This window comes from Phyllostomus hastatus, unplaced genomic scaffold (assembly GCF_019186645.2).
Source record: "Phyllostomus hastatus isolate PE091 unplaced genomic scaffold, TTU_PhHast_1.1 phas_contig_2513, whole genome shotgun sequence".
NCBI classification, from domain to species: Eukaryota; Metazoa; Chordata; class Mammalia; order Chiroptera; family Phyllostomidae; genus Phyllostomus; species Phyllostomus hastatus.
In genome coordinates, this window is record NW_025333804.1 from 47080 (window position 1) to 119168 (window position 72089).

At 47.1% G+C, this 72089-nt stretch overlaps 1 protein-coding gene across 1 annotated transcript; it reads right to left on the bottom strand.

The window, feature by feature from the left end:
* Positions 1-4127: 4127 nt before the first annotated feature.
* On the bottom strand, positions 4128-9938 carry LOC123818016 (EZH inhibitory protein). Its single transcript, XM_045837868.1, has 5 exons — positions 9521-9938; positions 8555-9018; positions 8382-8448; positions 7880-8046; positions 4128-4309 (listed from the first exon to the last, which is right to left on the bottom strand). The coding sequence occupies exons 1-5, from the start codon at positions 9700-9702 to the stop codon at positions 4128-4130; spliced, it is 1062 nt and encodes a 353-aa protein (XP_045693824.1). The 5' UTR covers positions 9703-9938.
* Between the last annotated feature and the right edge of the window lie 62151 nt (positions 9939-72089).

Genomic DNA, 72089 nt, shown 5'->3' on the forward strand with positions numbered 1-72089 from the left:
CGGATCAGCATGCTAAGTTGCTAAGAACTCCAAGCCCCGTTATGCCAGGAAAACGGGTCATGCGTAGGGACTCTGCAATGGGACATCCGCCTGCATGGGTGAATGACTTCACCGTCCCTCAGTGGTGAGGAGGAACTGCTCAGTCTCCACTAGCATCCCTAGTCCTGCTGCAGGCCGGCCCTATTAAAAATATGCTAGGCCTGGAATGAAACATGCACAACTGGAGGAGAGGGGAAGGTGGGGTGTGCTCTGGCGTATCCTGCCCCCCAGTCCACCTCCTCACGCCTGGCCATGCTGCCTCCTCCAGCCAACATGTACGGTACGTACGACCAGGTTAAGTTCCTAAAGCAGCCCACCTCCCTCCCTTCGAGGTCTGTTAGGCACATTGTGTTCTCCACCGGTGTGACTTGACCGTCTGGACTGCCTTTGTTCCCTCCATTGTCCCGGAGGACCCTGTAAGCACCCACAGAAGCCCTTACTAAATTCGCTCAGCAAGCCTCACATGACAGGAGCCCACAACTATCAGGAACTGCTGGAGGTGGATTCACAGTTCAAGGGAGACGAACAAGCGGGGACGAAGGAAAGCAGGTCTAAGACTGTGCGGTACACATATGTCCACAGCTCTGGCTATTGATCCCTTGCAGTGTGGCTAGTCAGAATTGAGATCGGCTCTAAGTGTAAGTTGCACGCCAGGTGTTCAAGACCTAGTAGGAAAACATGGAGAATATCTCGTTAAAAATTTTTACAGTGATTACATGGTGACAGAATATTTTGGGTAACATGGAATTAAATAAATTATTAAAGTTAATGCCGTGTGTCTGCATTTTTAAATCTGGCTACTAGAAAATGGTAAATTACATGTGCGGCTAGCATCATGTTTCTACTGGCCAGAGCTCCGTGTTACTGCAGCTCGAGATGCTTTTTAGACAAGTGGAGACGCCAGTGAAGTAGCCGGATGTATACATGACTGGAGTAAAAGGGAACGGGTGGCAGTGGATACACGGTATTTTGACTCATCGGTTTAAAACAATACGGGTTTCCCCGTATGTTGGAATGCAGAGCATTCCTGTGAAACCTTTCATAAGCTGAGATGGCGTAAGTGGAGAAGTAATTGCCATTCATTTCAAAGCAGAAATCCTCTTCAGATGTCTTTCAGTTAGCGAAAAACAGGTACTGATGTAGGTGTTTCGTAAAAGCCAAGTGAAAAAATAAAAAAGCAAAGTGGCAAAACACAAACTTTCGAAAAGCAGGGAATATCTGTATTTTTAAACCGTGAGACGAGATGGGACCTCCTAGGAGATAAAGGTGTGGAAGAAAAGCCAAGCAGCCCTGGCTGGTGTAGCTCAGTGAAGTGAGTACAGGCTGTGAACCAAAGGGGCTCTGGTTCGATTCCCAATCAGGACACATGCCTGGGTTGCTGGCCAAGTCCCCAGTGGGGGGCGTGCAAGAGGCAACCGCACATTGATGTTTCTGTCCCTCTCTTTCTCTTTCCCTTCCCCGCTCTCTAAAAACAAATAAACCAATTAAAAAACACACACACAAAGACATAAAACAAAAAAACCAATTAAAAAACACACACACAAAGACATAAAACAAAAAAACACAACACTTAGAGGTGTGAAAAAATGAGAACGGTCTATGAGAGCATGGGGTGAGCAGAAAGAGAGCAGTCTTTAAACACGTAGGAAGAAGAAGGATCAAGGGAAGAGGAGGGAATGCTGTGTCAAAGGCTGCCAAAAGGTCAGGTAAGATGAAATCTGAGAAGTGTATACTGGATTCCACCGCACGGAGGGCTGTCTTGTGAAGGCATTTGGTAGTTTCCTGAGGAGGGAGTATCGAAAGGAACAAAGGTCAAGAGAAGGAAACAGAGCCTGTAGACTTTAGTTTGGCGGGCTTGCCTTAAGAGGCGTTGGATTAAAGTCCACCCAAACCGATTAAGTACCCAGGAGACAAACAAAAACATTAGCATGCGGTAAGTAGAGTGGGGCATCTCTGATTCAGCCCACTGAGTATTGCTTGGCTCACTGCAGGAAGTAACCCAAGCTAGGACCTAAACCATTGCTCTCCCCAATGCCTGCGATATGACAGGGTTGTGTGGTGTGGTCAGAGCCACCTCCTCCAGGGACATGGTATGGCTTTCTACACACATATCCCTAGGTGTGCCTGACTGTCTGGGGCTGGGCTCTGAGCTAATTTTACAGACAGGCCAGTGGCTCACATTTGCAGTGTGTCTGAGGCAGAGGTATAAACGCAGGCCCTTGGCCCATGTCCTGATCTCCTCCCAGTGCCAGCTACATCCTCCCCCCAAAAGTGCCTCACACGTAACCCTGAGAACACCTCAGCCTACACCTCCGAGCTGTGTCTACCCTTTTGCTTCTACAAACGGTGGCCACTTGGCCACCATTTGGGCCAAAGACTATACATACCGTAGGCCCAGACTACCCTTGTCTAGGAAGGAGAAGAGGGCCTTACAGGACCTGGAGGCAGCCTTGGGGAATGAGGGGAGCAGAAACGTTTTCCACACAAGTTGTAGGGTGTTGAGACCTGGTGGGCCCATCCCATTGTTCCTGTGGATACCTTAGCTCTGTGGCCTGCATACAGCATAACGAGGACCTGAGCGGGAACCCCTAAAATAGGGGGCCCAGGAATAGGGCCCTTCTTGGCCGGGCCAATGCCACTCCTGGCCACAAACCACAAAAACAAAGGGAGGAGAAGTGGAGAAATATGAGAAAGTAGCGAGAGGGAGTCCCTTTTGCTGATGCGGCATTCATATACATTACAGCATTCCTTTCATGCGGTCTCCTACCATGTTTCCACAGCTGAAGTTCATGAAAATTAGGTGAGTTGAGTCTCCTTACACAATTAGCAATGTGGTCATGGTAGAAAACGCTGCCCTGGCTGGTACAGCTCAGTGGATTGAGCATGGGCTGCGAACCAAAGGGTCGCCGGTTCGATTCCCAGTCAGGGCACATGCTTGGGTTGCGGGCCAGGTCCCCAGTAAGGGGCGCAGGAGAGGCAAGCACACGTTGATGTTTCTCTCCCTCTCTTTCTCCCTCCCTTTCCCCTAAAAAGGAAGAATGTGCAAAACATGAAGATAAGACCATATCACTAGTTATTCCAAACACTGCATACATACCTGGCTCATAGCATGCTGTCTGTCCATCCTGTGCTCTCCAAATATGTCTCCACACACATGCACACGCACAGTCTCCCTCGAATACCTGCCCACAGTTCGCCACGTTTATTTTCAAAAATAAGGTTATCCACTAACACATGTTTTCACTAGACATCTGACCATTTCCCCATCAATGATTAACCTTGAATTGCCCTCCCAGGCCTTCCCCTCACCCACACGGAACTCAGGAGCACCTGTTTCTGACACATAAACGTTTTCCTCCAGAAACCGAAAACTTCTCCCTTGGGATCCTGACTCGTGCTGGTCTCCCCTTCCTGATTCCTAGGCTTCCTTCCAGCACCCCCTTACTCCCATCAGGAGGGAAAGCATCCACCCCCCACCCGCAACACACACACAAGGTCATGTCCTGCCTGGGTAGCTCCACCAACCCTGCTTTTCCTCCATCGCTGTGGGTCAAAGCCCACCCACTTTTTTTGGCCCAAGTGGCAAGCCACCTACATTTAGAGGGTATGGAGCACACAAATGGGAATTTTCTGAACAGAACTCCATTTTAGGCAGTGGGAATAAGTAATTGCCAGGAGAGTATTTCCTCTCATGTCCAGAGTCAGCTACCATGCTCACAACTTTCTTTAATCCTGTAAATAAGACGTAGGATCAACAGTTTGGGGACAGTAAAAAGTGCAAGCTACATTTCTAAATGAAATACCCATTTTTCTTTTATTCATTCGAAGATTACGTTTCATAAAGGCAAGTTGGAAAAAGCAAACTCTCAGCTCAGGGGCACAGGCAGACAGACCCTCCTGAGGTTGAAGAGGGCCTGGAATCAAGGGCCAGCTACAGGAGAGTGCTACATAGCGCAGCCATGGAGGGGACAGGCTTCAAAACAGCCTCTCCATACGAGGCTTCAGAACTACTCGTTTTCGTCAATGGTTAGAACACTTGGAAACCTTCTAGGTAACTGCAAGAACAGGCAGCCCACTGAGGTCCCAGCTCAGGGCGTGCAGGGGAGTAAGGGGGTGCTCTCTACTTCAGCCTGCTCTCCTGAAGAGACAGGGCTCAGGTCATCAAACTCCAGCAGCAGGGCTTGTGTAAGGGTAGCAGGGCTAGGAGTGGCCATGGAGGCCGAGCCACGAAAATTAGGGGGCAGAGGAAGAGGACCTGTGAACTGGAAAGCTAAAGGGGGGAGAGGAGGGGCCCTGGCCAGGAAAGCCAAGGGGAGGCAAAGGAGAACCAAGAGCAGGAGGAGGAGAAGGAGGAGGAGGAGGGATTGTCACCAAGCAGCCCAGGGGAAGAATAGAGCCGACCAGGAGGTGAGGGTGAGAAGGCACAAATAAGCAGTGCATACCGAGACTGCTGAAAGGAAGGCTTGGAGCCTCAGGACCAGGAGAGCTTAAGCTTCTCTGGAAGACAAGCCTTCCTAAAGCGAGCCTATTGGAAGGAGGCCTCTGGCCAGCAGGCACGGGGAGAGAGGGGCAGCTGCTGGGAGTAGACCTTCGCCTAGTCAGACTGCTCCAGAGGACAAAGCCTGGAGTCGTGCTGCTGCGAGGGGGGTGCAGGGCTTATGGGGCTGGAGCAGCTGTGCAGCTCAGGGATGGCCGGGATGCGCGGCTTCGGGAGGGCAGGGCCTGGTCCAGATGCGCAGCTCGGGGAAGGAAGTCCTCATGCAGAAGCAGAGCATCTGACCGCTGCCTGGACTGGAAGAGCGGCAGTGGCCGCTGTGGGGGTGGCCCCGGCGGTCAGCAGGGCCTGCCGCCTGTGTGCCTGGGCGGTGGCCAAAGCAGAATATGGCTCAGACGCACTCTGGCTACTGTTGGCTTTTTATATAATAAAATGCAGACTTTTTCAAAAAGCATAGTCATTAAAATGGTAAAAAGTCGTGGGGAAACAGCTAACCAGTGGGGTCGAAATTGTTCAACGATCACTGTGCCTGCTGCAATGTCCACGCCTTCACCTGTTTAAACATGAATCAGTACAAGTCGTGAGATAGATCCCATTCCTATGCCTGAATATCTCTTTGTGTTTGTACATGCATAAGCTCAAATGTCCATAAAATGCGCACTGAACTTTATAAACCGACACATGCAAAGTAAACATCGGATACATTTTTCTCACACACGTGTTCTCATACAAGTGGCATGACCCCTCCCCCTTAAATCCCCCACCCTCTTCCTCCATTTGTCCCTCACCCCCACACCTTACTCCAAGGCCTTATGACCCCTCTTCTCTAGCCATCCATTCGGATGTCACCAGCACTAGTCTGGAACAACTAGTCAGTGCTCGCGAGGCCAGATCTGGGGCGTGTTTCTTGCCAGCCAGTCTCAGCCTATCAGTACCCACTGTCCTGGTCGGACTGGACCTCGGCAAAAACCTTCAGGGAACTGAGATGATCCAGGTTTATGACCTATGAGATGAGGAAATGACAGAGCACAACTGCGGCCACACAGAGATGAGAGACAGGTGGGGAGAGACAGACAGAGACACAGACAGACAGACAGACAGACAGACAGACAGAGAGACAGAGAGCTAGGCATGGCAAACTGTTTCAACAGGGTTGAGGGTGGGGCCGAGGATTTCACTGGCTCACTCTTCACTGGTGAATTTAAGTGTAAGGGCGTGAATTTAAAGAGCGAGAGGAGAGTAAACATTAACTAGCCCAAGGGATCAGTTATTGAAATCAACCACAATCTCTGAAACATAGCAGATTTCAGTGGAGGGCCACGCCTGCCTCCTTACCTAGCCCTGTGGCTGGCCCTGTGTTTACTGGAGACAGCCATGCTGGAAATGGGTGCCTCTCGGACACGGGCAGTGAAAGCTCAAGTCAGGCCCTTGTGTTACAGAGCAGCCAAACAGTGTCCTGGCCTACACTCCCGTCTCCCTGAGGGCTTGAAGGAGCTGATGTGTATTTGACAATTACTCTGCTATTCGAGTTGACATTCTTTTTTCTTTTTTTAAATTTTTAATTGTTGTTCAAATACAGTTTGTCAAGTGTACAAAATGTCAAGTATAAAATGTCAACAAATGAGTAGACATTCTTGATCCTGTCAATGTAATCCTGCATGACATCTGTTCCCTTCACAAGCAGGGGACTTTAGGAACAGAGACAAAGTCCATTTATTTCACCACAGCTGGGAGGATCCGTGGTCAGGGTCAGGAGAGCCTCCTCTCAGAGGAAGTGATCATCGAGTAGACACTATGCTCCCCGTTTTACAGCATAGGAGATTGAGGGTCAGAGAGGTTGTGTAACTTGCTCGAGGTCAGACAGGGAGACAGAGATGGGGCCAGTTTTCAGGCCCAGGTTTGTGTGGCCCCAGTGCACATGCACTGTGCATTACTCACAGCTCACTCTCATGACAGTATCACCTGTTTTTTATTCACGCTTTCTGGGGCACTGCTTCCTGTAATTTTCTCTACAAAATTCTAATACATGAAGTGTTAGGATAAGCTACGTACTTTGTGAGGCCCGGTGGAAAAAAAGAAATGATGAGTGCAACAGCGTTTTCCTCCATTTCCCTTTCAAACAAACATCCAGCTGCTTTACCGGTTACCTTATTTTAATCCCTCAGGTGTAACACAGAACCAACACAGTTCATTTAGCTTAGCACATGCCATCCGCTTTCATCCTTACCATGATCTAGGAAACATACACTCTTATTGCGCCCAATTGACAAATGAGGAAACCCAGGACGCCGGACGCACTAGCCCGTCCCAGGAACATACAGTGAGTCAGTAGGAAAACCAGAATTCTGACTGCAGAGCCAAGCCCTAGAGGCAACAAGATCTCAAGTCACAAAGTCGCTCTGAGCCTCAATTTCCACACCTGTGAACTGGGCATAAATATAGGCTCTCTGAACTGAGGTTGTGAGATCTGCGGCGGTTAGAAAGATCTACTTCTTGTTCTACTATTTGGACGTCTGTGGGATTACTCAAAGATAAGTAAGTACTAAATTTTAAAATCAGTGTCCCGAGAAATATTAACTTGAGTTCCCACATTTTTTAATGAAGTGCCCAATAGGTGTTTGGTCTCTTTCCTGAGTTTCATTTTTTTCCTCCACTTCAGTCTATTGGTGCATTTGGTGAATCCCTTTGTGTTCTTTTGCGAGCTACTGAGGGTTTGACTATAGACACTCTCTATCATCAGACAGTGGGGAAATGCCCAGGTGGGGGTAGCACAATGTCAAGGAGTGCTAGGTGATGGAGATTCTGGGGAGGTGGGGGCAGTGGTGGCCGCACAGTTTTTATATCTGAACAAACACTCACACAGAAAGCAAACCATTAAATAGCAAACAACAAAACTAAGTAAATATAGAGCATTTACAACAAATTGGGATTACAACTCATCCCCCCAAATCCCTAAATTAAGTGGACAGGGACAAACCACAAGCCCTTTTCCCTCATTCAAAAACCATAACACATTAAGAGAATAAAGCCAAGATTTTAATTTTATTCACCAAAGATTCGTTGTATAAGAGGCAACCTGGAAAAAGGGGAATCTCAACTCAGGGGCAAAGCCAGGCCTTTTGGAGGGAGAAGAGGGCCTGGAATCAAGGGCCAACAGCAGGTAAGTGCTAGGTGGTGGAGTTTCAGGCAGGAGGAGGCCTCAAAACTCATAAGCTTGGTCGCTGGCTAACAGAGCTCCACCAAACCTCACAGGTAACCTCAGAGCAGGCAGCCCATTCAGCGCAGTGGGTGGAGGCTGACTCCTCCTGGGTCTTATGAGGCTGCTCACGGAGGGTCACAGCTCACCTGGGGGAGGTGTAGGGGAGTCAGGGATGCTCTGTATTTCAGCCTGCTCTCCTGGAGAGGCAGGGCTCAGAGCATCAAACTCCAGGAGCAAGGCTCTTCTGAGGCTAGCAGGGCTAGGAGCAGAGATGGAGGCCAGGTCATCAAAATTAGGGGAAGAGGAGGAGGAGCTGTGGTCAGAAACATTAGTGGGGGGGAGATGAGGGGGCCCTGGTCAGGAAACCCATTGGTGGAGGGGCAGGGGGGTTGGGGGGGAGGGGCAAGAAGAAGAGGAGGAGGGATTCTCAACAAACCGGCGAGAGAAGGATAGAATCGACCAGGAGGTGAGGGTGAGGAGGCACGCATGCGGACTGCGCGCCAGCGCGGCTGGGAAGGAAGGATTGGGGCCCCGAGAGCAGGAGAGCTTGAGCTGCTCTGAAAGACAAGGCTTCCTGGTGCGAGCCCAGAGGAAGGAGACCTCTGGCCAGCAGGCTCAGGGAGAGAGGGGCGGCTGCCAGGGGTAGACCTTCTCTGGGTGGGGCGGCTCCGGGAGACAAAGCCTGCAGTCGTGCTGCTGCTACGGAGGGCAGGGGCTTATTGGGATTATTGGGCTTATTGGGCTGGAGTGGATGCGGAGGGCAGGGCTTGGCCCGGATGCGGGGCTTCGGAGGGCAGGGCCTGGTCCAGATGCGCGACTACGGGAAGCTGGGCTAGGCGCAGAAGCAGGCCGTCCGAGACCACCGCCAGGCCTGGGAGCGCGGCGGCTGTGGCCAGAGGAACCTGGAGTGGATGCGCAGCGCTGGCGAGCAGGACCCACAGGGATCGCACAGCGGCGGCGAGCAGGGCCCGCAGGGGTCGCACAGCGGCGGCGAGCAGGACCTGGTGCGGATCCAGGGCTGTGAAGAGCGGTACCCAACCTGGAGGTGTGGTTCGGGACAGCACAACGTGGCGGCGCGGATGCATGGCGAGAGCTGGGTGCGGGGCCTCGCGCAGATGCAGCTGTAGATGCAGACGCACTCCGCGGGCGGCATGCAGGGCCTGGCTCAGATGCCCTCCGGTGGACATCAGGGCCTTGCCGGGGGTGCACAGAAGCAGCAGGCAGCAGGGCGGCGCAGGGTGGCGCGGCTTCGCAGGACAGGGCCTGGTGGCGGGGTGGTACGGCTCTGGAGGTCCGGGATGCGCTGGGACGCGGGACTCCCCGGAGAAGCCCTAAGTGCATGGCGGCTGCTGGGCTCTGCCCTTGGAGAGGATGGCGGCAAAGGCACGGAGCTCCTTGGCGCAGGTGCCTCTGGAAACAGACAGCGCCGTGGAAGCTTGTGAGTCTGGGCAGCCTTCTTGCGGCTGCGCCGCTTCTGCCCACGGCCGTTCGCGGGGGCCCGTGATGTGGGTCGGACGCCCGCTGGCCTGGACACCACCCCTCACGGCTTGCCCTGAGGCGGCCGCGCTACCCTCGTGTGCGGTCTGGAGCCCTTGGGCCGTCTCGGGCCCCACACAGCTCAACTCTGTGTGGGAACTCGGATCACCCTGGGAGCTCAGGCCCCCCACTTTCCCACACGCAGCGCATGGAGGGCGGCCCCGGGTCCTCCCCAGTGGTGGAAATGGTGCCGGCGTCCGCCGTGACGCAGGAGGAGGCACCTGCTGCGTCACAGCACAGAGCGCCCCCACCCGATGGAGACCGGACGCTCCAGACCGTGGACGCTCCAGACCGTGGGCACCGAGGGGCCGGCATCGCCGTGGCCGGTCCCGAGGGCGTCGCCAGGGGCAGCGATGACTTCGTTCTTTGGCCCTGTGGGCCCCTCACCCTGCTGTTGCTTCTGCTCCTTCTCCAAGTGAGACTGGGTGGCCATGCCTCCAAGTTCTGCCTCAGAGAGCGGAGGAGCGAGGACGCGGACGCTGCTTGCCCTGGAGTCTGAGGTGGAGGAGTAAGGGGACTGGGCGTGCCCCGTGGAGTCCCCGCCTCGGATTGGTCAGCTGTTGTCACGCGACTCTCAGCTTCTCTGCTCGCGCCGCAGCCCAGCTGTGACCAGCTCGGAACCCAAGGGTGCACTCCACGCCCCCTGGAGTCCGCTCCCGTGTTCTGTGCAGCACATTTCCCATCCTTCCCTGGCCCCCCTAGTGGGTGTGTTTGTAGGGGAGAGGGCAGAGGCTGGGAGGCTATCCATATCAACAATTCGAGTCGCTCCAAATCGGCTTTGCTTGTCAGCACCACGGTTGTGGTGACTCAACCGCAAGCAGCAGCTTGAAAGAAATACCACACCAGATGACAGGAGATACCCCCAAGCCAGGCGTCCCTCCTGGAATCTGGTCAGGACACTGGACGCCTGCGTGGTGACCCAGAGGGGACGTGCCCAGAACTCCTCTGGGCTTCTGAACAACCCAACACGGGGGTCTGTTTGGAGAGCAGCCTAGAAAGGCGAGAAAAAGGGTGGGGCCCACAGCCTTGGCTGCAGAGGTTCAGCACTGCTGCCAGTCACGGGCTTGGGGCGGGGGTGTGGACAGTGGGGTGGTTGAGTTTTACAGTAAGATGCACCCCCTGCCTAATGTCTCCAACTGCCTGGGATTCCGGGTGATGCTGTCCTTAAACATCCATCAGCATTTGCACGGGTTGCGTAGTGATCCGCTGATGAATGTATTGTATTGTACATCCACTTATTTGGCCTACTCCCTTATTTCTGTTAATATAAACATGATGTGATGCACAGGCTTGACCTTCAATATATGGAGACTGATTTTTAATCATTAGTATGAAAGGGCTGCCTGTTCAGTACCCCCAAACAGAACAGCAAATGTAAGAGAGCTGGCACCTAAATTCTCACTCACCCATATAAGCAAGGACTGGGAGCCTTTAGCCTACATGTTGGTAGAAAAACCATTCACACATATCTCATAGTTTATTTTATTTTATGACATGGAATCACTTATCCATAAGTATTGTCTGGTAATCTGCTTTGGGGAGTCCAGAAAACACTCTTCCCATGTCAGTAAATAAATTTCCACAGGGCCATTTTTTAAGTACAAAATACTTCATTTACAGAAGAAGCTTACAATTTCAAACATTCAAATTTTCACTCTCTGTGACACATGAACTGCGAGGCACACCCTTCTCACTAAACATTGTTCATGTCCTCCATCATGTCCTTGTTATGGACAAATTCCCAGGAGAGAAAAATTCTTGACACAGGCCACGCACGCTTGTCACTCTTTGATTAGGACGTTAGCTAGAGGTTCTCCTGAAAGCCACCGTCTGAGCAATTGTGGCTGAATGGAGTGGGATGCTTACTGGACCGGATGAGCATGTGGACATGAAACAGAATGCAAGACAGACTGGAATGGTATTGGGAGTGTTAAATAATAAGGAATAGAAAGCGGACTTGAAATGGAATGCAGAAAGGGATGAAATGGAGACCCTCTGCAGCGGACACTGGAATGAAACAGGAAATGGAATATGGACTTGAACAGGATGTGGAAAGGAAAATTGAGCCGGGTGGAAATTGAATGGAAAAATGGGATGGGAAGGGGCAGTGCAAGTAAGTCTCTAATGGCATGTGGAGTAAAAATATATGTGATGAGGTGTGAGAAAAGGAATGGGATGGAATATGCAGTGAAGTAGAATATTAAAGAAGATAGGAGAAAATCAAAATTAAGTGGGAAGGAATCATAGAAAGGAGCAGAACATGCAATGTCATGAAATCAAAGGACTGTGAAATCTGCACTACAGATAAAAAAGTACTGCAATGGAGTAGAAATGAGTGGAATGAAGTATAGAATACAAGGCTAGGAGGGTGGAGTAGGCAATGAATAAAGGCAAAATGGAACGGAACACGGAAAACAAAGTCCTGATGACGTACCAGATGTACTCGGATGAAGAATGGATGAAGACGAGATAGAATGTGCTCCAGCCATCTGCCACTCGGTAACATAGCGTCACGGAACAATGACCATTTGATCATGCTCAGGCACTCTGTAGAGCTGGAATTCAGACAGGGCAGAGTGGGGATGGCTTGTGTCTGCTCCCCGATGTCCTCTGTCTGAGGCCTCAGCTGGGAACCCTTCATTGGCCGTGAGGTCATGAGTGAAGGAAGGCAATCAGTGATGACTCTTAGACTTTGGCCACAGTATCTGGGTGGACGTTAGTGCCACTTCCTGGAATTGGCAAGACTTGCAGACTGGAGACACACCGGAGATCGGTGATCCTCGTGGGAAACAAAAACTCCGGAGGAGCACGTTTTGTTTGCCTCATCCCTTTCTATTCTGAATGTTTTCAGCGAGCATAGATTACTCTTACATTCAGAAAAATACAGCTATTTACATGTTAGAAAGCAACCAATTTTTAATGTTTACTTATACTTTAAGCTGTTGTAAGAGACGAAACTCTCTCCTATGCTACCAGAAGGGGTTATACACTCACAGCACCTTGCCAGATGGAAACTTGACAAGACACATAAAAGTCATAAACACAAAATCCATTTGATGCTACAATTCCTCTTCTAGGCACTGAATCTCGAGAAAAGATATATACGGACATATCTTCCCACAGTGTTATATGATCAAACGTGATTACTTTAGTGTCACTTATTTTTTAAAACCTGAAACCACCTAAACTTCCAGCAAGACAGTGGATATTCATAAAATACACTTACACAGTTCTTGTAGGATGTTTTCGAATAACTTTACTGCTGTTGGAAAGTGGCTGTTTTATGCAAATGAAAATCACATACTGGTGTGTATTTACCTCTGTCCGTCCATTTTCCTATACACCTAGCATTCTTTGTATATTAAAGTCTCATACACTGTACAGCTATGGTGCTCACCAAGGGACATTCTGTACTCCAAGGGACACTTGGCAATGTTTTAAGACATTTTTGTTTATCACAGCCGGGGGAAGGGGAAGGTGCTGCTGGCATCAGGTGGATCAGAGCTAGGAATGTTGCTTAACCTCCTTGAACGCGCAAGGCAGCCTCTTACAACAGAAGGTTATCTGATCCAATGTGTCAGTACTGTCCAGACTGGCAGACCCTGCAGTAGAGCATTGAAATAATTTGGAAAAATGTAAAACAAAGTTTAAATCACAGGCGATCCTGCTAGTGATCAATAGCTATTGTTAAAAGTTTGGTATGTGTGTGTTTTAAACTCTCTACGATAATGTTGTGTAATCACCAGAAGCCTATGTGTGAGTTTTTCAAATATGGAACTTACTAGTCTTTGCTTAAGAAATGCTATACCTTGAGAATTGTGAATGCAGCTCATTGTGAGGGGAGGGATATTCCACCAGTATCAACCCATCATCGTCTATCTCCTGACTCCCACCTTTCTGACCAAAGGTTTCCTTTCCAAGTAGTCACATAGTTGGTGAAAATAAAGGAAACCTGTGGCCCATGACACGATGGGTCTGATTATACAGGGCAGTGTGGTTGACTTGCCGGATCATAGTGATCTCATTACCCTGCCTGTGACTGGTTTAGGACTGGGCATGCCCCCAGTTGCAGTCGATGACATCTGGATGAGTGTCTGCTTGGAGTCTTCGGGCAGAGTTCTCTTGGCTCCTGAAGAGATGAAAGAGACACAGCAGATTATTTACATTAAAAATCTAAAAACATGTATCTAATCCAATGTTATAATTACTAAAGGAATATAGCATGATTAGTGGATATATGGTCATTATGACAAAATTCAATTGAATTTCTATATACCAGCATTAAAATTATAAAGAGAAAAAACATGTAGACACCGTTTCTTATGGTATCAGAAAACATCAAACACCCAGGAACGAATCTAACAGGACAGAGATCTGACAAAGACCTCTGCACACAGTAACATAACATTGCTGACAGAAACTAAAGAAGACTCACATAAATCAGAGACATAGCATGCTTGTGTAGTAGAAGAAAATGGTACCCAAGTGAATTGAAGAGAGAATTCTTGTGAAAATTTTCTGTGGATCCCATGCAAACCTACTCAAATTCCCAGCAGTTTGTTGTTGTTGTTGTTGTTGTTGTTGTTGTTGACGACACTGGAAACTGGCGAGCTGCTTCTAAATTACATATGGATGGCGAAGATCCAAGAAAAGACAAATCCATGTAAAACAGGACTTTTACAGCCAGCTACCAAGGCTAACTGTGATGCTATAATAATTAAGGTAGTGCACAAGAACAGACAAACAGACCGACAGAGCAAAGAGAAGGGACCAGGAACTGACTCGCATAAGCGCAATCACCTCAATTACAACAATTGTGCCACTGGCACACTCTGGGGAAGGACGGTGTTTGAAATAAGTGGAGCAGGCCCAACTGGATTACCTTCTTAGCTCCTAACTTGTGCTGTACACAAAAAATTAACCCCAGAAGTTAAAGGTTATGGAGAATAACGAACGAGCGTATCTTTATGACCTTGGGGTCAGCAAAGATGTTAGAGACGGGGTACAAAAAGCCCCAGTGATAGATGAAAACATCGGTCCTTTGTTAGGACTTTATCAAAACAAGGACTTCCACTCCCCAAAAGACACATTTGGAGAGTGAGGAGAGAAACCTCAGGATGGGAGAACGATGTCTGCAACGTGTATGTCCCACAAATGTCTCATGTCCAGAATATAATATCTCCTACAATCCAAAAGGAAAACAGTAATGCAGTGAAACATTGGCAAACTATTTGAACAGGACCTTCAACATATAGGGCATCCAACTACCTGACCAACGGACAAGTAAGAAGCTGCTCAACCTCACTCACCAGGGACATGCATGTTAAAATCCCAGTGAGATATCACCAGACATGTACCAGAATAGCCAAGGCAACTAACAAAATCCAGGCTTGGCAAGGATAAGGAAGAACTCTCTAAAGCTTCTGGGAGTGTAAATTGATGGCAGCACCTTGGAAAACCCTTTGGCATTATCTGTTACAGCTGAATATGTGTATTCTCTGTAACCCAGCAATGCCATCTGTATTGCCTGTCCCTGCCTAACAAACTACCATATAACTTTGAGACTTAAGAACTATGTCTACTTATTAGCTCACAGTTCTGTAGGTCAGAAGTCTATGCGTGGCACAGCTTTCTTTGTTGTCTGCTCAGTGTCTCACTGAGTGGTGTTTCTTTGTGGAGGCTCTGAGGCAGATTTCACTTCCAAGATCGTCTGGGTTACTGGACAAATTCAGTTCCACTCTCTGCTCCTAGTTCCTGGCCACAGTTCCTGGCCACACGGACCTGGCCGTACACCCTCTCACGATTGAGTCTCTTGGGGGGCGTGGACCATTTTAGGGTCTCACACGATTAGGCCTGGCCCACCCAAGTTTGAAGGTCCACTGATTTGGGACCGTAATACATCTGCAAAATCTCGTTTCCCATATAACATCATCAGGGACACGATGTTCCATCAGATTCATGGGCTCTTCTCACAGTCCACAGGAGGGGGTTAAACGAGGATGAGGGCCACGAGGAGCACGAGGAGACACCTTAGAATTCTGCCCACCGCAGTCTGCCCTGTGGCTGGCAGTTGATCCAGTCTGTCCCGCAGAGAAAATTCACTCCCCTGGTTCCACCATCTCCAAAATGTCAGGGCATTATGGCATCAGCTCAATTCCAAAAGCTCGTTGAAGGCACTTCAGCTCACAGCCCACGATCTCGTCACCTCAATCATCTAAGCCGGGCATGGGTGAGATTCCCAAGTGTAATCCAGGCAATGCGACTCCCGGCCGACGTTTCCTCTCCATCTGGGGACCGATGACACTAAAGTGACAAGCTCTCCTCTCCCAACACACAATGGTGGGACAGGGAGAGGGTAACGGCTATAAATCCTCTGGTTTAATAGGGGAGGAGTTGGAAGGCAGAAAGGACTTAGGGTCCCAAAGCTGTTTGGGAATCCAGCTGGGGAAACACCAGCCAAAATTCTTTGATAAAATTTCAAAGCCTGGAAAAGTCTTCCCTGGCTCTCTGTTCTGACCTCTAGGCCCTTGCTTCCACCTTCTGAGCCATCCTTCCTTTTTTCATGAAAGGTAGCAGGTGTCTGCTCTTGAGTGGTCTCTGTCATCCAGCTGTCTGCCTGTAGAATAATGGCGGTCCAGCAGCCTCTTTCATTTTGTACCTGCTCTTTCCCTTTTAGTCCAAGCTCGCAGCGTTCCTGCCGATGGAAGTTTCTCAAGAACCTTATGGGTCTCATGTGGATTTCACAGCGTTCACTCTAGTACACTCAAGCCTCACCCATATATTTCTTCAAAGCAATACCTTCCTTTGGGGGGCCCTGCTGGGATGGCTGAGGGACAGCAACCTTGAGCTTCCCAGAGGCCCTCCCGGTATAGTTAAGAAAATCCATGAGAGACACCTCTAGTCTCTGGGAGAGGCTTTTTGTGGGACTGAATCCTCTGAACTTTTGTGCTTTCTGAGTGTCAACGTTAGGGAAACGTTCGAAGCTGTTGAGAATTTTTTGGTGGGTTTATTGGAGCCAAACTGACAACAATTGCTGGGAAGCAACATCTCAATGCATTGAGAAATGCTCCAGAGAATGGCAGTTTAGCACCTTATTTTATACGTTAGAATCAAAGGAGGAGCCATAAGGGGGGGTTACGTGAAGTCCATTGGTGATAGGTTAGGGGAGGCAGGAGAACGCAAAGCAGGGAAACCTCTGGGATTGGATAAAAGGTAAAGTGATAGGCACATACTATTTTTACAGAGGTGGGGAAAGGACAGTTCACTGTGGTCTCAACTTGTGCCCAAGGAGTTTGGGGGCAGGGCGGGGAGGGGGGTGGGGAGGGAAGTTACCTTGACATTCCAAAGGTATGTTATCGTAGATGCAAAAAGACAATAGACAGCCTTAGTTAAGGTAAAGATTGACCTTTGTTAGGGAAAAAGCACTGGCCTGGGACACGACTACCCACCATGGACCGCTTTTTAGTTAATAAGGTTTCATTTTAGACCATCCTTTGTGATTACTTTAGGTCTCTGAGTTTGTCAGGCTGCCTCGCAGGCCTCCCTGAGCTTGTCAGGTTCAGATGCGGCCCCTTTTCTTCCACATTTCCCCTCTTGGTCATAAATCAGTCCAAAGGATGCACTGTCGATCAACCATTTGGTTGCATAACGAGGTGCCGCGGTGATAGGAAGGTTATTCCTAGGAAGTCTCAGAGTCAGCCTTTCTCTTGCTGAACAGGGAAGATACTGGAAATGGGGCAAGACCATAACCTTAGATGGCATTTAAGGTCAAGTTGTTATTATTCAAAAAGGCAGGTGACTGGGAGGCAGTCAGACCCTACATGTCCTCGTTCAAAAGTATTCTCGATCATTTCTTATTATTGAGCTACCATGATCCGAGTCTTTTTGCTGCTCCTCTTACATTTCCTTTTTCTGCATCTAGTATAGCGTTTGCATAGGAGTAACAGTATTAAACCAGAAACACCGATTAGGAACACAAAACATCTAATACCAGACAAGGAAGAGTCTGAGGGGAGCAAGCATCCCAGCCAACCGAAAAGCCTTCTACATGTGTCATCACAACATTTTTCTCACCTAATAATACGTTCTCCTCCTTTGTCCACTGTTATTTGTACCTTTGATGTGTTTGGCCAGATGAATTGAGACTTTGTACTATTTCAATATCCAGAACCTCTCATTTTTCTTCTGGCCACTTCGTTCCCATTGAAAGGACTTCATGGGGAGGATTAAGTTCAATTCCCCAATGTATTGGACTTCCAGTGTCAACATTATCATGGGTTTTTTCTAACCTCAAAGTTATTTCGCCTATAATTTCAATGTTACACTATATTCCAGTAGTAGTTAACATAAACTTGGTGTTATTACAATAAAAATAACTTGGTTTAGCAGAAGAATTCTCTAACCCTTCCCAGCAAAAATGCCCCTTTCGCACATACCATATATTGTTATTTGTTGGGGTAGATAGATTAGGCCAGGATTGGGTGGGTTCAGTATTCCGTGTAGATGAGGAGCATAACCATTCATCTTTCCGATTTTCCCAGCTAGTGAGATGAGTTCCCATTGTTCATTATTTTTAAATATGGCCCGTCTACTTGCCATTGGAAGTTTTCTGGTGTTGAGGATGGTCTCTATGCCAGCCGGTTGAACTACTAAGAATTCGAGCTTAGGATCTAACCAAGGTGCCCGAGCTTTTCAGACACAATGTTGTAGATTACATTTCCCATCCCAAATTTTCCAAAATCAAGGGAGACCATATGAGTCCCGTAAGTGTCTGGCCTGGGCCTCTGCACCCATGATAGTTGGCCACTGTTTCAGAGCTACTTCGGATTCCATTTGCATTAGCAGAGACAATGGGCCCCATTGGGTCAGGGTACAGGCACGTTCCCATTGTTGGGTTTGTGCATGAGTTTTTTTATAGGCTGTCGAGTCTGTTCTATCCCTTGAGCTCTGGCCTTATTGGCTTTCCATGCTGCTCCCCATCCTTTTCCTTCATCTTAAAACAGCAGTCCCTCTATATGTCCTATTTTAGATAGAGTCCTTCATCAACTGCAAGTTCAGCTTGTCCCAGAACACCAAGGCCAGCCCCTAATCCTCCAACTACCCCACCCGTATCTCTTTCAGAGGGCCAGTGTTGTTGGATCCACCAGGAATGTTGTTGCCATTGGGTAGCTATGACTAGGGAGCCGTTGGGGTATACTGAATGGACCCAAAAGGTTGAGTTTCCCATGCCATAGTTAAATGGGTAGAGGTAAGCCCCCAAATGAGCTAGAGTCTGAATATTCCATAGGGCTTCCCACAATCGTCCAGCACGCGAGGAGGATGGGCTATTTACAGACATACCTACCTACCAAGTAGTCCCAATAACTTTTGAAATGGGGACCCACTGATTTTTTTTCTTGTTTCACGGCCACCGGCCACAAGAGCATGGCCAGTGATTCCAAGGACAAGATAATACTGTGACAGATAGAAACGTTCTCTGCAAGTCTTTCCCCATCACATCCAGGTATTTTTCTTAGCTTTTCATCATCCATTCCTATAGCTGTACAGTACTCGTTCAGATTGGATCCTTACATAGTTCTACTAGGGGAATTATCAGGGAGGTGTTCTTGGAGTGATTTGCCCAAGATGGGTCTTTTATAATAGGTACATCCAGGAGAAAAATGTACCAAAGCTTATATTGATAGTAGGACAAGACCAAGGTGTGGCCAACAAAGCGTTAACTTCGTTATCATAACTGATAAATAGAATATCGTCGTCTAGTAGGTGGGAAAGATGAGTTAAATTTTTCATAACTGATAAGGAAGGGAGTCTGGGGAGACAGCTATTGCTTCCATTAGGAAGCCATAAGGAGGATAATAACACTATTAAATATGATTTTATATACATTCAATCAATGGCAGCATCAATTTGTGAGCATACAGGCCTGGTTGACGTCTTGGGATAGCTGTCTGCCTTCGTGGTCAGTGGCTTCTCATCCTTGAAAAATCCTTGATCTCTGCTGTGGATGGAGGCCAGTGTCAGAGACAGGGCCAAGTGTCCATCTGCAGTTAGGCCCCAGATAAGCGTCCTTCTAACCATGCTGGAGAGTCTTTAATGTCTTTGCCAATGGACAAAAATCTCCCGGTTGTAAATGGTGGTCTTTGAGGTCTTTGTCTCCCAAGAGTGCACTGTGAAATGTTAGTAATTTATTAGCCCCCTATAAGTTGGTTAATGAGCCCTTAATAATAATGCAGAATGTCCCCTTTAGTAGAGTTGATTTGCACGTCCCTTCATCTAGATTCATAGGGTGGCTGGTGATGATTTCATAAGGAGGAAGGCTATGCGTACCATGGATTTCAGGCTGAGGAGCACCACAAGGAGAGCTTCTGGCCAAGGGAGATTAAAAGCTTCTGAAAATCTACCTAGTTGAGTTTTAATTGTATCACTTGTATGTTCTACCAATGCAGAGAACTGGGAGTGATAAGCACAGTGAAAATACTGTAGAATAGGCCAAATGTTACGAATGGATTGCATTGTTTGTCTAGCAAAGGAGTCCCTCGGTCACCGACTCAGAGGCAATTCCCCAACTGGGGAATTACTTTACATTTTTTTAAAAAATCATTTACCTACCATTGAAGCTGGTGCTCTCCTGCAAGGAAATGCCTCAACCCATACAAAATCATAACTAATACATGTCTTTTGTATTCTTGAGATGGTGGCATTTGGATAAAACCCAATGACCATACCTGGATCTAAAGGAAGTGAGAAATGTCCTCAGGGCCCCATGGCATTGATTTTCCTGGGCTTGGGCCCAGGTATTTTGGGCAGGTAGAACATTTGCTCTGTTCTTTATGTGTGAGCTACAATAGGAGAAGGTTTCCAGTAATATTGTTCACTCCATGAAATCATCTTTTAGGACTCTAATTTTTAACTCGTGTACATGTGAAAGTACAGTATAGGTAATTGAGCTCCTATAAGTAACATCGGTTTCTGATTGGGTCCAAGCCGTATCTCTGCCTCTCTCTCTTTTTAAAATATTTTATTGATTTATTTTTTAGAGAGGGGAAGGGAGGGAGAAAGAGAGGGAGAGAAACATCAATGTGTGCTTGCCTCTTGTGCGTCCCCCACTGGGGACCTGGCCGGCAACCCAGGCATGAGCCCTGGCTGGGAATCAAACCGGCGACCCTTTGGTCCACAGGCCCGTGCTCAGTCCACTGAGCCACACCAGCCAGGGCCAAGCCATATCTCTTTGTCTGGGCGAAGTTTCTCCCCTTCGTTGCCATGTTCTCTTTTCCTCTGCAGCTGCCCATTGGGACTGTAAAAGAAAGCTTTTTATGGGTTTAATAGAAATCGAGGGGCATTCTCAGGTCTAGATAATTTGGCTGTTTAATGCTGCCTGTCTAGCTGCAGCATCAGCTAAATACTGTCCTTTTGCTTCCATGGTGGCAGGTTTAGGAAGTCCTGGAATTTTGATAATTGTCAACTGTTTCAATTTTTGTGTGGCATTTGATAATTTTGCAATCTACTTTCTTTTTTAAGAGGATCTTATTTATTTTTTAGAGAGAGGGGAAAGGAGGGAGAGAAACATCAGTGTGTGGTTGCCTCTCACACACCCCCCCCCCACCAGGGACCCGGCCCACTACCCAGACATGTGCCCCAACTGGGAATCAAACCAGCAACCCTTTGGTTCGCAGGCCAGCACTCAGTCCACCGAGCCACACCAGCCAGGCTGGCAGGCTGGCTTGTTTCTTTGTTTCTTTCTTTGTTTCTTTCTTTGTTTCTTTCTTTGTTTCTTTCTTTGTTTCTTTCTTTGTTTCTTTCTTTCTTTCTTCCTTTCCTTTCTTTCTTCCTTTCCTTTCTTTCTTCCTTTCCTTTCTTTTCTTTTCTCTTCTTTCTTTTCTCTCTTCTCTCTCTTCTCTCTCTCTGTCTCTGTCTCTCTCTCTCTTTCTTTTCTCTCTTCTCTCTATTCTCTCTCTCCCTCTCTCTCTCATGGTCTGCCCTGAGGGAAGTAATGATGGGGGACTCATATGTTGGAAAAATTTTAGTTTCAGGTAATAGCTAATAAGCTTAGTAATCAATGTATGTAAAAAACTATTGCTCCAGGAACTGAAGGTATGACCCATCCTGACTCCCAGAGACCATAAGCAGTCCCACCTTTGAGCCTCAGGAGGTCTCAAGCAATCAAGATGATATCTGAGCCATTGCACTCCAAGAGGAGAGGCCCACTGCCCAGGACACAGATCAAAGAATGCTGCAGCTTTTATCTGATTAACTTTTCCCCTGCATTCCAAACCCCTTACCTACACTTTTCTTGTCCTTACAAAAAGGGTGGGTTTCAGATGTTAGGGTACATAAGACACCTTCTTCTCAGATCGCCGGCCATCTGAGTAAAGCACCCATAAAGATCCAATCCCTGTCTCTGCTTATTGGGTCTGGTAGGTGGCAGGCAGCAAGAACACTGGCTTTTGTGATTTCATATTCTGGCGACTCCATGCAGGGACAGACTTTGGGACTCTCTAGGAAGTCTGAGTATTTGGCGGTGTGTCCCATTGGCTGCCTGGACTCGGGGGGGGCCTGGGCTGTGGATTAGGAGACTCCTAGCAGCTGCCTAGTGGTTTTACTTGGGGACTCTCTTCCTCCAACTGTCAGCACTTCTTGTCATCTTCACTTTTGATTGAATCGCTGTGCTTTCTGGTTCAGGTTACAGTCCTGACTCATGACTTAGATAGTCAGGAATAAGGTGCCTTCTGGTTTGCAGACGTTTGTCTGGTAAAATGGTGTCTTCTGCCCTTGGTTAGTGTGGCTCAGTGGACTACTGAGTGCCAGTCTGTGAACCAAAAGGTGCCGGTTTGATTCCCAGTCATGGCACATGCCTGGTTTGTGGGCCGCGTCCCTGGTTCGGGGTGTGCAAGAGGCAACTGATCGATGTTTCTCCCACACATCGATGCTTATCTCCCTCTCTTTCTCCCTCCCTTCTCCTCTCTCTAAAAAATAAATGAATAACATCTAAAAAAATGTTGTCTCTTTTAATTAATGTGCCTTCCAATTTTTTTTGATATTTCAAAGTCTGTCTGGCTTAATAGGGGAAAGTTTCTGTACCAGGAGACAGCTCTTTGGGGTAATTTTTACTGGTTGGTTGACTTATACTTAAAGTCCTGTGACTAAAAAAGAAAGTGGTTTTTATTATAATACTGTTTGGCTTATGTATTGTGTAACCTAAAGTCAGTAGAGCACTGGTTGCTTAATGGGTCTTTAACTCTCCCTCCTATGTTGGCTGAGGGAACTCAGGAAAGTGATCCTGAAGTGGCATCACCAACCTGGACTTGTCAGGGAACCAAATTTTATGTAGAGCAAAACCCGACCGAGGCAGGGCAATACCATTTGCAAAAATTTCCAGTGGGAGTAGGGCAACTGCTAGCTTACTGGATGTTATTGGGCACATACTCCGTTTTCTATATCAGATACATTAAACTGGAAAAACTCTGAAAAGGGCAGAACATATCCTTTTGGAGTGGATGCTGGGGGTGCACTCAGGCTTTTGTGACCCTGAAGGTGCTCTTGGCTTCTGCACCAGCCTGGGGTTTCCAAACCTTCTCATGCTCTTTCAATTACATGTTCATGAAAAGTAGGACATTGGCCCAGGAAACTTCACCCAAATGCTTAGTGAGTTAGTGACATTCTGCAACCTATCACATACTTGTCAAATAAATTAGATCATACTGTCCAGGGTTGGCTATGGCAGCCACCTTTGAGCTCTCACAGGAAGCTGAAAATTTTCCTTGGGACAACCTGTACCAGTTATGTGTCCCAGCAAGTGTTGAGCCTGTTGGAGCAAAAGGGAAATATGTAGCTCACTGCTGGGAGAATGGGCAGGTACCAAGCCATTCTTCTTTACAATCCCAATGTCTCCCTCAAAACTGTAAGTAAGTTAAATCCTGCCTCTTTCCTCCTGGAGCCTTATTTGGCTACACTAACACATGACTGTGCTGAAATAATTGTTGAAGTGTATTTCAGCAGACTTGATTTATAGCACCATCATCTAGAAGAGGCAGACTGTACTGTATATGCAGATGGAAGTAGTTATATGCACAAAGGAATCAAAGGCTGGGTATGCAGTTATGATTCTTGAAGGAATAGTACAGGTCAAGGCGTCACCGCTGGAAACCTCTGCTCAGAAAGCTGAACTGATTGCATTTATGAGGGCCCTGGAATTGTCCCACGAAAAGAGAGTAAATGTGTATACCGATTCAAGGTAAGCTTCCCTAATTTTGCAATCACATGGTTCCATGTGTAAGGAAAAAGAACTGTTAACTTTCAATAAAAAGGAGATTAAGCATGAAGCAGAAACTTAAAAATTATTAGAGGTTGTTCAGGTACCTTTACAGGTGGCAGTTATACACTGGCCAGAACATCAGAAAGAGGAAGTGTCTAGAGGAAATAAGCTGGCTGATTGAGCAGCAAAAGAGGCTTCTAAAGGAACTTTTATAATGCCTTTGGTACCAGTTCTAGAGTTGTCACAACTTGACCCAGAATATTTAACTGCAGACTTAGAAAAAGTTGAGAGCTAGGGCTTTGATGAAGAAGAAACTAATAGTGGATGAAGAAACAATAAGAAAGGAGTTGTACTGCTTCCTGAACATTTAGTAGAGCCAGTCATGAAGCATTTGCATGAGTCCACTCACTATGGAAGGGACTCACTAACCACATATATTAAACAGGCTCACAAGTCATAGAATTTCTAAAGCTATATGAACAGTAATTGCCAGATGTGTTGTGTCAGAACAACCCCAAGACAGATCCCCATCAAAAGAAAGAAGGGAATCAATACCAGGGACAGAGACTATTTGAGGATTGCTAAATAGACTTTACCCAGATGTCGAGGGTCTGAGGGTGGAAATATTTGCTGGTCTTTGTTGACACATTTTCAGGATGGGTAGAAGCCTATTCTACTAGAATGGAGAAATCCTCGAGGTAGTGAAAGGCTTAGTGAAGGAAATAATTCTTTGCTTTGGCCTACCCAGCAGTATCCAGAGTGATAATGGGCCTGCTTTTGTTTCAGAAATTACACAGAATGTTAGAAAATTTTTAGGAATCAAGTGGAGACTCCACCCAGCATGGAGATCTCAGGCTTCTGGAAAGCTAGAGATGAATCACACCTTGAAGAAAAATGTAGCCAAACTGTTATAAGAAACTCATTTCAGGCTATGATTGGGGTGGGAGATACGTGTATAGATCAGAAAGTGATGGTAAAGAAATATGTACAACATTTAAGTCAGATTTTAGCTTTAATGAATGACCTTGCCTGTATTACAGACCTCTCCCCAACAGATTTGCTACATTCCTTTGAGTCTGCAGATAAGGTGCTACTCAAGACTTGGACAACAGCCTCTCCAGAAAGCCAATCAGAAAAAAAGTGGACTGGACCTTGAGATGTACTCTTTGGCACTCCAACTATGTTGAAGTGGGCAGGAATAAAACCTTGGATACATCACACCCAAGTAAATGAAGCACCGGAGGAAAAAGGACTACTGAACCTCAAGAGAACCTTAAACTCACCTGTTGAAAAAAAAATGACTTATATTCTTTGTGTTACTTTTATGTTTAACCCCATGTTATAGAGAACTTGTTCCTTTGAAATGAGGTTAAATTTTTGGGGGTATATTTAGCAAAAAATATTCTAAACATCTATCAATTTTGTCTTGTAGGAGGAACTCAGGTTGAACAAACTTACATTTCATGTCTTATAGGTGATTGTACTCCCTTGGAAAGGTATCAAAACTATACTTTCTTTGAGAATATCAATAAGAAAATAACCTATTTTGGTGTTTATACTTGGAGAATAGTGGTAACTCTAAAGGACAGGGAAATGTTTTCCTTAAAAGTCACTAATGTAACCCCAGCTGGAAAGGATGCAACTTTTGTTTACTCTGCTAAAAACTGTTTTGTGCTTTATCATACCTTCTCATTGCATACATACAATGTGCCCCCTTATGTGGATCTGCAATTAAAAGTGTTTCAAAGCCACATACCAGTTGGTCTAATGCTAAGATATAGCAAAATGAGTACTTCCATATGAAATTGATTTCACAGATATAAGATACCTTAAACAAACAGTGGGGGAATGATGGAGGACTGGAGTTACAAAATTTTAGTTTTGGGAAATAGTTAATAAGCTTAGTAATAAATGTATGAAAAAAACTATTGTTCTAAGAACTGAAGATATGACCCACCCTGACTCCAGGAGACAATAAACAGTTCCACCCTTGAGCCTCATGAGGACAGTAAGCCATTCCACCTGTTATCTGAGCTGTTGTCCTCCAGGGTGAGGTGGCCCCCACCAAGGACACAGATCAAAAAATGCTGCAGCTTTTACCTGATTAACTTTTCTCCTAAATTCCACATCACTTACCTACACTTTTCTTCTCCTTATAAAAAGGGTTGGTTGAAAATGGAATTTAGGACTGTATGTTGGGGTACATAACTAACCATCTTCTCAGATCACCAGTCATCTGAACAAAGCACCCATAAAGATTCAAACCTGTATCTCCTTATTGGTCTGCTAGGTGACAGGCAGCATGAACACTGACTTTTGTGATTTCATATTCTGGCTAGTCCATGCTGAGACAGATTTTGGGAATCTCTGGCAAAAATTTTTTTAGATGTTATTCATTTATTTTTAGAGAGAGGAGAAGGGAGGGGAGAAAGAGAGGGAGATAAGCATCGATGTGTGGGAGAAACATCGATCAGTTGCCTCTTGCACACCCCCGAACCAGGGACGCGGCCCACAAACCAGGCATGTGCCATGACTGGGAATCAAACCGGCACCTTTTGGTTCACAGACTGGCACTCAGTAGTCCACTGAGCCACACTAACCAAGGGCAGAAGACACCATTTTACCAGACAGACGTCTGCAAACCAGAAGGCACCTTATTCCTGACTATCTAAGTCATGAGTCAGGACTGTAACCTGAACCAGAAAGCACAGCGATTCAATCAAAAGTGAAGATGACAAGAAGTGCTGACAGTTGGAGGAAGAGAGTCCCCAAGTAAAACCACTAGGCAGCTGCTAGGAGTCTCCTAATCCACAGCCCAGGCCCCCCGAGTCCAGGCAGCCAATGGGACACACCGCCAAATACTCAGACTTCCTAGAGAGTCCCAAAGTCTGTCCCTGCATGGAGTCGCCAGAATATGAAATCACAAAAGCCAGTGTTCTTGCTGCCTGCCACCTACCAGACCCAATAAGCAGAGACAGGGATTGGATCTTTATGGGTGCTTTACTCAGATGGCCGGCGATCTGAGAAGAAGGTGTCTTATGTACCCTAACATCTGAAACCCACCCTTTTTGTAAGGACAAGAAAAGTGTAGGTAAGGGGTTTGGAATGCAGGGGAAAAGTTAATCAGATAAAAGCTGCAGCATTCTTTGATCTGTGTCCTGGGCAGTGGGGCCTCTCCTCTTGGAGTGCAATGGCTCAGATATCATCTTGATTGCTTGAGACCTCCTGAGGCTCAAAGGTGGGACTGCTTATGGTCTCTGGGAGTCAGGATGGGTCATACCTTCAGTTCCTGGAGCAATAGTTTTTTACATACATTGATTACTAAGCTTATTAGCTATTACCTGAAACTAAAATTTTTCCAACATATGAGTCCCCCCATCATTACTTCCCTCAGGGCAGACCATGAGAGAGAGAGGGAGAGAGAGAATAGAGAGAAGAGAGAAAAGAAAGAGAGAGAGAGACAGAGACAGAGAGAGAGAAGAGAGAGAAGAGAGAAAAGAAAGAAGAGAAAAGAAAAGAAAGGAAAGGAAGAAAGAAAGGAAAGGAAGAAAGAAAGGAAAGGAAGAAAGAAAGAAAGAAACAAAGAAAGAAACAAAGAAAGAAACAAAGAAAGAAACAAAGAAAAGAAACAAAGAAAGAAACAAAGAAACAAGCCAGCCTGCCAGCCTGGCTGGTGTGGCTCGGTGGACTGAGTGCTGGCCTGCGAACCAAAGGGTTGCTGGTTTGATTCCCAGTTGGGGCACATGTCTGGGTAGTGGGCCGGGTCCCTGGTGGGGGGTGTGTGAGAGGCAACCACACACTGATGTTTCTCTCCCTCCTTTCCCCTCTCTCTAAAAATAAATAAGATCCTCTTAAAAAAGAAAGTAGATTGCAAAATTATCAAATGCCACACAAAAAATTGAAACAGTTGACAATTATCAAAATTCCAGGACTTCCTAAACCTGCCACCATGGAAGCAAAAGGACAGTATTTAGCTGATGCTGCAGCTAGACAGGCAGCATTAAACAGCCAAATTATCTAGACCTGAGAATGCCCCTCGATTTCTATTAAACCCATAAAAGCTTTCTTTTACAGTCCCAATGGGCAGCTGCAGAGGAAAAAGAGAACATGGCAACGAAGGGGAGAAACTTCGCCCAGACAAAGAGATATGGCTTGGCCCTGGCTGGTGTGGCTCAGTGGACTGAGCACGGGCCTGTGGACCAAAGGGTCGCCGGTTTGATTCCCAGCCAGGGCTCATGCCTGGGTTGCCGGCCAGGTCCCCAGTGGGGGACGCACAAGAGGCAAGCACACATTGATGTTTCTCTCCCTCTCTTTCTCCCTCCCTTCCCCTCTCTAAAAATAAATCAATAAAATATTTTAAAAAGAGAGAGAGGCAGAGATACGGCTTGGACCCAATCAGAAACCGATGTTACTTATAGGAGCTCAATTACCTATACTGTACTTTCACATGTACACGAGTTAAAATTAGAGTCCTAAAAGATGATTTCATGGAGTGAACAATATTACTGGAAACCTTCTCCCTATTGTAGCTCACACATAAAGAACAGAGCAAATGTTCTACCTGCCCAAAATACCTGGGCCCAAGCCCAGGAAAATCAATGCCATGGGGGCCCGAGGACATTTCTCACTTCCTTTAGATCCAGGTATGGTCATTGGGTTTTATCCAAATGCCACCATCTCAAGAATACAAAAGACATGTATTAGTTATGATTTTGTATGGGTTGAGGCATTTCCTTGCAGGAGAGCACCAGCTTCAATGGTAGGTAAATGATTTTTTAAAAAATGTAAAGTAATTCCCCAGTTGGGGAATTGCCTCTGAGTCGGTGACCGAGGGACTCCTTTGCTAGACAAACAATGCAATCCATTCGTAACATTTGGCCTATTCTACAGTATTTTCACTGTGCTTATCACTCCCAGTTCTCTGCATTGGTAGAACATACAAGTGATACAATTAAAACTCAACTAGGTAGATTTTCAGAAGCTTTTAATCTCCCTTGGCCAGAAGCTCTCCTTGTGGTGCTCCTCAGCCTGAAATCCATGGTACGCATAGCCTTCCTCCTTATGAAATCATCACCAGCCACCCTATGAATCTAGATGAAGGGACGTGCAAATCAACTCTACTAAAGGGGACATTCTGCATTATTATTAAGGGCTCATTAACCAACTTATAGGGGCTAATAAATTACTAACATTTCACAGTGCACTCTTGGGAGACAAAGACCTCAAAGACCACCATTTACAACCGGGAGATTTTTGTCCATTGGCAAAGACATTAAAGACTCTCCAGCATGGTTAGAAGGACGCTTATCTGGGGCCTAACTGCAGATGGACACTTGGCCCTGTCTCTGACACTGGCCTCCATCCACAGCAGAGATCAAGGATTTTTCAAGGATGAGAAGCCACTGACCACGAAGGCAGACAGCTATCCCAAGACGTCAACCAGGCCTGTATGCTCACAAATTGATGCTGCCATTGATTGAATGTATATAAAATCATATTTAATAGTGTTATTATCCTCCTTATGGCTTCCTAATGGAAGCAATAGCTGTCTCCCCAGACTCCCTTCCTTATCAGTTATGAAAAATTTAACTCATCTTTCCCACCTACTAGACGACGATATTCTATTTATCAGTTATGATAACGAAGTTAACGCTTTGTTGGCCACACCTTGGTCTTGTCCTACTATCAATATAAGCTTTGGTACATTTTTTCTCCTGGATGTACCTATTATAAAAGACCCATCTTGGGCAAATCACTCCAAGAACACCTCCCTGATAATTCCCCTAGTAGAACTATGTAAGGATCCAATCTGAACGAGTACTGTACAGCTATAGGAATGGATGATGAAAAGCTAAGAAAAATACCTGGATGTGATGGGGAAAGACTTGCAGAGAACGTTTCTATCTGTCACAGTATTATCTTGTCCTTGGAATCACTGGCCATGCTCTTGTGGCGGTGGCCGTGAAACAAGAAAAAAAAATCAGTGGGTCCCCATTTCAAAAGTTATTGGGACTACTTGGTAGGTAGGTATGTCTGTAAATAGCCCATCCTCCTCGCGTGCTGGACGATTGTGGGAAGCCCTATGGAATATTCAGACTCTAGCTCATTTGGGGCTTACCTCTACCCATTTAACTATGGCATGGGAAACTCAACCTTTTGGGTCCATTCAGTATACCCCAACGGCTCCCTAGTCATAGCTACCCAATGGCAACAACATTCCTGGTGGATCCAACAACACTGGCCCTCTGAAAGAGATACGGGTGGGGTAGTTGGAGGATTAGGGGCTGGCCTTGGTGTTCTGGGACAAGCTGAACTTGCAGTTGATGAAGGACTCTATCTAAAATAGGACATATAGAGGGACTGCTGTTTTAAGATGAAGGAAAAGGATGGGGAGCAGCATGGAAAGCCAATAAGGCCAGAGCTCAAGGGATAGAACAGACTCGACAGCCTATAAAAAAACTCATGCACAAACCCAACAATGGGAACGTGCCTGTACCCTGACCCAATGGGGCCCATTGTCTCTGCTAATGCAAATGGAATCCGAAGTAGCTCTGAAACAGTGGCCAACTATCATGGGTGCAGAGGCCCAGGCCAGACACTTACGGGACTCATATGGTCTCCCTTGATTTTGGAAAATTTGGGATGGGAAATGTAATCTACAACATTGTGTCTGAAAAGCTCGGGCACCTTGGTTAGATCCTAAGCTCGAATTCTTAGTAGTTCAACCGGCTGGCATAGAGACCATCCTCAACACCAGAAAACTTCCAATGGCAAGTAGACGGGCCATATTTAAAAATAATGAACAATGGGAACTCATCTCACTAGCTGGGAAAATCGGAAAGATGAATGGTTATGCTCCTCATCTACACGGAATACTGAACCCACCCAATCCTGGCCTAATCTATCTACCCCAACAAATAACAATATATGGTATGTGCGAAAGGGGCATTTTTGCTGGGAAGGGTTAGAGAATTCTTCTGCTAAACCAAGTTATTTTTATTGTAATAACACCAAGTTTATGTTAACTACTACTGGAATATAGTGTAACATTGAAATTATAGGCGAAATAACTTTGAGGTTAGAAAAAAACCCATGATAATGTTGACACTGGAAGTCCAATACATTGGGGAATTGAACTTAATCCTCCCCATGAAGTCCTTTCAATGGGAACGAAGTGGCCAGAAGAAAAATGAGAGGTTCTGGATATTGAAATAGTACAAAGTCTCAATTCATCTGGCCAAACACATCAAAGGTACAAATAACAGTGGACAAAGGAGGAGAACGTATTATTAGGTGAGAAAAAATGTTGTGATGACACATGTAGAAGGCTTTTCGGTTGGCTGGGATGCTTGCTCCCCTCAGACTCTTCCTTGTCTGGTATTAGATGTTTTGTGTTCCTAATCGGTGTTTCTGGTTTAATACTGTTACTCCTATGCAAACGCTATACTAGATGCAGAAAAAGGAAATGTAAGAGGAGCAGCAAAAAGACTCGGATCATGGTAGCTCAATAATAAGAAATGATCGAGAATACTTTTGAACGAGGACATGTAGGGTCTGACTGCCTCCCAGTCACCTGCCTTTTTGAATAATAACAACTTGACCTTAAATGCCATCTAAGGTTATGGTCTTGCCCCATTTCCAGTATCTTCCCTGTTCAGCAAGAGAAAGGCTGACTCTGAGACTTCCTAGGAATAACCTTCCTATCACCGCGGCACCTCGTTATGCAACCAAATGGTTGATCGACAGTGCATCCTTTGGACTGATTTATGACCAAGAGGGGAAATGTGGAAGAAAAGGGGCCGCATCTGAACCTGACAAGCTCAGGGGAGGCCTGCGAGGCAGCCTGACAAACTCAGAGACCTAAAGTAATCACAAAGGATGGTCTAAAATGAAACCTTATTAACTAAAAGCGGTCCATGGTGGGTAGTCGTGTCCCAGGCCAGTGCTTTTTCCCTAACAAAGGTCAATCTTTACCTTAACTAAGGCTGTCTATTGTCTTTTTGCATCTACGATAACATACCTTTGGAATGTCAAGGTAACTTCCCTCCCCACCCCCCTCCCCGCCCCTGCCCCCCAAACTCCTTGGGCACAAGTTGAGACCACAGTGAACTGTCCTTTCCCCCACCTCTGTAAAAATAGTATGTGCCTATCACTTTACCTTTTATCCAATCCCAGAGGTTTCCCTGCTTTGCGTTCTCCTGCCTCCCCCTAACCTATCACCAATGGACTTCACGTAACCCCCCCTTATGGCTCCTCCTTTGATTCTAACGTATAAAATAAGGTGCTAAACTGCCATTCTCTGGAGCATTTCTCAATGCATTGAGATGTTGCTTCCCAGCAATTGTTGTCAGTTTGGCTCCAATAAACCCACCAAAAATTCTCAACAGCTTCGAACGTTTCCTAACGTTGACACTCAGAAAGCACAAAAGTTCAGAGGATTCAGTCCCACAAAAAGCCTCTCCCAGAGACTAGAGGTGTCTCTCATGGATTTTCTTAACTATACCGGAGGGCCTCTGGGAAGCTCAAGGTTGCTGTCCCTCAGCCATCCCAGCAGGGCCCCCCAAAGGAAGGTATTGCTTTGAAGAAATATATGGGTGAGGCTTGAGTGTACTAGAGTGAACGCTGTGAAATCCACATGAGACCCATAAGGTTCTTGAGAAACTTCCATCGGCAGGAACGCTGCGAGCTTGGACTAAAAGGGAAAGAGCAGGTACAAAATGAAAGAGGCTGCTGGACCGCCATTATTCTACAGGCAGACAGCTGGATGACAGAGACCACTCAAGAGCAGACACCTGCTACCTTTCATGAAAAAAGGAAGGATGGCTCAGAAGGTGGAAGCAAGGGCCTAGAGGTCAGAACAGAGAGCCAGGGAAGACTTTTCCAGGCTTTGAAATTTTATCAAAGAATTTTGGCTGGTGTTTCCCCAGCTGGATTCCCAAACAGCTTTGGGACCCTAAGTCCTTTCTGCCTTCCAACTCCTCCCCCTATTAAACCAGAGGATTTATAGCCGTTACCCTCTCCCTGTCCCACCATTGTGTGTTGGGAGAGGAGAGCTTGTCACTTTAGTGTCATCGGTCCCCAGATGGAGAGGAAACGTCGGCCGGGAGTCGCATTGCCTGGATTACACTTGGGAATCTCACCCATGCCCGGCTTAGATGATTGAGGTGACGAGATCGTGGGCTGTGAGCTGAAGTGCCTTCAACGAGCTTTTGGAATTGAGCTGATGCCATAATGCCCTGACATTTTGGAGATGGTGGAACCAGGGGAGTGAATTTTCTCTGCGGGACAGACTGGATCAACTGCCAGCCACAGGGCAGACTGCGGTGGGCAGAATTCTAAGGTGTCTCCTCGTGCTCCTCGTGGCCCTCATCCTCGTTTAACCCCCTCCTGTGGACTGTGAGAAGAGCCCATGAATCTGATGGAACATCGTGTCCCTGATGATGTTATATGGGAAACGAGATTTTGCAGATGTATTACGGTCCCAAATCAGTGGACCTTCAAACTTGGGTGGGCCAGGCCTAATCGTGTGAGACCCTAAAATGGTCCACGCCCCCCAAGAGACTCAATCGTGAGAGGGTGTACGGCCAGGTCCGTGTGGCCAGGAACTGTGGCCAGGAACTAGGAGCAGAGAGTGGAACTGAATTTGTCCAGTAACCCAGACGATCTTGGAAGTGAAATCTGCCTCAGAGCCTCCACAAAGAAACACCACTCAGTGAGACACTGAGCAGACAACAAAGAAAGCTGTGCCACGCATAGACTTCTGACCTACAGAACTGTGAGCTAATAAGTAGACATAGTTCTTAAGTCTCAAAGTTATATGGTAGTTTGTTAGGCAGGGACAGGCAATACAGATGGCATTGCTGGGTTACAGAGAATACACATATTCAGCTGTAACAGATAATGCCAAAGGGTTTTCCAAGGTGCTGCCATCAATTTACACTCCCAGAAGCTTTAGAGAGTTCTTCCTTATCCTTGCCAAGCCTGGATTTTGTTAGTTGCCTTGGCTATTCTGGTACATGTCTGGTGATATCTCACTGGGATTTTAACATGCATGTCCCTGGTGAGTGAGGTTGAGCAGCTTCTTACTTGTCCGTTGGTCAGGTAGTTGGATGCCCTATATGTTGAAGGTCCTGTTCAAATAGTTTGCCAATGTTTCACTGCATTACTGTTTTCCTTTTGGATTGTAGGAGATATTATATTCTGGACATGAGACATTTGTGGGACATACACGTTGCAGACATCGCTCTCCCATCCTGAGGTTTCTCTCCTCACTCTCCAAATGTGTCTTTTTGGGGAGTGGAAGTCCTTGTTTTGATAAAGTCCTAACAAAGGACCGATGTTTTCATCTATCACTGGGGCTTTTTGTACCCCGTCTCTAACATCTTTGCTGACCCCAAGGTCATAAAGATACGCTCGCTCGTTATTCTCCATAACCTTTAACTTCTGGGGTTAATTTTTGTGTACAGCACAAGTTAGGAGCTAAGAAGGTAATCCAGTTGGGCCTGCTCCACTTATTTCAAACACCGTCCTTCCCCCAGAGTGTGCCAGTGGCACAATTGTTGTAATTGAGGTGATTGCGCTTATGCGAGTCAGTTCCTGGTCCCTTCTCTTTGCTCTGTCGGTCTGTTTGTCTGTTCTTGTGCACTACCTTAATTATTATAGCATCACAGTTAGCCTTGGTAGCTGGCTGTAAAAGTCCTGTTTTACATGGATTTGTCTTTTCTTGGATCTTCGCCATCCATATGTAATTTAGAAGCAGCTCGCCAGTTTCCAGTGTCGCAACAACAACAACAACAACAACAACAACAACAAACTGCTGGGAATTTGAGTAGGTTTGCATGGGATCCACAGAAAATTTTCACAAGAATTCTCTCTTCAATTCACTTGGGTACCATTTTCTTCTACTACACAAGCATGCTATGTCTCTGATTTATGTGAGTCTTCTTTAGTTTCTGTCAGCAATGTTATGTTACTGTGTGCAGAGGTCTTTGTCAGATCTCTGTCCTGTTAGATTCGTTCCTGGGTGTTTGATGTTTTCTGATACCATAAGAAACGGTGTCTACATGTTTTTTCTCTTTATAATTTTAATGCTGGTATATAGAAATTCAATTGAATTTTGTCATAATGACCATATATCCACTAATCATGCTATATTCCTTTAGTAATTATAACATTGGATTAGATACATGTTTTTAGATTTTTAATGTAAATAATCTGCTGTGTCTCTTTCATCTCTTCAGGAGCCAAGAGAACTCTGCCCGAAGACTCCAAGCAGACACTCATCCAGATGTCATCGACTGCAACTGGGGCATGCCCAGTCCTAAACCAGTCACAGGCAGGGTAATGAGATCACTATGATCCGGCAAGTCAACCACACTGCCCTGTATAATCAGACCCATCGTGTCATGGGCCACAGGTTTCCTTTATTTTCACCAACTATGTGACTACTTGGAAAGGAAACCTTTGGTCAGAAAGGTGGGAGTCAGGAGATAGACGATGATGGGTTGATACTGGTGGAATATCCCTCCCTCACAATGAGCTGCATTCACAATTCTCAAGGTATAGCATTTCTTAAGCAAAGACTAGTAAGTTCCATATTTGAAAACTCACACATAGGCTTCTGGTGATTACACAACATTATCGTAGAGAGTTTAAAACACACACATACCAAACTTTTAACAATAGCTATTGATCACTAGCAGGATCGCCTGTGATTTAAACTTTGTTTTACATTTTTCCAAATTATTTCAATGCTCTACTGCAGGGTCTGCCAGTCTGGACAGTACTGACACATTGGATCAGATAACCTTCTGTTGTAAGAGGCTGCCTTGCGCGTTCAAGGAGGTTAAGCAACATTCCTAGCTCTGATCCACCTGATGCCAGCAGCACCTTCCCCTTCCCCCGGCTGTGATAAACAAAAATGTCTTAAAACATTGCCAAGTGTCCCTTGGAGTACAGAATGTCCCTTGGTGAGCACCATAGCTGTACAGTGTATGAGACTTTAATATACAAAGAATGCTAGGTGTATAGGAAAATGGACGGACAGAGGTAAATACACACCAGTATGTGATTTTCATTTGCATAAAACAGCCACTTTCCAACAGCAGTAAAAGTTATTCGAAAACATCCTACAAGAACTGTGTAAGTGTATTTTATGAATATCCACTGTCTTGCTGGAAGTTTAGGTGGTTTCAGGTTTTAAAAAATAAGTGACACTAAAGTAATCACGTTTGATCATATAACACTGTGGGAAGATATGTCCGTATATATCTTTTTCTCGAGATTCAGTGCCTAGAAGAGGAATTGTAGCATCAAATGGATTTTGTGTTTATGACTTTTATGTGTCTTGTCAAGTTTCCATCTGGCAAGGTGCTGTGAGTGTATAACCCCTTCTGGTAGCATAGGAGAGAGTTTCGTCTCTTACAACAGCTTAAAGTATAAGTAAACATTAAAAATTGGTTGCTTTCTAACATGTAAATAGCTGTATTTTTTCTGAATGTAAGAGTAATCTATGCTCGCTGAAAACATTCAGAATAGAAAGGGATGAGGCAAACAAAACGTGCTCCTCCGGAGTTTTTGTTTCCCACGAGGATCACCGATCTCCGGTGTGTCTCCAGTCTGCAAGTCTTGCCAATTCCAGGAAGTGGCACTAACGTCCACCCAGATACTGTGGCCCAAAGTCTAAGAGTCATCACTGATTGCCTTCCTTCACTCATGACCTCACGGCCAATGAAGGGTTCCCAGCTGAGGCCTCAGACAGAGGACATCGGGGAGCAGACACAAGCCATCCCCACTCTGCCCTGTCTGAATTCCAGCTCTACAGAGTGCCTGAGCATGATCAAATGGTCATTGTTCCGTGACGCTATGTTACCGAGTGGCAGATGGCTGGAGCACATTCTATCTCGTCTTCATCCATTCTTCATCCGAGTACATCTGGTACGTCATCAGGACTTTGTTTTCCGTGTTCCGCTCCATTTTGCCTTTATTCATTGCCTACTCCACCCTCCTAGCCTTGTATTCTATACTTCATTCCACTCATTTCTACTCCATTGCAGTACTTTTTTATCTGTAGTGCAGATTTCACAGTCCTTTGATTTCATGACATTGCATGTTCTGCTCCTTTCTATGATTCCTTCCCACTTAATTTTGATTTTCTCCTATCTTCTTTTAATATTCTACTTCACTGCATATTCCATCCCATTCCTTTTCTCACACCTCATCACATATATTTTTACTCCACATGCCATTAGAGACTTACTTGCACTGCCCCTTCCCATCCCATTTTTCCATTCAATTTCCACCCGGCTCAATTTTCCTTTCCACATCCTGTTCAAGTCCATATTCCATTTCCTGTTTCATTCCAGTGTCCGCTGCAGAGGGTCTCCATTTCATCCCTTTCTGCATTCCATTTCAAGTCCGCTTTCTATTCCTTATTATTTAACACTCCCAATACCATTCCAGTCTGTCTTGCATTCTGTTTCATGTCCACATGCTCATCCGGTCCAGTAAGCATCCCACTCCATTCAGCCACAATTGCTCAGACGGTGGCTTTCAGGAGAACCTCTAGCTAACGTCCTAATCAAAGAGTGACAAGCGTGCGTGGCCTGTGTCAAGAATTTTCTCTCCTGGGAATTTGTCCATAACAAGGACATGATGGAGGACATGAACAATGTTTAGTGAGAAGGGTGTGCCTCGCAGTTCATGTGTCACAGAGAGTGAAAATTTGAATGTTTGAAATTGTAAGCTTCTTCTGTAAATGAAGTATTTTGTACTTAAAAAAATGGCTCTGTGGAAATTTATTTACTGACATGGGAAGAGTGTTTTCTGACTCCCCAAAGCAGATTACCAGACAATACTTATGGATAAGTGATTCCATGTCATAAAATAAAAATAAACTATGAGATATGTGTGAATGGTTTTTCTACCAACATGTAGGCTAAAGGCTCCCAGTCCTTGCTTATATGGGTGAGTGAGAATTTAGGTGCCAGCTCTCTTACATTTGCTGTTCTGTTTGGGGGTACTGAACAGGCAGCCCTTTCATACTAATGATTAAAAATCAGTCTCCATATATTGAAGGTCAAGCCTGTGCATCACATCATGTTTATATTAACAGAAATAAGGGAGTAGGCCAAATAAGTGGATGTACAATACAATACATTCATCAGCGGATCACTACGCAACCCGTGCAAATGCTGATGGATGTTTAAGGACAGCATCACCCGGAATCCCAGGCAGTTGGAGACATTAGGCAGGGGGTGCATCTTACTGTAAAACTCAACCACCCCACTGTCCACACCCCGCCCCAAGCCCGTGACTGGCAGCAGTGCTGAACCTCTGCAGCCAAGGCTGTGGGCCCCACCCTTTTTCTCGCCTTTCTAGGCTGCTCTCCAAACAGACCCCCGTGTTGGGTTGTTCAGAAGCCCAGAGGAGTTCTGGGCACGTCCCCTCTGGGTCACCACGCAGGCGTCCAGTGTCCTGACCAGATTCCAGGAGGGACGCCTGGCTTGGGGGTATCTCCTGTCATCTGGTGTGGTATTTCTTTCAAGCTGCTGCTTGCGGTTGAGTCACCACAACCGTGGTGCTGACAAGCAAAGCCGATTTGGAGCGACTCAATTGTTGATATGGATAGCCTCCCAGCCTCTGCCCTCTCCCCCTACAAACACACCCACTAGGGGGCCAGGGAAGGATGGGAAATGTGCTGCACAGAACACGGGAGCGGACTCCAGGGGGCGTGGAGTGCACCCTTGGGTTCCGAGCTGGTCACAGCTGGGCTGCGGCGCGAGCAGAGAAGCTGAGAGTCGCGTGACAACAGCTGACCAATCCGAGGCGGGGACTCCACGGGGCACGCCCAGTCCCCTTACTCCTCCACCTCAGACTCCAGGGCAAGCAGCGTCCGCGTCCTCGCTCCTCCGCTCTCTGAGGCAGAACTTGGAGGCATGGCCACCCAGTCTCACTTGGAGAAGGAGCAGAAGCAACAGCAGGGTGAGGGGCCCACAGGGCCAAAGAACGAAGTCATCGCTGCCCCTGGCGACGCCCTCGGGACCGGCCACGGCGATGCCGGCCCTCGGTGCCCACGGTCTGGAGCGCCCACGGCCTGGAGCGTCCCGGTCTCCCATCGGGTGGGGGGCGCTCTGTGCTGTGACGCAGCAGGTGCCTCCTCCTGCGCCACGGCGGACGCCGGCACCATTTCCACCACTGGGGAGGACCCGGGGCCGCTCCATGCGCTGCGTGTGGGAAAGTGGGGGGCCTGAGCTCCAGGGTGATCCGAGTTCCCACACAGAGTTGAGCTGTGTGGGGCCCGAGACGGCCCAAGGGCTCCAGACCGCACACGAGGGTAGCGCGGCCGCCTCAGGGCAAGCCGTGAGGGGTGGTGTCCAGGCCAGCGGGCGTCCGACCCACATCACGGGCCCCCGCGAACGGCCGTGGGCAGAAGTGCGCAGCCGCAAGAAGGCTGCCCAGACTCACAAGCTTCCACGGCGCTGTCTGTTTCCAGAGGCACCTGCGCCAAGGAGCTCCGTGCCTTTGCCGCCATCCTCTCCAAGGGCAGAGCCCAGCAGCCGCCATGCACTTAGGGCTTCTCCGGGAGTCCCGCGTCCCCAGCGCATCCCGGACCTCCAGAGCCGTACCACCCCCGCCACCAGGCCCTGTCCTGCGAAGCCGCGCCACCCTGCGCCGCCCTGCTGCCTGCTGCTTCTGTGCACCCCCCGGGCAAGGCCCTGATGTCCACCGGAGGGCATCTGAGCCAGGCCCTGCATGCCGCCCGCGGAGTGCGTCTGCATCTACAGCTGCATCTGCGCGAGGCCCCGCACCCAGCTCTCGCCATGCATCCGCGCCGCCACGTTGTGCTGTCCCGAACCACACCTCCAGGTTGGGTACCGCTCTTCACAGCCCTGGATCCGCACCAGGTCCTGCTCGCCGCCGCTGTGCGACTCCCTGCGGGCCCTGCTCGCCGCCGCTGTGCGATCCCTGTGGGTCCTGCTCGCCAGCGCTGCGCATCCACTCCAGGTTCCTCTGGCCACAGCCGCCGCGCTCCCAGGCCTGGCGGTGGTCTCGACGGCCTGCTTCTGCGCCTAGCCCAGCTTCCCGTAGTCGCGCATCTGGACCAGGCCCTGCCCTCCGAAGCCCCGCATCCGGGCCAAGCCCCTGCCCTCCGCATCCACTCCAGCCCAATAAGCCCAATAATCCCAATAAGCCCTGCCCTCCGTAGCAGCAGCACGACTGCAGGCTTTGTCTCCTGAGCTGCCCCACCCAGAGAAGGTCTACCCCTGGCAGCCGCCCCCTCTCCCTGAGCCTGCTGGCCAGAGGTCTCCTTCCTCTGGGCCTCGCACCAGGAAGCCTTGTCTTTCAGAGCAGCTCAAGCTCTCCTGCCTCGGGGCCCCAATCCTTCCTTCCCAGCCGCGCTGGCGCGCAGTCCGCATGCGTGCCTCCTCACCCTCACCTCCTGGTCGATTCTATCCTTCTCTCGGCGGTTTGTTGAGAATCCCTCCTCCTCTTCTTCTTGCCCTCCCCCCCCAACCCCCTGCCCCTCCACCAATGGGTTTCCTGACCAGGGCCCCCTCATCTCCCCCCACTAATGTTTCTGACCACAGCTCCTCCTCCTCTTCCCCTAATTTTGATGACCTGGCCTCCATCTCTGCTCCTAGCCCTGCTAGCCTCAGAAGAGCCTTGCTCCTGGAGTTTGATGCTCTGAGCCCTGCCTCTCCAGGAGAGCAGGCTGAAATACAGAGCATCCCTGACTCCCTACACCTCCCTCAGGTGAGCTGTGACCCTCCGTGAGCAGCCTCATAAGACCCAGGAGGAGTCAGCCTCCACCCACTGCGCTGAATGGGCTGCCTGCTCTGAGGTTACCTGTGAGGTTTGGTGGAGCTCTGTTAGCCAGCGACCAAGCTTATGAGTTTTGAGGCCTCCTCCTGCCTGAAACTCCACCACCTAGCACTTACCTGCTGTTGGCCCTGATTCCAGGCCCTCTTCTCCTCCAAAAGGCCTGGCTTTGCCCCTGAGTTGAGATTCCCCTTTCCAGGTTGCCTCTTATACAACGAATCTTTGGTGAATAAAATTAAAATCTTGGCTTTATTCTCTTAATGTGTTATGGTTTTTGAATGAGGGAAAAGGGCTTGTGGTTTGTCCCTGTCCACTTAATTTAGGGATTTGGGGGATGAGTTGTAATCCCAATTTGTTGTAAATGCTCTATATTTACTTAGTTTTGTTGTTTGCTATTTAATGGTTTGCTTTCTGTGTGAGTGTTTGTTCAGATATAAAAACTGTGCGGCCACCACTGCCCCCACCTCCCCAGAATCTCCATCACCTAGCACTCCTTGACATTGTGCTACCCCCACCTGGGCATTTCCCCACTGTCTGATGATAGAGAGTGTCTATAGTCAAACCTCAGTAGCTCGCAAAAGAACACAAAGGGATTCACCAAATGCACCAATAGACTGAAGTGGAGGAAAAAAATGAAACTCAGGAAAGAGACCAAACACCTATTGGGCACTTCATTAAAAATGTGGGAACTCAAGTTAATATTTCTCGACACTGATTTTAAAATTTAGTACTTACTTATCTTTGAGTAATCCCACAGACGCCCAAATAGTAGAACAAGAAGTAGATCTTTCTAACCGCCGCAGATCTCACAACCTCAGTTCAGAGAGCCTATATTTATGCCCAGTTCACAGGTGTGGAAATTGAGGCTCAGAGCGACTTTGTGACTTGAGATCTTGTTGCCTCTAGGGCTTGGCTCTGCAGTCAGAATTCTGGTTTTTCCTACTGACTCACTGTATGTTCCTGGACGGGCTAGTGCGTCCGGCGTCCTGGGTTTCCCTCATTTGTCAATTGGGCGCAATAAGAGTGTATGTTTCCTAGATCATGGTAAGGATGAAAGCGGATGGCATGTGCTAAGCTAAATGAACTGTGTTGGTTCTGTGTTACACCTGAGGGATTAAAATAAGGTAACCGGTAAAGCAGCTGGATGTTTGTTTGAAAGGGAAATGGAGGAAAACGCTGTTGCACTCATCATTTCTTTTTTTCCACCGGGCCTCACAAAGTACGTAGCTTTATCCTAACACTTCATGTATTAGAATTTTGTAGAGAAAATTACAGGAAGCAGTGCCCCAGAAAGCGTGAATAAAAACAGGTGATACTGTCATGAGAGTGAGCTGTGAGTAATGCACAGTGCATGTGCACTGGGGCCACACAAACCTGGGCCTGAAAACTGGCCCCATCTCTGTCTCCCTGTCTGACCTCGAGCAAGTTACACAACCTCTCTGACCTCAATCTCCTATGCTGTAAAACGGGGAGCATAGTGTCTACTCGATGATCACTTCCTCTGAGAGGAGGCTCTCCTGACCCTGACCACGGATCCTCCCAGCTGTGGTGAAATAAATGGACTTTGTCTCTGTTCCTAAAGTCCCCTGCTTGTGAAGGGAACAGATGTCATGCAGGATTACATTGACAGGATCAAGAATGTCTACTCATTTGTTGACATTTTATACTTGACATTTTGTACACTTGACAAACTGTATTTGAACAACAATTAAAAAATTTAAAAAAGAAAAAAGAATGTCAACTCGAATAGCAGAGTAATTGTCAAATACACATCAGCTCCTTCAAGCCCTCAGGGAGACGGGAGTGTAGGCCAGGACACTGTTTGGCTGCTCTGTAACACAAGGGCCTGACTTGAGCTTTCACTGCCCGTGTCCGAGAGGCACCCATTTCCAGCATGGCTGTCTCCAGTAAACACAGGGCCAGCCACAGGGCTAGGTAAGGAGGCAGGCGTGGCCCTCCACTGAAATCTGCTATGTTTCAGAGATTGTGGTTGATTTCAATAACTGATCCCTTGGGCTAGTTAATGTTTACTCTCCTCTCGCTCTTTAAATTCACGCCCTTACACTTAAATTCACCAGTGAAGAGTGAGCCAGTGAAATCCTCGGCCCCACCCTCAACCCTGTTGAAACAGTTTGCCATGCCTAGCTCTCTGTCTCTCTGTCTGTCTGTCTCTCTGTCTGTCTGTCTGTGTCTCTGTCTGTCTCTCCCCACCTGTCTCTCATCTCTGTGTGGCCGCAGTTGTGCTCTGTCATTTCCTCATCTCATAGGTCATAAACCTGGATCATCTCAGTTCCCTGAAGGTTTTTGCCGAGGTCCAGTCCGACCCAGGACAGTGGGTACTGATAGGCTGAGACTGGCTGGCAAGAAACACGCCCCAGATCTGGCCTGCGAGCACTGACTAGTTGTTCCAGACTAGTGCTGGTGACATCCGAATGGATGGCTAGAGAAGGGGGTCATAAGGCCTTGGAGTAAGGTGTGGGGTGAGGGACAAATGGAGGAAGAGGGTGGGGGATTTAAGGGGGAGGGGTCATGCCACTTGTATGAGAACACGTGTGTGAGAAAATGTATCCGATGTTTACTTTGCATGTGTCGGTTTATAAAGTTCAGTGCGCATTTTATGGACATTTGAGCTTATGCATGTACAAACACAAAGAGATATTCAGGCATAGGAATGGGATCTATCTCACGACTTGTACTGATTCATGTTTAAACAGGTGAAGGCGTGACATTGCAGCAGGCACAGTGATCGTTGAACAATTTCGACCCCACTGGTTAGCTGTTTCCCCACGACTTTTTACCATTTTAATGACTATGCTTTTTGAAAAAGTCTGCATTTTATTATATAAAAAGCCAACAGTAGCCAGAGTGCGTCTGAGCCATATTCTGCTTTGGCCACCGCCCAGGCACACAGGCGGCAGGCCCTGCTGACCGCCGGGGCCACCCCCACAGCGGCCACTGCCGCTCTTCCAGTCCAGGCAGCGGTCAGATGCTCTGCTTCTGCATGAGGACTTCTTCCCCGAGCTGCGCATCTGGACCAGGCCCTGCCCTCCGAGCCGCGCATCCCGGCCATCCCTGAGCTGCACAGCTGCTCCAGCCCCATAAGCCCTGCACCCCCTCGCAGCAGCACAACTCCAGGCTTTGTCCTCTGGAGCAGTCTGACTAGGCGAAGGTCTACTCCCAGCAGCTGCCCCTCTCTCCCCGTGCCTGCTGGCCAGAGGCCTCCTTCCAATAGGCTCGCTTTAGGAAGGCTTGTCTTCCAGAGAAGCTTAAGCTCTCCTGGTCCTGAGGCTCCAAGCCTTCCTTTCAGCAGTCTCGGTATGCACTGCTTATTTGTGCCTTCTCACCCTCACCTCCTGGTCGGCTCTATTCTTCCCCTGGGCTGCTTGGTGACAATCCCTCCTCCTCCTCCTTCTCCTCCTCCTGCTCTTGGTTCTCCTTTGCCTCCCCTTGGCTTTCCTGGCCAGGGCCCCTCCTCTCCCCCCTTTAGCTTTCCAGTTCACAGGTCCTCTTCCTCTGCCCCCTAATTTTCGTGGCTCGGCCTCCATGGCCACTCCTAGCCCTGCTACCCTTACACAAGCCCTGCTGCTGGAGTTTGATGACCTGAGCCCTGTCTCTTCAGGAGAGCAGGCTGAAGTAGAGAGCACCCCCTTACTCCCCTGCACGCCCTGAGCTGGGACCTCAGTGGGCTGCCTGTTCTTGCAGTTACCTAGAAGGTTTCCAAGTGTTCTAACCATTGACGAAAACGAGTAGTTCTGAAGCCTCGTATGGAGAGGCTGTTTTGAAGCCTGTCCCCTCCATGGCTGCGCTATGTAGCACTCTCCTGTAGCTGGCCCTTGATTCCAGGCCCTCTTCAACCTCAGGAGGGTCTGTCTGCCTGTGCCCCTGAGCTGAGAGTTTGCTTTTTCCAACTTGCCTTTATGAAACGTAATCTTCGAATGAATAAAAGAAAAATGGGTATTTCATTTAGAAATGTAGCTTGCACTTTTTACTGTCCCCAAACTGTTGATCCTACGTCTTATTTACAGGATTAAAGAAAGTTGTGAGCATGGTAGCTGACTCTGGACATGAGAGGAAATACTCTCCTGGCAATTACTTATTCCCACTGCCTAAAATGGAGTTCTGTTCAGAAAATTCCCATTTGTGTGCTCCATACCCTCTAAATGTAGGTGGCTTGCCACTTGGGCCAAAAAAAGTGGGTGGGCTTTGACCCACAGCGATGGAGGAAAAGCAGGGTTGGTGGAGCTACCCAGGCAGGACATGACCTTGTGTGTGTGTTGCGGGTGGGGGGTGGATGCTTTCCCTCCTGATGGGAGTAAGGGGGTGCTGGAAGGAAGCCTAGGAATCAGGAAGGGAGACCAGCACGAGTCAGGATCCCAAGGGAGAAGTTTTCGGTTTCTGGAGGAAAACGTTTATGTGTCAGAAACAGGTGCTCCTGAGTTCCGTGTGGGTGAGGGGAAGGCCTGGGAGGGCAATTCAAGGTTAATCATTGATGGGGAAATGGTCAGATGTCTAGTGAAAACATGTGTTAGTGGATAACCTTATTTTTGAAAATAAACGTGGCGAACTGTGGGCAGGTATTCGAGGGAGACTGTGCGTGTGCATGTGTGTGGAGACATATTTGGAGAGCACAGGATGGACAGACAGCATGCTATGAGCCAGGTATGTATGCAGTGTTTGGAATAACTAGTGATATGGTCTTATCTTCATGTTTTGCACATTCTTCCTTTTTAGGGGAAAGGGAGGGAGAAAGAGAGGGAGAGAAACATCAACGTGTGCTTGCCTCTCCTGCGCCCCTTACTGGGGACCTGGCCCGCAACCCAAGCATGTGCCCTGACTGGGAATCGAACCGCGACCCTTTGGTTCGCAGCCCATGCTCAATCCACTGAGCTGTACCAGCCAGGGCAGCGTTTTCTACCATGACCACATTGCTAATTGTGTAAGGAGACTCAACTCACCTAATTTTCATGAACTTCAGCTGTGGAAACATGGTAGGAGACCGCATGAAAGGAATGCTGTAATGTATATGAATGCCGCATCAGCAAAAGGGACTCCCTCTCGCTACTTTCTCATATTTCTCCACTTCTCCTCCCTTTGTTTTTGTGGTTTGTGGCCAGGAGTGGCATTGGCCCGGCCAAGAAGGGCCCTATTCCTGGGCCCCCTATTTTAGGGGTTCCCGCTCAGGTCCTCGTTATGCTGTATGCAGGCCACAGAGCTAAGGTATCCACAGGAACAATGGGATGGGCCCACCAGGTCTCAACACCCTACAACTTGTGTGGAAAACGTTTCTGCTCCCCCTCATTCCCCAAGGCTGCCTCCAGGTCCTGTAAGGCCCTCTTCTCCTTCCTAGACAAGGGTAGTCTGGGCCTACGGTATGTATAGTCTTTGGCCCAAATGGTGGCCAAGTGGCCACCGCTTTGTAGAAGCAAAAGGGTAGACACAGCTCGGAGGTGTAGGCTGAGGTGTTCTCAGGGTTACGTGTGAGGCACTTTTGGGGGGAGGATGTAGCTGGCACTGGGAGGAGATCAGGACATGGGCCAAGGGCCTGCGTTTATACCTCTGCCTCAGACACACTGCAAATGTGAGCCACTGGCCTGTCTGTAAAATTAGCTCAGAGCCCAGCCCCAGACAGTCAGGCACACCTAGGGATATGTGTGTAGAAAGCCATACCATGTCCCTGGAGGAGGTGGCTCTGACCACACCACACAACCCTGTCATATCGCAGGCATTGGGGAGAGCAATGGTTTAGGTCCTAGCTTGGGTTACTTCCTGCAGTGAGCCAAGCAATACTCAGTGGGCTGAATCAGAGATGCCCCACTCTACTTACCGCATGCTAATGTTTTTTGTTTGTCTCCTGGGTACTTAATCGGTTTGGGTGGACTTTAATCCAACGCCTCTTAAGGCAAGCCCGCCAAACTAAAGTCTACAGGCTCTGTTTCCTTCTCTTGACCTTTGTTCCTTTTCGATACTCCCCTCCTCAGGAAACTACCAAATGCCTTCACAAGACAGCCCTCCGTGCGGTGGAATCCAGTATACACTTCTCAGATTTCATCTTACCTGACCTTTTGGCAGCCTTTGACACAGCATTCCCTCCTCTTCCCTTGATCCTTCTTCTTCCTACGTGTTTAAAGACTGCTCTCTTTCTGCTCACCCCATGCTCTCATAGACCGCTTTCTCATTTTTCACACCTCTAAGTGTTGTGTTTTTTTGTTTTATGTCTTTGTGTGTGTTTTTTTAATTGGTTTTTTTTGTTTTATGTCTTTGTGTGTGTGTTTTTTTAATTGGTTTATTTGTTTTTAGAGAGCGGGGAAGGGAAAGAGAAAGAGAGGGACAGAAACATCAATGTGCGGTTGCCTCTGCACGCCCCCCACTGGGGACTTGGCCAGCAACCCAGGCATGTGTCCTGATTGGGAATCGAACCAGAGCCCCTTTGGTTCACAGCCTGTACTCACTTCACTGAGCTACACCAGCCAGGGCTGCTTGGCTTTTCTTCCACACCTTTATCTCCTAGGAGGTCCCATCTCGTCTCACGGTTTAAAAATACAGATATTCCCTGCTTTTCGAAAGTTTGTGTTTTGCCACTTTGCTTTTTTATTTTTTCACTTGGCTTTTACGAAACACCTACATCAGTACCTGTTTTTCGCTAACTGAAAGACATCTGAAGAGGATTTCTGCTTTGAAATGAATGGCAATTACTTCTCCACTTACGCCATCTCAGCTTATGAAAGGTTTCACAGGAATGCTCTGCATTCCAACATACGGGGAAACCCGTATTGTTTTAAACCGATGAGTCAAAATACCGTGTATCCACTGCCACCCGTTCCCTTTTACTCCAGTCATGTATACATCCGGCTACTTCACTGACGTCTCCACTTGTCTAAAAAGCATCTCGAGCTGCAGTAACACGGAGCTCTGGCTAGTAGAAACATGATGCTAGCCGCACATGTAATTTACCATTTTCTAGTAGCCAGATTTAAAAATGCAGACACACGGCATTAACTTTAATAATTTATTTAATTCCATGTTACCCAAAATATTCTGTCACCATGTAATCACTGTAAAAATTTTTAACGAGATATTCTCCATGTTTTCCTACTAGGTCTTGAACACCTGGCGTGCAACTTACACTTAGAGCCGATCTCAATTCTGACTAGCCACACTGCAAGGGATCAATAGCCAGAGCTGTGGACATATGTGTACCGCACAGTCTTAGACCTGCTTTCCTTCGTCCCCGCTTGTTCGTCTCCCTTGAACTGTGAATCCACCTCCAGCAGTTCCTGATAGTTGTGGGCTCCTGTCATGTGAGGCTTGCTGAGCGAATTTAGTAAGGGCTTCTGTGGGTGCTTACAGGGTCCTCCGGGACAATGGAGGGAACAAAGGCAGTCCAGACGGTCAAGTCACACCGGTGGAGAACACAATGTGCCTAACAGACCTCGAAGGGAGGGAGGTGGGCTGCTTTAGGAACTTAACCTGGTCGTACGTACCGTACATGTTGGCTGGAGGAGGCAGCATGGCCAGGCGTGAGGAGGTGGACTGGGGGCAGGATACGCCAGAGCACACCCCACCTTCCCCTCTCCTCCAGTTGTGCATGTTTCATTCCAGGCCTAGCATATTTTAATAGGGCCGGCCTGCAGCAGGACTAGGGATGCTAGTGGAGACTGAGCAGTTCCTCCTCACCACTGAGGACGGTGAAGTCATTCACCCATGCAGGCGGATGTCCCATTGCAGAGTCTCTACGCATGACCCGTTTTCCTGGCATAACGGGGCTTGGAGTTCTTAGCAACTTAGCATGCTGATCCGCGGTGAGAGTGGGGCAATGGCTGTTTCCCAGGATTTACACACCTTCACAGTAGAGGGTGCCTCAGGAGTGGCCCCCAGCCCGGTACATGGGGCAACAGGCTCTACCGCTTGGCCATTCAAATGTATCCAAGCCGGGGACAGTACTTTAGTCCTCCTAGCCAAGCTTTTACCTGTCAGTAATTTAATCTGCTGATTTTCAATTTTCCATTATCCTCTTTTACCAATTCTGCTGCTGGCAAGTTACAGGGGAGATGGAACCTTCATCCAATATCATGTTCTCTTGCTCAGTCTTGTATATTATAACCTTTGAAATGTGACCCCAGACCTGTTTCACGTGGGCATCGCGGTACCCGGTGCTCAGCTTTTCTGCTCCCCTAATGGCGGCAGTCTGGTGTCCATGGTGACAAGAGAACGTTTGGGTTAGGCCAGATGGGGTGTCCACACAAACCAAGGCATATGTAGAACCCTCACTCAGAGAGAGGGGGCCAATAGAATCACTTGGTCCATCCCGCCCCAGCTGGGAACTGTGGTGGATGGGCCCGGGCTCCTTTGGCAGTTGCTCTCGGGTGCTGTTCAGAACAAAAAGGACATGTTGTTACTGCATTAGCCAACTAACTCACTGTGTTTCAAGGGCAATCCAGCATTCTTGGCAATATGTCATCCCATCCAGGCACCACAGTGGCCACTCTTCCTGTGCACGCAATCTGCTGTATCTCCTGAAGGGCCAGTCTTGGGGGCTCATACCTGAGCTGGGGCATTAGGCTCCTGATTGCCAGGGTGTGTCAGTGCCTTATGAGCCTGGACGTGAAACACAGCCAGGACGGCCTTAGGCTCTTGCGGGCTGACCAAACGTCTTCCCACGTATCCTGACCCCACGAGGGCTTAGTCGTGATCATCCACCCCTTGGTTTCCCACTGACTAAGCCCTAGGGTTCATTCCTTTAGGACAGGCCAATTTTCACTGCCAAAGGTTCATGGCTAGGGCTCCTGAGTGCTCAGGCAAAAGGCTCTGCGTTCATTACTGTTTCCTTCCAGATGGGGTCAGTGTTGGGCAGATTAGTGACTGCATTCCTTTTGGACAGGTTGCCCTGAGGAGAGCAATCTGCAAAGCACTGTGCATCAGGGGGAATTTTTTCACTTCCTCTCCACAGGCTGCAGGGGCTGCCACAAGAATAGGGGCGGGGCCGTTTGGAGGGTTTAGGGCCTCAAAGGGCCAGGAGCACCTGCGCTTTTAGAGACAGTGGGCTGGCGGAAAAGGTGCTCCTCTGCTGCAAATAGGCATGCCACTTAGTCAAAGTGCAGGGGTGTGCGCCGGCTGGGCTGGTGTGGCTCGGTGGGTTGAGTGCTGGCCTGTGAACCAGAGGGTCAGCGGTTCTGTTCCCAGTCGGGGCATGTGCCTGGGTTGCGGGCCAGGTTCCCCAGTGTGGAGAGTGCGAGAGGGCAACCACACACTGATGTTTCACTCCGCTCTCTTTCTCCCTCCCTTCCCCCTCTGTCTAAAAAATAAATAAATAAAATATGTGTTCAAAAGTGTACGGGTGAGTCCATGGAACATTTTCTCCACCTACAGTTTGATAGCAAGGGAAGCTTTTTTACCACGATGTGCTGTTCCTTCCCGGGAGGCTCTGCCTCAAGGAGTGCTGTGTACACTGCTAGGAGCTGGTGCTCTGTGGGGTGCTGTCGAGTCTCTGTCCCCTTCAGAGCTGGGACCACGGTCCTAGGGGTACGGCCTCCCCCTGTTCTCTCTGCCCCTGTGCCCACCCCTAACTTCTGGAGTCACAGAGACATCTGACTCAAATGGTAGCCCTGCCCAGGAGACGTCCCAGAACTTCAATCTGCGTCACTAGTATCTTTGCCTTCTCAAATGTGGCTTGGGCTCTGATTTCAAGACTCACACATGCCCTATTTCCAACCAGGCTGTACAAGGGATGTAGGCACTGTGCCACGTGGGGAATCAAAATCCTCCAAAACCCCCAAAAATTCCTACAAGGGTTTGCGTCTCTTTCATGTTCTAGGTAGAGTTGGATAGGCTCGCATCTTACCAATTAGAGCTTCTGGGACAAAGCACGCCTTACCTGGCCAAGTGGCTTGTAAAGACTTTCCTGCAGGGCCCGGGCCTTGAAATCTCTGCAGGTTTCCTGCCTGTCTCCCCCCACACAGATGTCCCAGCAAGGTCTGCCCGGCATCCTGCAGGAGAAGCAAATTAACATCATGTCATCAATGGAGTGGGCAAACTTTACTGCTGTGATGTAACAAGTAAATAGGAGTCAGTCAGGCAGAGATTGGGAGTCGAATTTTTCAGAGAGGGGCGATAATATATAGAAGGTCTTGAAGTTAGCAGGAGTGTGATGCACATGAGCAAGAGACTTCTATTCTGGCCTCGACATTCTCTCATAATCTGTATTTGTTTGTCGCTCTCTGTAAATATTTTGAAGGTAAGGACCCTCACCAAATCTATCAGAACCCCGACAGCTCAGGACAGCATCTGGCCTGTCAATATTCAATAAATATCTGTGTATATATAAAGCAAGAGCACCCACTGTATGCCAGGCCTTGAACTACAACCTCTACTGGCTTTTTATAAAATGCAGGCTTTTTCAAAATGTATAGAAATAAAAATAAAGCTATTTCTTGTCAATAGCAAGAAATTCAGAGAACCGTATTTACCGTTTAAACAACAAGGAGTGGAGAAACAACTAATGAGTGTCTTTTGGAAATTCTTGAACAGTCACCGTGTCTGCTCCTATGTCCATGCATTACCTGTTTAAAAATGAATCAACAGCTCTGGCTGGTGTGGCTCAGTGGATTGAGTGCCGGCCTGAGAACCAAAGGGTGGCCAGTTGGATTCCCAGTCAGGGGATGGGCCTGGGTTGCAAGCCAGGTCCCCAGTAGGGGGCATGTGAAGGGAACCACACAGTGATGTTTCTCTCCTTCTTTCTCCTTCCCTTCCCCTCTCTCTAACAATAAATAAATAAAATATTCTAAAGACTAAAGAGCAAGAAGAGAGTAAACATTAACTAGCCCAAGGGATCAGTTATTGAAATCAACCACAATCTCTGAAACATAGCAGATTTCAGTGGAGGGCCACGCCTGCCTCCTTACCTAGCTCTCTGTGGCTGGCCCTGTGTTTACTGGAGACAGCCATGTTGGAAATGGGTGCCTCTCGGACACGGGCAGTGAAAGCTCAAGTCAGGCCCTTGTGTTACAGAGCAGCCAAACAGTGTCCTGGCCTACACTCCCGTCTCCCTGAGGGCTTGAAGGAGCTGATGTGTATTTGACAATTACTCTTTGAGTTGACATTCTTTTTTCTTTTTAAAAAATTTTAATTGTTGTTCAAGTACAGTTTGTCAACTGTACAAAATGTCAAGTATAAAATGTCAGCAAATGAGTAGACATTCTTGATCCTGTCAATGTAATCCTGTATGACATCTATCCCCTTCACAAGCAGGGGACTTTAGGAACAGAGACAAAGACCATTTATTTCACCACAGCTGGGAGGATCCGTGGTCAGGGTCAGGAGAGCCTCCTCTCAGAGGAAGTGATCATCGAGTAGACACTATGCTCCCCGTTTTACAGCACAGGGAGATTGAGGGTCAGAGAGGTTGTGTAACTTGCTCAAGGTCAGACAGGGAGACAGAGATGGAGCCAGTTTTCAGGCCCAGGCTTGTGTGGCCCCAGTGCACATGCACTGTGCATTACTCGCGGCTCACTCTCATGACAGTATCACCTGTTTTTATTCCCAGCTCCCAGTTCCACTCTCTGGTATTCAGCATCCTTCAATTTTTTAAACACAAAGTTCTGCTGTATACAGTATTTGGAGAAACTACTTAGTTTGTGAGGTCCACCATAAATGAAAATAAATGATTGGTAGGACAGCATTTTCCTCCATTTCCCTTCCAAGGAGCCAGCTATATCACTGGTTATCTTATTTGAATCCTTCAAGTACAATACAGAAGTAACATAATTTGTTCAGCTTAACTCGTTCCATCCATTTTAATCCTTACCACAGTCTAGGAACACATGCATTCTTATTGTGCCTAATGGAAAAATGAGAAAACCTAGGATGCATTGACTGGCCCGGGAACAAACAGAGAGTCAATAACAAACCAGAATTCTGAATCCAGGACAAAGCCATACTAGTAATGAGATCTCAAATCACAAAGGTGTTTTGAGCCTCCATTTCAACATCTGTAAAATGGGAAAAAGTGTAGGCCCTCTGACCTGAGATTGTGAAACTTGCTGCAATAAGAAAGATCTATATGCTTGTCTAGTATATGGACCACTGTGGAATTTTTGAAAGATAAGTAAGCTCTTAAAAGTAAATATCCCCAGTAATATTTCCTTTCTCACAAACATTTCTAATGGCATGCCCAATATGTTCTTGGTCTCTTTCCAGAGTTTCATTTTTTCTCCATTTTAGTCTGTTAGAGCAGATGATGAACCTTCTTGCGTTCTTTTTGCGAGCTACCGAGGGGCTGACTATAGACACTCCCTATCATCAGACAGTGGGGAAACACCCAGGTGGGGGTAGCACAGTGTCCAGGAGTAAGGATAGGATACTAGGTGACACAGATTCTGGGGAGGTGGGGGCAGTGGTGGCCGCACAGTTTTTATATCTGAACAAACACTCACACAGAAAGCAAACCATTAAATAGCAAACAACAAAACAAAGTAAATATACAGCATTCACAACAAATTGGGATTACAACTCATCCTCAAGATCCCCCAAATTAAGTGGATAGGGACAAACCACAAACCCTTTTCCCTCAGTCAAAAAACACAACACATTAAGAGAATAAAGCCAGCATTTTTATTTCATTCATCAAAAATTCATCGTAAAAAGAGGCAACCTGGAAACGGGGAATCTCAACTCAGTGTCAAAGCCAGGCCCTTTGGAGGGAGAAGAGGGCCTGGAATCAAGGGCCAATAGCAGGTAAGTGCTAGGTGGTGGAGTCTCGGGGGAGGAGGAGGCTTCAAAACTCATGAGCTTGGTCACTGGCTAACAGAGCTCCACCAAACCTCACAGGTAACCTCAGAGCAGGCAGCCCATTCAGCGCAGTGGGTGGAGGCTGGTTCCTCTGAGGTCTTAAGAGGATGCAAATGGAGGGTCAAAGCTCAGGACCAGTAGGGGGGCAGGGAAGCTCTCTATTTCAGCCTGCTCTCCTGGAGAGGCAGGGCTCAGAGCATCAAACTCCAGGAAGAAGGCTCTTCTGAGGCTAGCAGGGCTAGGAGTGGAGATGGAGGCCAGGCCAACAAAATTAGGGGGAAGAGGAGGAGGAGCTGTGGCCAGAAACATTAGTGGGGGAGATGAGGGGCCCTGGTCAGGAAACCCATTGGCAGAGGGGCAGGGGGATGGGGGGGAGGGGCAGGAGGAAGAGGAGGAGGTGGAGGAATTCTCCACAAACCAGCCAGGGAAAGGATAGAGTCGACCAGGAGGTGAGGGTGAGGAGGCACGCATGCGGACTGCATGCCACCTCGGCTCGGGAGGAAGGCTTGGGGGCTCAGGATCTGGGGAGCCTGATCTGCTCCTGAACTCAAGCCTTCTTAGGGCCAGCCGGGAGGAAGGAGGCCGGAGGACAAAGGCTGGAGTCGTGGTGCTGCTAGGGAGGGCAGGGCTTTTTTTGCTGGAGCGGCTGCCTAAGGCAGGTCTTGCCCCGGATGCCCTGCTTCTGAGGGCAGGGCCTAGTGCAGATGCACGGCTACGGGAAGCCGGGCTGGGCGCTGAAGCAGAGCCGTGAAGACCAGGGCCTGGCCTTGAAGAGCGGCTGCAGCGGCGCGAACAGGACCTGCGGTGGATGCACTTGGGCGGCGAGCAGGACCTGGCCTGGATGCACTGCGGTGGCGACAAGCGGAACCTGGACCTGATGCACGGCGGTGGCGTGCACGACCTGGTGCGGATCCACTGCGGTGAAGAGCGGTACCCGACTGAGATTCGTGGTTCCGGACTGCACAACGTGGCGGGCGCAGGTGCACGGCGACAGCTGGGTGCGGGGCCTCGTGCAGATGCAGCTGTAGATGCAGGCGCACTCCGCAGGCGGGAGGCCGGGCCTGGCACAGACGCGCAGCGGACAGCCGGGCCTTGCCGCGGTGCACAGAAGCAGCAGGCAGCAGGGCCGCGCAGGGTGGCGCGGCTTCGCAGGACAGGGCCTGAGGGCGGCGTGGTGCGGCTTCGGGGGTCTGGGCCTGGCCCGGGAATCCAGACTCCCCAGAGAAGCCCGAGGTGCGCGGCGCCGGCGGCGGCGACGGCTGCTGGGCGGGGCCCTGGGAGAGGATGGCGCCAAAGACAAGGACCTCCTTGGCGCAGGTGCCTCTGGAAACAGACAGCGCCGTGGAAGCTTGTGAGACTGGGCAGCCTTCTTGGGGCTGTGCGGCTTCCGCCCACGGCCGTTCACGCCGGTGGTGTGGGTCGGAAGCCCGCTGGCCTGGACACCGCCCCTCGTGGCTTGGCCTGCGGCGACCGCGCTGCCCACGTGTGCGGTCTGGAGCCCTTGGGCCATCTCGGCCCCACACAGCTCAGCTCTGTGTGGAGACTCGGACCACCCTGGAGCTCAGGACACCCGCTTTCCCGCACGCAGGGCATGGAGGGTGGCCCCGGGTCCTCCCCAGCGGTGGAAATGGCACCTGAGTCCGCCATGACCTAGGAGCACATACCTGCTGCACCACCGCACAGAGCGCCCCCACCCGATAGAGGCCGGACGCTCGAGACTGTGGGCACCGAGGGGCCGGCATCGGCGTGGCCGGTCCCCTGCTCTGCCAGAGGCAGGGACGACTTCGTTTTCTGACCCTGAAGGCACCTCGCCCTGCTGTTGCTTCTGCTCCTTCTCCAAGCGAGACTGGGTGGCCATGGCTCCAAGTTGTCTCTCAGAAACCCGAGAGCGAGAACGTGGACACTGCCTGTCCTAGAGCCCGAGGTGGAGGAGTGAGGGGGCTGGGCGTCCAGTAGTCAGTCTCTGCTCGGGATTGGTCAGCTGGAGTCGCGTGACTGCGGCCTTCTCCTAAGTCCACCACCCAGTCCCAATGAGCTCAGAACCAAACTAGGCGCCCCACGCCCCCTGGAGTCCGCTGGAGGAATCCGTGCAGTGGATCCCTTTATTCCCTCCGCCCCCGGTGGGTGTGTTTTGAGGGAGGTGGCAAGGATGAAGAGGCTGTCCAGACGAGACAATTCCCCTCTCCCGAATCAGCCTAGCTTGTCAGCACCAGTGTGGTGGCTCGACCTCAAGCGGTAGCTTGAAAGAAATACCACACTGGGCAACAGGAGACCATCCCTGAGCTAAGCATCCCTCCTGGAATCTGGTCAGGATAGTGGGTGCCCATGCGACCCAGAGGGGTCGGTCCCAGAACCCCTCTTGATATCTGGAGGACCCGACACACGGGTCTGTTTGGAGAGCAGCCTAGAGCCAAGAAAAGGGGTGGGGTCCACACTGTCTTGCCTCCAGATGTTCAGCACTGCAACCAGGCACTGGCATGGTGCGAGGTGGGGGGTGTGTGGCTGAGCGTTCCCAGTCAGATCCTCACCCTGCCTTATGTCCTAAACTGCAAGGGATTCCGGGTGATACTGTCTTTAAATATGTGTCGTCATTTGAACGGGCTGCATAGGAATCTGATGAATATACATCCACTTATTTGGCCTACTCTCTTGTTTCTGTTAGTAAAAGTATGCTGTGATGCACAGGCTTGACCGTCAATATTTGGGCACTGATTTTTTAAACATAAGTACAAAAGGGCTATGTGTTCAGTACCCCCAAACATTCAAAGAAGTGTACCTTCTTTAGTACTCTAGGAAACCTAGTACCTTCATTCTCACATACCCACTGGCAATTACTGGAAATGTTTAATTATTGTTTTGGTAGAATGACCATTCCTAATCATTAATAGGTCTTTTTGTTTCATACAAATAGAATTATTTATGTATACATATTGTTTTGTAACCAGCATCTGGAGTCCAGAAAACACACTTTCCATGTCACTAAATGAATACTCCCAGAAGATCACTGAGTAACGACTAAATATTCCTCTTATGGAAGAAGCTTACATTTTCAAACACTGCTGTATGGACCAACATTTATATTGTTTCTAACTTTTCACCCTGTATAACACAACCATGGGAAACATATCCTCTTTCTTAAAAATTGTTCATGTCCTCAAATGTGACCTTGTTGTGGATCAAGTCCCTGAAGAGGAAATTCTCATTGTAACTGTAATTTTTGATAAAAATATTGGTCAGTGGTTCTTCTGAAAGTTACTGTTGTAGCATTTTTGGCAGAATGCAATGGGCTACTTGCTGGAGTGGATGACCAGCGGTACTGGAACACAACTCGAATGTAGAATGAATGGTAGATGGAGTGTAAAATAATATGCGGTGGACAGTGGATTTGAAATGGGATGCAGAAAGGGATGAAATGGAGAGTGGCTGCAGTGGAACAGTGAAGCAAGGAGTGGAATATGGACTTGACCAGGACATGGAACAGAAAAAAGTGAATGGGATGGTACTTGAATGGAGTATGACGTGTAAAGCGGAATGGAGCTCGAGATGGAACTATCCGATGGCACCGGCAATGAATGTAAACCGTAATGTTACATGAGGGAAGGAATGAAGTGGAGTGTAGTGTGAAATTAAATATTACAGAAAACAGAAGGATATTGAAATTACAGTAGGAACGGCTATAGGATGAAATGAATATGCAGTGGTCTGAAATAAATGGACTGTGAAATATGTACAGTAAATAAAAAAAATCAAATAATGGAATAAAGTTTGGAATGAAGTGAAGAGCACAAGGTTATAAAGGATGGAATAGGCATTGAATAAAAATAGAACGCAAACATTGAAATACTGGCGAAGTGCAGGATGGACTTAAATGAAGAATTAAAGAATAGAATGTGTTCTGGTCGTCCACCATTCCCTAATGGAGTATCGTGGAATGACGCCCATTTTATTGTGCTCATGGATTTTGTGGGTTCTCACAGGGGAGAACAGGAATGGCCTGCCCCTGCTCCACAATGCCTGGGGCCTCGGCTGGGAAAACTTGAATGGCTGTGATGACCTGAGGGAAAGAGAACAATCAGTGAAGACTCCTAGGTTTTGGCCATAGTATCTGGGTGAATGGTGGTGCCACTTCCTGGAACAGGGTAGCCTTGCAGGTTGCGGCACAGTGAGAATCAGTGACTTGTCCTGACTGTGTTGGTCACTACGCCCTGAGTAGTTGTCCTAGTCATTTAGAGGTACAAACCCCAACTTACAGCCATGCTCTTAGTTCCACAGGTCAACCTTCAGCAGTCTCATGGATCCAGTTTAGCTCGTCTTTCCTCCTTTCTGGACCCTCTGGGCCTTAATCATGATCCATGATCTTTGACTCAGTAATAACTAAATGCTCCCTTAAGAATATATAATATATACATATATATCTCCCACTTACTGATTTGGTCTCTTCTAAGATTGCAAACCTTATGCTAAGAAAATCCCTGTCTAGCCCATTGCCATGCCTGCAGTACCCTCTCCTTTTTTCTTTCCCAGTGCTCCTGTTTAAGAGATAGTGCGTGCGGGTGTGCGCGCGCGCTGTGAGGCGCGTGCGCTCTTAGAAAAAAAAGCTGGAAGGGCGAGTTCTCTCATACTTTATATTCTGAATGTTTTCAACAAGCACACATTACTCTTGTACTCAACAAACACACTTACTTGCATTTTAGAACAATTTTAATGTTCAATGGGTTTTCTTAAAACAAACAAAAAAAACCAGCCTATCTTATATACTACTGGATGGGGTTGTAGATTCTCAGGATTGTTTCCAGATGAAGCATTGATGACAAATATAAAAAGTCAGAAACATGTCCACTTGAAGCTGCAAGTTTCACTTCTAGGCATGAATTATAAAGAAATGCATATACTCACAATGTGATGTGCTCAAAGGTGATTATCATAGTGTTGTTTATTTTTAAATAATCTGAAATAACCTGTTTCCACTAGGATATTGCTGTCCCTGGAATAAACTCCTGCCGGTTTTACAGGATGTTTTTTGGGAAAAGAATTAACGGAAAAAGAAAACATCCATGGTATTATACAAGAAAGCAGATGGTGTACACCACTGGTCTATATTTACTATGTATCTATTTATTTTTACATCTAGCTAGCTTTCTACATGTATTATAATTTCATTCACCATCATTCAGTTTTTTCTCAATCAGGGCCGTTGTGCCTCTGGGGTTGTACATGTCCGGAGACTTCCAGAACGGGACAGTGAAAGGTGCAACTGGCATCTGATGTGCAGAACTCAGGGCTGCTCTCAGTCCCTTCAGTGCACAGGAGAGCTTCTGACAACACAGACTTCTCTGGCCCAAAATGCCTGTAGTGTCAAGTCTGACAACCCCTGCACTCTCTAAAGCATTCAGATGATTCAGAGTAGTTCAGGACAAAATTTAAATGGCAGTCCTATGAGGGATTGATAACCACTGTGAAAAGTTTGATGTGTGTAAAGGTTAAATTTTCTATGACAGCTTTGTGCTTCACAAACAGCAGAAGTGTGCTTTTGAAATGAACTAATTCCTTTTAAAATGTCATTCTTTCTCAAGCTACAAATATTTTTCACACATGAAATGTACTAGTCATCGCTTACAAAAATTATATAACTTAAGAATTTTAATTGCAACTCATTGATATGGAGGAACGTTCCATAAATAAGAACCCATAATCTCTCCGTTTTCAATCTTTAACCAGAGCATTAATTTTTTAAATATGTGTATATTTGTTTGAAATAAAGGAAAAAATGTGATATCATAGTGCTGTGTTTCTGATATAAAGGGCAACGTGTTTGACAAACACGTTGACAGGTCACAGTAATCTCATTACCACTCCAGTGACTGGTTTGCAAACGGACACTTACCAGTTTTAGTTTAGTTAGGATATAAACCGAAGTCCACTTGGGGTCTTTGGGGAGAGACTTCTCGGCTTCACACAAAAAATGAAAGAGACGTGGACACAACAAGTTGTTTCCATAAAATAACTTAAAGAATGTATATATTAGGACACTTGCATGAATGCATCAGAGTAGGTGGATCTCACACTCATCTTACTCCCAGGACCAAACTGGGACTACAACTGACTTAACGAACAGTCACCATGAATAACCAACTAAAGACTAGCTGAAGAGGTGTCTCACACCAAGGATTTACAAAAGAAGCCACAGGGAGACTTCACCTGCACAGAGGCTGGCATGCCGTGGTCGGGGTTGAGCCTCATACTCAGCCAGCCTGATGCTCCATCCCAGGCACGAACAGCCCAATAGCGATCAAGACTCTATGACAACAGAAGGGCCCACATGACCCACACAAGGGACATTCTTAGAGCATCCACTGAGGAGATCGAGGAGACTGCACCGCTGGCTCCCACAGGACACCTACTACATAAGGCCACCCCACAAGCACTGGAAGTCGTAGCACGTCTATCTGATACACAGAAACAAACACAAAGAGGCGGCGATAATGGGGAGACAAAGAAACAGGCCCCAAATAATAGAACAGGAGGAATCTCCAGAAAAAGAGCTAAATGGAATGGAGGCAGGCAATGTATTAGATATAGAGTTCAAAGTAATTGTTGCAAGGATGCTCAAGGAACTTAGTGAGAGCTACAGCAGCATGAAAAAGGACATAGAAACCATGAAAAAGAACCAGTCAGAAATGAAGAATAGCATATCTGCCATCAAGCATACACTGGAAGGAATGAAAAATAGTTTGGATGAAGCGGAGGATCGAATTGGTGATTTGGAAGACATGGTAGAAAAACTACACTCTTCAGTAGCAGCAAAAAAGAAAAAAAAATTAAAAAGGAGTCTGGGTAGTAAAGGGAATCTGGGGGGACAACAGGAAGCATAACAACATCTGCACGATAGGGGTAGCAGAAGGAGAAGAGAGAGAGCGAAAGATTGAGAATGTACTGAAAAATAGCAACTGAAAAACTCCCTTAACCTGGTGAAGGGAAAAAAATATGCACAACTCCAGGAAGCACAGAGAGTCCCAAACAAGATAAACCCAATGAGACACACACCAAGACACGTCATAATTAAAATGGCAAATGTTAAAGACAAAGAGAGAATCTTAAAAGCAGCGAGACAGAAGCAGTTATCTACCTACATGGGGGCTCCCGTAAACCTGTTTGTGGATTTCTCAACAGGAACATTTGGACAGAATGGACTGGCTTGGAATATTCAAAATAATGAAAAGCAAGGACCTACAAATAAGACTAATTTAGCCAGCAAGGTTATCATTTAAAAATGAAGAAGAGCCCTGGCTGGCGTGGCTCAGTGGATTGAGCTCTGGCCTGCAAACCCAGAGGTTGACAGTTTGATGCCCAGGGAGCATGTCAGGAGCATGCCTGGATTGCGGACCAGGTCCCTGGTTGTGGGCGTGCGAGAGGCAACCCATCGATGTTTCTCTCACACATCGATGTCTCCCTCTCTCCCTCTCTCCCTCCCTCCCTCCCTCTCTAAACATAAACAAATAAAATCTTTAAAAAGATCACTTTAAATATAAATGGCTTAAATGCTCCAATCAAAAGACACAGGGTGGCTAAATGGATAAGAAAGTAAAACCCACATATATGCTATCTGCAAGAGACCCACCTCAGATCGAAAGATACACACAGATTAAAAATGAAGGGATGGAAAGAGATACTTCATGCAAGTGGAAAGGGAAAAAAGCTAGGGTAGCAATACTTATATCTGACAAAATAGACTTCCAATGAAAGGCTATGGTAAGAGACACAGATGGACTCTGCATAGTGATAAAAGGAGCGATCCGACCAACAAGAGGCTATAACTCTGGTAAACATTTATGCACCCGACATAGGAGCACCTAAATATGCAGAGCAAGTCTTGATGGACATAAAGGGAGAGATTGTCAGTGATACAGTCATAATAGGTGATTTTAACACCCCATTGTCATCCATGGGTGGCTCTCCCAAACAGGAAATCAACAGGGAAACAGTGGCCTTAAGTGACATGAGATCACATGGATTTAACTGATGTCTTCAGAGCATTTTACCCCCCAACAGCAGAATATGCATCCTTTTCAAGCACGTATGGAAACTTTCTTAGCATAGACCACATGTTAGGATGCAAAACCAGTTTCACTTAATTTAAGACCATAGAAATCTTATCAAGCACCTTCTCTCACAATAATGGTATGAAACTAGAAATCCACCACAGAAAAAAAACCTAAAAACACACAAAGTCATAGATGCTAAATCACGTGTTACTAAACGATGAACAGGTTGACAAGAAGATGAGGGAAGAAATCGAAATTACCCGGGAACCAATGAAAATGAGACCGCAACAAACCAAAATCTATGAAACACAGCGAGAGTTGTCTTAGGAGGGAAATTCATAGCTTTACAGGCCTACCCCGGGAAACAAGAAAAATCTCAAGTAAACTATCTAGTGTTACACATAAAGGAACTGGGGAAAAACAACAAACAAAGCCCAAAGTGTATAGAAGGAAGGAACTAATAAAGATCAGAGAAGAAATAAAGAAAATAGTGTCTAAAGAAAACAGTGTAAAAGATCCATGATACCACAGCTGGTTCTTTGAGAAGATAAACAAGACTGACAAACTTTTAACCAGACTCATCAATAGAGAGAGAGAGAGAGAGAGGAACCAAAGAAATAAAATCAGAGACTGGAGAGGAGAAGTGACGGCTGACACCAAAGAAATACAGAGGATTTTAAGAAAATATTACAAACAACTACATGCCAACAAACTGGACAACTGGGCCAAAATAGAAAAAATTCCTTGAGATACACAATCTTCCGAAACTGTACCAGGGAGAATCAGAGAATCTAAATAGACAGATTGCAACCAATGAAATTGAAGCAGTAGTCAAAAATCTCCCAGCAAATAAAAGCCCTGGCCTGGATGACTTCACAGGTGAATTTTACCAAATATTCCAAAAAGAACTAATGCCTATCCTTCTCAAACTATTACAGAATATTCAAAAAGAGGGAAAACTCCCAAGCTCATTTTAGGAGGTCCACATGATCCTAATTCCAAAACCCGATAAAGACACTACAAAGGAAGAAAAGTATAGACCCAGATCCCTGATGAACACAGATCCTAAAAGCCTCAGCAAAATATTAACAAACTGAATCCAGCAAGACATTGAAATGATCATATGCCATGATCTGGTGGGATTTATCCCGGGATGCAAGGGATGCAAGGTTGGTACAATATCCACATACCAATAAATGTGATATATGCCACGTAAACAAAAGACACAAAGCACATGATCATATCAATAGATGCAGAAAAAAGCACTTGATAAAATCCAGCACCCATTCATGATAAAAACTCTCAGCAACTCGGGAGTAGAAAGAACATCCTTCAAAGTGATAAAGGCCATGTACGACAAACCCACGGGCAACATCATATGCAATGGGCAAAAAACTAGAACCATTTCCCTTATGATCAGGAACAAAACAGGAATGTCTGCTCTCTCCACTCTTTTTTCAACATAGTACGAGAAGTACTAGCCACAGGGATCAGACAAGAAGAACAAATAGAAGGCATCCAAATTGGAGAGGAGAAAGTAGACCGTCATTTTTCACAGAAGACATGGTGTTGTACGTAGGAAACCCTAAAGAAAGGCTCTGCCCAAAAGCAACTAGAGCTAATAAAAAACATTTCTGCAAAGTAGCTGGATACAAAAGTAATGTTCAGAAATCGGAAGCATTTCGATACACCAACAATAAACTGTCAGAAAGAGAACTAAGAAAGCAATCCCTCCCATCTACTATTGCAAAAAAGATAATAATAAGGTAACTAGGAATACATTTAAACAAGGAGGTAAAAGATCTGCACTCAGAAAACAATAGGATATTGAACAAAGAAATTGTGGAAGATACAAATAAATGGGAGCATATACTGGGTTCATGGACTGAAAGAATTAACATTGTGTAGGAAAGTGGAGATAATATTCACACAATTCTAAGCAATTGGAACATTTATAAACAAAGAAATTAGTAGGCAAATGCCAGGAAAAGGATGCCTCTTTTTAGGTTACTGACTTCAACTCTAGTTTTAGAAATTTATGTTACTGATAACACATCACACCCTTGATAACACGATCAATAGAAGAGGTTAACTGATGTTCCAAACTTATTATAGGATACTCGGATAAAGACTGAAATATGCATAGTCAACTCCTCATTATGTGTGCCAGATAAAGGGGAATCGTTGTCATTTTAAAAAACAAAATGTCCATACTACCCAAATAATCTGAAATTCCTATTAAAAATACCAATGGCATATTTCATAGATCTGGAACAAATATTCCAAAAATTTGTATGGAACTGAAAAAGAAAAAAATAAAGACCCCCAAATAGCCTCAGCAATATTGAGCACGAAGAACAAAGGTGGAGGTATCACAATACCTGATATGAAAGGATGCTGCAAGGCCATTGCAATCAAAAGAGCCTGAAACTGGCTTAAGAGCATGCATATACATCAGTGGAACAGAACAGACAGCCTCCTCAACCCACACCTGTATGGTCAATTAATATACCTGACAAGAGAGGCAAGAGCATACGGTGGAGTCAAGACAGCCTCTTCAGTCAATGGTGTTGGGAAAATTGGACAGGCTACCAATTCACACCATACGTAAGAATAAACCCAAAACCAATAAAAGACTTAGGTGTGAATTACAAAATCATAAAAATTTTTAGAGGAAAACATAGGCAGTAAAAGCTCAGACATCTGCTATGTCTCCTACTGCAGGGGAAATAAAGGAAAAAATATATATACAAATGCAACTACATCAAACTAAAAAAGCAAACTAAACAGCAACTCAAGAAATCATCAACACAATGAAAAGGGAACCCACTGTATGGGAGACCATATTCACCAATGATACACCTGATAAGGGTTTAATTTATAAAATTCAAAAAAGAACTTCTACAACTCAACACCGGGAAGACAAACAATCCATATAAAAAATGGGGAAAGGACCTGAATAGACACTTCTCCAAACAGGACATACCGATGACCAATAGATATGCGAAAAAGTACTCAACACCACTTATCACCAGAGAGATGCAAAATAAAACCACAATAGGATATCACCTCATACCTGCCAGAATGGCTACCATCGATAAATCCACAAACAACAAGCGCTGGCGAGGATGTGGAGGAGAAAAGGGAACCAACCCTAGTGCACCATTGGTGTGAATGCAGACTGGTGCAGCCACTGTGGAAAACAGTATGGAGTTTCCTCAAAAAATTTAAAATGGGACTCCATTTTGACCCAGCGATCCCACTTCTGGGAACATTCCCTAAGGATCCCGAAAAACCAGATTGAAAGAAAAGAGGTACCCCTATGTTCATAGTGCTATTGACAGTAACCAAGATCTGCAAACAGCCCAAGTGCCCATCAGTAGATGAGTGGGTAAAAAAAGCTGTGGTACATTTACACAATGAAATACTACACACATGACCATAAAAAATGAAGGGATTCTTAACCTTTTGAGACAGCACTGATGGACGTGGAGATTATGATGCTAAGTGAGATAAGCCAGTCAAAGAAACACAAATACCGTCTGATCTCATTTATATGTGGAATTCAACAAGCAAAAACAAAGCGATGAACAAAATAGAAGTAGAGACATGGATACAGGGAACAAAACCGACAGCTGTCGGGGGGTCGGGAACAGGGAATGGGGTCACTGAATGAAAGAAGGTGAAGGGATAGGACAAAGAATATATCTGCATGGCACACAGACACAGACAACAGTGTGGTGATGGCCAGCGGAAGGGAGGGGAGGTGGGCAGGAACTGGAAGGAGGTGGGCAAAGGGAGGGGGAAATGGGGACATCTGTAATAGTGTCGACAATAAAAATAAAGTAAGAAATAAACAAAAACGTATATATCAAATATTAGAATTACATGAATTTAGCATGATTGCTGAATATAAGGTCCATATTATAAGTTTGAGTTTTATTTCTGTATATTAGCATTATAATATGAGGAGAAAAACAATTTTAATGGTATTTACTGCAGAATCAGAAAACTAGAATCACCTAGGAACGAGTTTTTAAAAATTTCACAACACTTCCTCCCAGAAATCCACATAACGTTTCTGAGAGAAATTAAAGAGGACCTAGATAAGTCAGAGATATATTTATGGATTAGAAGAAAATATCATAAAATTTAAATCAAAACATTTCTCATAAGAACGTTCTGTGGATTGAACCCAATCCCAGCTGAAATACCAGCTGGGTTTTTTGGTAAATGTAAATTGAAAAAAAATGGTTCTGAAATATATATGGGTACCAAAATCCAAAAAGAATCAAAGCCGTCCAGAAAAATAAATTTGAAGGACTTCCAGAGCCAGATTGCGAGGCCAACTATAGCACCATAACAATTAAGACAGTGTGATTTTCGTATAAGAGTGGACAAACAGACCAATGGAAGAAAGAAAAGAATCCATAAGAAGACACATACATATATGGTCACACAGACATACATATGGTCACCTGCTTTATATCAAGGGCACCAGCTGCGGTGGTTTGGGGAAAGGATAGCCATTGAAGTAAGTGGAGCTAGACTAACTGGATATTGATCCATATGGAAGAACCAACTTTGGGCCCCGAACTTACAGCCCCCACAAAAATTAATTCCAGAAGATAAAGCTTACGAGAATAGTGTTGAAGCATACCTGCACGACCTTGGAGTAGATGATAGTATCTGAAACAGGACACAAAAAGCACTGAGAGCAAAGGAAAGCATCGAAAAATACACATGCACACACACAGAATAAAATCAAGGAGAATAAAAAGAAAATGCAATTAAACATTGGCACAATATTTCAACAGGCACTTCACAAAACAAGATATCAACTGACCAGAAAACAAAGAAGAGATTGCCCAAACTCAGTCACCAGGGATGCAAGTTTAAATTACAGTGACATATCAGTAAACATCTACCAGAATAGCCAAAATGACTTCGGATATCGAGAGTTGGAGAAGATGGATGTGGAACTCTTAACTGCTGGTGGGAGTGTAAATTGGTACTATGGCTTGGAAAACTGTTTGGCAGTATGTATTAGAGATAAATGTTCGCATTTTCTACACTCCAGCTCCTCCACCTGCATTCGATTTTCATTCCTGAATAACAAATTACCACAGACTTAGTGGCTTCAGACAAAGTCCATTCAATAGCTCACAGTTCTGTATGTTCCCAAGTCTCTGCATGGCATGGCTGTGTTCTCTGCTCAGTTTCTGACAGGGTGAAATCAGTCTGAGAAATTGGTGGGCCAGTGCTATGGGCTGAAGGCTTGTGTTCCTCCAAAATCCACATGTTGAAGCCCTAGTCCCCAATGTGATGGTATATAGAGGTGGTGCCTTTGTAAGGTAATTAGGTTTGGATGAGGTAATGGGTGTCAAGGCCCATGATGAGACTGGAGCCCTTTCTAAGGGCATGAAAAGAACAGAGATTCCTTCCATGTGGAGATACAGCAAGAAGGTGACAATCTGCAAACCAGGAAGTGGGCCTTCACCAGACACCAAATCTGCTGGCACCTTGATCTTGGACTTCCCAGCCTCCAGAACTGCAAGAAGTAAATGTTTGTTGTTTAAGCCACCCGGTCTGTGGTAACTTGTTCTAGCAGCCCAAGCTGATTAAGACAGCCAGGCCGTGTTTCTTCCTGGGGACTCTTTGGAAGCACACATTTCCAAGCTCGTTCAGGTTATTGGTAGAATTAAGTTCCACTTTTGCTTCTAGAAATTGCCTGCCATTCCTTGTCCCATCAGTCCCTCCATAGTCCTCTCGCACTTGAGGCTCTCAGGAAGTGCACAGGCCAGCTTAACGGCTCACCTGATTAGGGCTGGCTCACCCAAGGTACCTCCTTGTGTGAAGGTCCACCTTAATACATGTGCAAGCCCTGGCTGGTGTGGCTCAGTGGGTTGAGTGCTGGCCTGCAAACCAAAGGGCCGCCGGTTCAATTCCCAGTGAGGGCACATGCCTGGGTTGTGGGCCAGGTCCCTAGTTGGGGGCATGTGAGAGGCAACCACACATTGATGTTTCTCTCCCTCCTTTCCCGTCTCTCTAAAAAAAGTAAAAATAAAAATCTAAAACAAGAAGGTGGGAGAAAGGGTATTTTAAAAGATACATGTATGGAATCACCTTTTTCATGTAATGTGACAATGACAGTAGTGATATGTCCTCATAGTCCCAGGCTCCTCTCGCACTTAACGGGAGGGAATCATCCAAAGCCAAGGGTCATTAGGGGTGAGCTCAGAGTTCTGCGTACCACAGTCTGCCCCCTGGCCCTCAGTGATCCAGTCTGTTCCACATTCAATATTCATCTACCCCATCCCACAGTTCCCACATTTCTCATGGCATGAGCTCAGTTCCAGCAGCCCACCTAAATCTCATCAGCTCATCGCTCAACATCTCATCCCCTCGATCACCTAAATCAAACTTGGATGAGGTTCCTGGGTATAACCAATCCATGCAGTCCAACTCCTGGTGCATGATGCCTCCCTCTCCAACGGGGGACCTGTGACACAAAATAACAAGAGATCTTCCCCAACACACAATGGTGAGACGGGCATGGGATGAGAGTGCTAAACCTTCTGGTTTAATATAGGAGGAAGTGGAAGATGGAAAGGAGTTAGAATCTCAAAGCAGTGTGGAAATTCAGACGGTTTCTACTAAGAGTCTGTCCAGGGCAATTAAGGCTTTTTTCCTAAGGCGATGTAGGCTTTACCTAGCACGCGCCTGAACGTTCTCCTACCCTTCGCCCACTATACGGTTCCACAACTATGCCCACATTGTTAGGTGTTTGAAATGGCAGCACCACGGGTCAGGGACCAGAATCTATGTAAGTGTTCTATTGGTTGGAACAAGTGACCACACTCTAAGCAGCTTAAAACAGCCCCCATGAGTGAGCTCATGCCCGTGCAGGTCTGAAGTCTGTGCCCAGTGTGACTGGCTTCCCTGCTCAGGGTCTCACAGGGTCAGATGGCAGTGGACTTGCCGTGTCCCTTCTGGAGGCTCTGGGAAAGAGTCCCCTCCAAACTCCTCCAGGCTGTTGGTCGAAGTCAGTTTCGGTTGCCGGAGGATTGAGACCCTCATTCTCTCGCTGGCTGTCAGCTGGGGGGCAGCACTCATCTCCTAGAGCAAGGGTGTCCCACCTTTTGGCATCTCTGAGCCACCCTGCAAGAAGAGTTGTCTTGGGCCACACATTAAATACACAAACACTGGTGAAAACTCATGAGCAACGGTTTTAAGTGAATGTACAATTTTGTGTTGGGCCAGATTCATAGCCATTCTGGGCCTTGTGTGGCCCGTTAGAGGCTGCCTGTGGTTCCCTGCCCTCTGGCCGGCACCTCTCTCGATGCTCTCTCATACTTCAGATCGCTCTCCCTCAGCAAGGGCCTGGGCCCTTGTACGTGCTCACCCTATCAGGTCTGGCCCACCCCAAATAACCTCTCTATCCTGTACAGCATCCTTTTTTTTAAAATTCACACCCAAGGACATGCCCATTGACCTTAGAGATAGGCAAAGGGAGGGATAGAGAGAGGGATAGAAACATCGATGTCGGAGAGAAACATCAATCACCTGCCTCCCATATGAGCCTTGACTAGGGACCAAGCCCTCACCTACGTATGTGCCCTGACCAGGAACCGAACCCCTTGACCCTTCCGTTTATGGGATGACACTCCCACCTACCGAAACACACCAGCCAGGGCTCACAAGATTATTATTGATGAAAGTCACAAAAAGGAGACAATCTGAATGTCTCTCAACAGTTGAATGAATGAATCCTGGGTGGTATACCGTACTCATATCATAAAATACTACACAGACTTGCAAAGGGCATATATCCCCACATGCAACAACTTGTACAGATCTCAGTATCAGGGTATTGAGCGAGAGGCCAGGGATAAAACCTGTACGTGACTGACAGTTCTTCTTGTGCAATGTTGAAAAACGGGAAGAAACCGTTTCGGTGGCATAGGTCAGGAGGGTGGTGAACCCTCAGGCGTAATGACTCTGTCAGGGTATGACTAGGTCCCTGGGGCACTGGTAACGCTCTATAGCTCGGCCATGTGTTGGTCACATGCATGAGTTCACTTTGTGAAGTGAACTTCCACCAGTTGCTATCATTTATGGCTTGTGTTCTGCTTCTTTTATGTTATACTTCCAGAACAGAAAAACTAACAAAAATAGAGGGGAAAACACATATAAAATGGAAGAATTGACAGAATCACACTTCTGATTGAAAATCCCTTGTCATATGTCTAAAACCTGAAAGGCTGTCATGTAAAAAACAGTGATTTTTCCAGACTCATTTGCTGTAAAACATGACCTGACATGATACGAGGCTCTGTTCAGTCTTTATTCATCTTTCTTGCCATTAACATTTATGTTTTGTTGTAGAAGTGTTGTTTTATTGGAATCAGCAGTGCTATTCCAGACCCTGCTATGGCTCTTACGTAAAGTACGGTATATGATCCTGAAACACTTGTTCCCAAGAGTTTCAGATGAGGGCTCATGGATTGGCAGTAGCAGCAAAGGCTTTCAACACAATGCCCTCAGCTGAAGACAGGTCAAGTTGACATGCTCTGAGAAAGACCACAGCAGGTTTATCGGTGGTGCATGGAAATGTTTGAGTTGTCTTTTAGCGTTTCAAAAACGGATGATTAAAATACTCAAATATTTGTCACTGATGTTGCTGGTGGAAATGGGCTTCTTTCAAGGGTCACAAGAGGAGCATGCTGGGAACCCACAAATGGTAGGATGTGGTAAGATTTTTTGAAGAAGCTGAAGCAAAGACAAAGGGCTGTCTGAGGTTTAGCTCTGTTGTCGCATCTCCATCTGACCGGCCAGGGGAAAAAAAAAGTTCAGCCTTGTCTTCATCACGTAGGAGGGTGCAGCCAGGCCCCCCACCCAAAGAGGGATTTGTAATGGGGTCCAGAACTCAGGGTGTCCAGGAAATATTAAAAATACAGGATGTCCTCACATCCACAAGTCTGAACTGGGGGTATGGGACACAAGGAGCAGAGCCATGGAGTTATTCTGCATACCAGGAGTTTTGCAAATCACCTCTAGAATGGCCATTTAACATATCTATAACTTTGAACTGGTGCCATGGGTATGTTAAATAGCTGTGGCCCTGCTTTGAGCCAGGGAGATGGGAGTGACTTGGACCCATGAAATAACTGGGAGGCAATTCCCCTGGTTACAGGTCCTGCGTGAGAGCTCGGAGATGACTTGCTTCCCGCCCCGGGGCCACACCTGCCCAGACTTACTATGGCAGCCCGGAAAAGCTGGAAAAACGTGGGCATGCTGGCAGGTGTAGCCGATTGCGGGAGGAGTCGGGAATGGGGATACAGAGGAAGATTGGCACTGGGATTTAAGCCCAGGAGCGGGAGCCATGCGGGTCGGAACCACGCTGGCTTTGGGGCTCCCTTTACCCCCTTGGCTTAGGGAGCAGGAGACACCTTGCAGGGAAGGAAAGGGGGGTGAAAGGGCTCTCACTGGTGGGCCAGGAGAAGGTGCCACGCAGGTTTGGATTAAGAACTGGAGAGCACAGCAGCGACACGACTGATGGTGCCCCGAACCATGGGAGTCCTGTCAGCCGAGCACGGATCACTGGGAAGAACTGGGGGGCTACCTGAGCCACAGACTTCTATTGCTTTTCCTGCAATATGGTCCCCCGGACTTTGCAAAGTGGGGAAGGAAGGACTGTGTGTGTTCGTGTGTGTTTTAAGGGACTTTGGGATTTTAACGAAGACATTAAGTCATTGTTCTAAGTCTGTATAACTTTTTGAATAAGTAGTTCCTTTCCTTTTCACCAATGTCTGCCATTGAGAGCTATAATTCCCTGGTGGCAGGCAAGGTGATCCTAGCACAGGGAACCCCGGGAGAAGGGAGTCCATTCAGTAATAGCATATCATCCCCCCACCACGGGTCTGTTCTGTAGCAATCAGGCCAAGAAATAGGTTCAGTGTTCAGAGGTGTTTTGCCATTGGTTCCATCCCTGTCTCTGTCCTCATCAGGCAAGCGTAGTCTGTGTTCCTGACTGTGCTCTGGCTGGCACTGTGCCCAGGCCTGCCCAGGCCCACCCAGTCTGCTGCAGGCCCCAGGGGGCTGCTAGGGCCACGTGGCTGCTGTGGAGAAAGAACGCATGAGCAAACAGGCCAAGCGCACATTACCAAGCAACAGAGAGCAAGCAAAAGGGGCCCTTTGTTAGCCCCGTTCTGTTATGTTATCTACGGCTTGGAGAAAGCAGGCACTCTTTCAAATAGATCAGTCAGTTTTTCCAATCCTTGGCAGACTTGCCTTGGACCCTCCCCATTACCAACTCATTCCTAGATCTTCCTGCTTTCTTTAACCCTTGTGCAATGCGATCCTTTCCCCAGGTTTGGCAAACAGGCCTTTACGGTCACCATCTTAGTTCCCACTGCACATGCCTCATAGAAGAAGCACCTCCTTCTGAGCCACCTTGACGTCTAGACACACTTGTGCAGAGCAGAGGAATTTCTCCTTTATAGTTTTATAGCTTTCCTGTCAATCTGCAGGGAACATACTGGTTGTACCTTGGGGAGATTGGAAAGCTTGTTCTTTCTCCCTAAACGGGGAGGGCTGGATATTTATCCCCACGGGGAGGAAGCACTGAGATCCCCTGGAGTGCCTATGAATGCTGCCACTTCCTAGCAAAGCAGGCTTATTATGTGATACAGTTCCAGAGTGTATTATGCTGCATGATGTCTGCCTCCCTCTGCTCCTTTCTTTTGTTATGTTTAGTTACCTACGCTAAAAATATTACACCACACTCTCATGACTAGAAAAACTAGTGTCCATTTGTGTCCATTTTCTATATCCTGTGGAATTTTAGACATGCAAACTCCATGGATTAAAAAATTACATCTATGCTCCTAAGTGAGATAGACTTCTATTTCTGTGTCTCTG

What these genes read in the sequence shown, in the direction of transcription:
- LOC123818016 (XM_045837868.1), bottom strand. Translation starts at nt 9,702, where the DNA reads ATGGCCACCCAGTCTCACTTGGAGAAGGAGCAGAAGCAACAGCAGGGT. An exon ending in TGCGCCTAGCCCAGCTTCCC is followed by an intron (nt 8,449 to 8,554) that starts GTAGTCGCGCAT and finishes AATCCCAATAAG; the next exon opens with CCCCTGCCCTCCGTAGCAGC. An exon ending in AGCCGCCCCACCCAGAGAAG is followed by an intron (nt 8,047 to 8,381) that starts GTCTACCCCTGG and finishes TTCTGACCACAG; the next exon opens with CTCCTCCTCCTCTTCCCCTA.